At 40.3% G+C, this 53456-nt stretch overlaps 1 protein-coding gene across 6 annotated transcripts; it reads right to left on the bottom strand.

Annotated features, from left to right (window-relative positions):
• Positions 1 to 5267: 5267 nt before the first annotated feature.
• Positions 5268 to 52380, bottom strand: LOC121871950 (zwei Ig domain protein zig-8-like). Of its 6 annotated transcripts, none has more exons than XM_042374567.1 (10): positions 52345 to 52375; positions 39215 to 39378; positions 38604 to 38914; positions 24492 to 24622; positions 19686 to 19763; positions 16888 to 17020; positions 13035 to 13106; positions 10302 to 10474; positions 8403 to 8532; positions 7400 to 8062 (listed from the first exon to the last, which is right to left on the bottom strand). In XM_042374567.1, the coding sequence occupies exons 3-10, from the start codon at positions 38668 to 38670 to the stop codon at positions 7764 to 7766; spliced, it is 1083 nt and encodes a 360-aa protein (XP_042230501.1). In that variant the 5' UTR covers positions 38671 to 38914; positions 39215 to 39378; positions 52345 to 52375; the 3' UTR covers positions 7400 to 7763. The 6 variants fall into 6 exon arrangements, 5 of the variants coding, with proteins under 5 accessions (XP_042230501.1, XP_042230503.1, XP_042230502.1 ...); XM_042374569.1 differs by having other exon boundaries at positions 39258 to 39378; XR_006090002.1 differs by lacking the exons at positions 38604 to 38914; positions 39215 to 39378; positions 52345 to 52375 and adding exons at positions 5268 to 5306; positions 51617 to 52327 and having other exon boundaries at positions 7428 to 8062.
• Positions 52381 to 53456: the final 1076 nt, after the last annotated feature.

Genomic DNA, 53456 nt, shown 5'->3' with positions numbered 1-53456 from the left:
AGAATTTCCTCGTCGCAAGGGGGTCAGATATGCACTTATGGGATTTTGATAATTCTCCCGATTTCCAATATTTGAAAGGAATTTGTTTGGGTCAAATTCTGGACCCTGTGGGGATTTATCTGACACACGGGGACACAGCTGCACTTCCCAGGATTTCCCCGGAGTTGTCTGAAGATTGGCAGGTGGATTTTTTTAATCACGTTTACCTGAAACTCTCAAAATGTGTTCAATTAGATGAATAATTGTCTTGTTTTTTTTTTGTTTTATTAATTCGTTTAGTGTTTAGTAGTTGTTATTTTATTTAGTTACGTGTCTTTTATCACATTATATTATTATTATTGTTGTTGTTGTTGTTGTTGTTGTTGTTGTTGTTGTCGTCGTCGTCGTCGTCGTCGTCGTCGTCGTCGTCGTCGTCGTCGTCGTTGATATTATTATAATTGTTGTTATTTCCAACTAAATTATTTCTAGACGGCAAGACGAAGACAGTTATAATTAATGGCTAAGCAACGTGAAAAATTCCTGTTTTAGTCATGAATAGGATTTTTTTATCAATTACGACGTGAAGTATGTTAAAGATGGACTTATGTTCGTTTTTATCATTTGAGTGTATCGACCAATTACTGGGCTGTCAGGTGTGTGTGTGTGTGTGTGCGTGACGAGGAACTATATGAACTATGATTAAAGGTACACCGAGGGTAATTACACCTGTGAGTCACCTGGCAAGACGTCACCATAATTTCATGAATATATCAACATATATCAACCATAAGATTTATAGTGAATTTATCTCTGATTCTCATTCATTCATAAATCAGAGTAAGTACCATTCCAAGTTAAATTATGAAGATTATCATCATAAAGCTCGCGGATCCCTCGATGAGAAAGGGAAATGTGAAGAATTTAAGATTTATTTTGTTTTAATGAAAATATTACAGCTGTTACAGACATGAAACGAGGAATAATTCTTGAACTAAATTGATAAGTATATATAATGGACAGTGTCTGTTTGTTTTATTTTCTGTCCATCGATGTACAGCTTCTGTTTTGAGGATAGAGAGCTGAGACTTGGCCAAGACACGCACATATACCCCAGAGGTGTTCAGAAAGTGAAATCTTGATGACTTGACCAAGGGGTGAGAGTGTCAGAAGTCCCTCACAGTCAACACCCTTAACCAACCTGAGAGAAGTAGGAATCATCCAGCTAAAATTTATTGCCAAGTTTGTTTTAGAAAAATACTCTAACTTTAATATGCTGTAATATTCAAAATGAAAATTGAGTAAACAGGTGAGAAAAATCTAAGTTACTTCTTAAAGGAAACATTAAGCTGTTTTAAAAGTTAAAGAGTTACTTGGCGTCGGTGACACATGTAAACATTTTCTCCCCAGCTGCTGTTGTCACACGGTACTGCCCCTCACTCTGTTGGCTGTCAGTACTACCAGCGTAAATTGCCTCCCTGTCTGTAGGTGAATTACATTACCTCTCTACTGTGAAATATTCCTACTTTTATAATATTTTATATGAGAGTCCAGTGTCTCTGTTTTTTTTTCCTGAGGGTGTTCTTAATCTTATATATATATATATATATATATATATATATATATATATATATATATATATATATATATATATATATATATATATATATATATATATATATATATATATAGTTTCATAGAATGCTTAACCTAGTTTTACCTAATTTAAGCTGGCCTATCTTAACCTAACCTACTCAAGCCTAACTTAACCTAATCTAACCTAACCTAACTTAATCTAACCTACTTTAGGTATAATTTTACTATTTTGCAATGGTAAACGACGTCATAAATGAAACATAAATTTTTTTAACACAATACGAATTAATTTCCATTAAGTTGTGGAAATGAAAACAAAAGTTCTCTTTATTTGGCAAAAAACGTACACTTATATCCGTCCCTCCGATCACTATCACCCTCTCGCCTCTCTCCCTCACACTTTCACTCAATTACACACGCAGGAGCACCACCATACTCTCCAATGTTTAAACTAAAAAAACTGAATCCGTGTCAATTTAATTTAATTTGATAAACTCTAGATAAATGCACTAGCAATGAACGGCAGCCAGTGGAGCCCCGGAAATGAAAAAATAAATAAATAAAAAATCACAGTTTGGGTGAAAAAATTTTAAGGCGTCTGGTGCCTGCGTTTCCCTGCCCCTTGTGTGGATTTTTAAGTGTTTGTGCGTATCTATAAGTGTTTGTGAGCATCAATAGGTGTTTGTACGTGTTTTTATATGTTTGTGTGGGTTTGTATAGGTTAGGTTAGCTTAGGTTAGGTTAGTTTAGGTTAAAATATATTCCTCGAATACCTTATATACTGTGCACCTATTCATACCAACCATCGTTACCAAAGACTAATGACTATCCATCCGTCCCACTGTTAAATTATCACTAGACCTTTGTTTACTGTACATCCCGGTGGACAGGTTACACTTTATTACCCCCCCCCCTCCTCCCTCCAGTATAAACATGTCACTGATAAACTGACAAACAGACATAAGCTGTTTGTCTACATTAGCTTGAATTAAAGTTCGTGTGAGATTTTATATGGCTGTGTGGGTTAGGTTAGGTTAGGTTAGGTTAGGACTTCTTGTCTTTTACTCAGATTATAGGTCAAGGTAATCCTGATCACGCTCTGGTTAAGTAGTATCTGTGATTGAAATATTGAACTTTTTTTTAATTAATTGACCTAATAGTCCTTGGGCTACACTGGGCTCGTGAACCAGGGATTGTGACTCAGATATAGTGTCCTGATGCCACAGATCACAAAAGTTGGGGTAAGACAAGTTTATCCCTCTGTATCGGTCTAGATATACATGAACCATTTTTTTTTTATGAAGAGCTGGCGGGTATATGGCTGCGGTGCTCTAGTACTGACGGATATTGGATATCAATCACATATTGCTTTCTCGATGGGAATTCGATCTCGCTGTGTGAATTGTCAGCCCAGTACGATAACCACTCTGCCACCATACCTCATGCTGTAAAAAATTTACCGAGGTTTTTATAACAGAATGTACTGCTGGAATTCTGCTTATGTGGACATGAATGCCTTGCCATAAACACGGTGTTTTCGGTCATTTTTTTTATAATATTTAGTGTTTTTTCGCGAGCTTTAAAACAGTTTATTGGTTCATACAGTATAGTGTGTTAAGTGCCTTGTAGATGTATTCACCACGTTAGTTAAATACTGTACTATGTTTGGGCCACAGTCTTGAGAGCTGGGCAGACACACACACACAAGCTTGGATTGTCAAAGGACCTTCACCACTGGCTTGTGTTGTCAGTAAACTTGTGCCTTCGATCTGGTTAGGTTACTCGTGGTATTCACTGTTGTGGCTAGCCAGCTCTTTTTTGTTTTGATAATTAATACTGTTTATTGGTGAGATTTATGATCCTATGTTCTATTTAATTGCAATTGAGTGTGAGTGTTTTGTAAATATCGTTATAAATATTATTTAACTATATATATTATCCAAGCCAGTATTTTATTATAAAAAGGGATTTTCATACAATCAGAGTTCCCAATATCGTAGTTGGGGTTCTTCTCAATACACAAATATTAATGACCATTCATAGTAATTTACGTTAAATTCTGTCATTTTATGTTGACTACGAGCCTTACCCCTTTCACCATAAACAATACACAAGAACTAACAATACACAAGAACTAACAAACAGTAACACAGAGTCATACACCTAGCCAACACACGCGTCATTACCAAATAAAATTCTCCTTCCCACGCGTTCACCAACACTCGCCAACCCTCCACAATAATTCCAGTACTCCTATATAAACACACACACACACACAGACTCTTGATGCGCACCAACTGCAAGAAAATTTCTGCACAGTGACAGTAGCTCTTCCTCCTCCACCGTAATTCACCGGATACACCTGAGCGAATGGATATACAGAGCTTGGTGGAACGTAAGTATTTACCTGGAAAGGATAGTGGCCATCATAACAGTTGGTTGTAGCTTCGGCTTAACACCTTTACAGCTCGTTGGTGTTAGTCCATAATTTCAGGTGTCGTGTGGTGGTGTTTTGTTGATCAATGGGCGTTAGCTAGTGAGGCAGTGTTGGATGATGTGCTGGCGGATGGGATGAGGATAGATTACATACAAAGATGGATGAATAGGTTGAGAAATGGATAGTGTCTTTGATAGTTGGCGCTCTGTTTTACGAACTGGAATATATTGATACGTGACTCAAAAACCTTGCCTGAATTCCGGATTTTATTGACTGTGGTCTGGGTGTTTGAATACGATGAGAACTATTTGTAGTGGTCAAGTTTCTCAGCCGACTCGCTTAAAAAAATGATAATGAGTTCCTTTAATTGTCGTTATGTTTAATTAATCATTTAGTTTTGTTTTCTATATCAGGTCAACACATTTCATTGAATTGATAAGGGATTGATTAATGTATGACTACGTTTTTTTTATCAAACTGTACTACCATAAAAACATCACATCACATGGTAGTTAGTTAATCAGTGAGTGCACTAAATAAAGATAATCAAAAAGTAAAGTGCATTAAGTTAACAATATAAATACACCAAAATAAATTGTAAACAAACAACTATGCAAAATAAACGTGACAAATATAACATAACCCAATGACCACAACTTACTGCGCTGTCATCAGAATGAACACGACCTGAAGGATAGCTGTGAGACGACTGGTCAGAGGTCGGCTTGGTTTGGGTTTCTGCCGCTAGGGATATCCAAACTCCTGACAGCAGCTTGAAATATTTACGTCGCTTGTCCGAGTATCGTTGGTGGAGTTTATAATGGTTAACTGGCACAGGACCAAATAAGGGTGTAAATAGGTAGAGATTGTTTAGAGGGTTCGCCCTTAAGGCCTGATTTCGTGTTTATATATATATTCTAGAAGGACAATAACACGAGAGAAGTTAGAAGAATTTTCATTGTATTTGATGACCTTGACATACCAGTGCCTTAAATGACACCTTAAATGAAAAATCTTTTAGAGATGACCTCACTATGGCTCTCTGACAACAGAACCAATAACACTAACAAATATATTTCAGTATATTTCCCCGACATAATAACCAGAGACCCTAATAGTTATTTCTTGTATACCATATGAGGGGTGTGTATTGAAGTGGCGTGAATGTCTCTCTCTCTCTCTCTCTCTCTCTCTCTCTCTCTCTCTCTCTCTCTCTCTCTCTCTCTCTCTCTCTCTCTCTCTCTCTCTCTCTCTCTCTCTCTCTCTCTCTCTCTCTCTCTCTCTCTCTCTCTCTCTCCTTTACTCGTATGTTACCCATTTGCAATTTCTATAAACGAAACTAAAGAGATAAAGGAACATTACATCATTATATCTACACATGTTGTTGTTAAGGGAAAATGATCTTGATTTAAGCAGGAAAAAATTACGTAATAAAAATAAGAGGAGATCCTGATTTATATAAAAGAAAAATATAATGTATCAATGTATTAGAATATTTAAAAAAAAATTTCAAAGTTGGTGCAAGTGGCTTCAAATATATATTGTTTACATTGCTTATGTATTCAGCTTCCACCACATAATTCATACATATAGATGACTGAAACAATTAATACGACACAACTATGTATACGACACTTAAAGAACCTCACAGTTTATACATATTAATAAACTCCATTTTTACACAGGTTATACAACTTAGTGTATTTTTTTTTATACAACCTCTGCAATCTAAGACGTGTTACGTTATCATAAATCATACAATTTAACAAACAGTATTTTGATCGCCACAATAACTCTATGTATACTCATTTCTTAACACATTTCATCAACTTTGTGTATTTTTTTACATACAACACAGCCTAATACATGTTTTTTTTATTTGATCTATTATGCCTCGATACACATTTTTTTTGACAGTCTATACACCTTAATACACTTTCCTGACGCAGTTCATACAATTTAATATACTTTATGGACACATTCTATGCAAAATGATATATATACAGTATACAGCGTGTATTTAACTTCGTATAAATACTCTATTGAGCTACAGTGTAAAGACTCAGATGTATACCGATAATAATCATACAAACGAAGGAACATTATCTGTACATAGTTGTGTATTTCCTTAGTAAAATAAATAGGCCGATACACACCGCACTGACATATTATTTCAGATAACGTAGTTTAATATTCTCAAAGATAATATAGTATAATCATTCCTTCCAATCAATTTCTTTGGCTCTAACCAAACCTAACCTAACCCAACGTACCCTGTATTGCATTACTCTGACATTACTTCATTCAATTATAAATCTAGTCATTGATACGACACCTTACAGACAGTGTAGTCAGTCTGCTTTTGACTCAATTTATACAACGTAATAAGTGTACTTTTCTGACACTTTCTATACAACTTAATACAATTTTCCAACATTAGTTTCACATCTGAGAACATTTCAAGTATAACAGACGGTAACTTATTTGTTCGGCCGCTGATGTTGACAACCTGGGGTAATATTTTTTCTAGAGGGTGGGGGAGAATTATTGATAAATCCTTATGGTAAAAGAACAATTAAAAACAGAAGGAACAAACAGAAAATAATAGAGAGAAATATTCAAAATTTAAGATAAAATCAAGAAATACATTAATATTATCACTGGATATTTTAGGTAAACAGAGATAAAAAGAATAAATAAATACCTAGAAAGAGAAGTAAATAAATAGATGAATAGAAATAAATAGAGGGATAACAAATGAAAACGATAAACGAAATAAATCAACAGATAGACAGATAAAGACAAAGAGAGAGAGAGAGAGGGAGAGAGGGGGAGGAGTGGGTGGAAGGTCATGGAGGAAGAATCTTAATCAGCGTCAGGACTGAGTGAAACAGATGAGAGGAACTTCTACTAGCCGAGCCAAGATGACAGATAGTAAACAATGGATAGAGACAGGCGCGTAGACTTAGACAGACAGACAGACAAATAGACAGAGATAATGATAAAGAAGTGAATTAAGATCCCGATTTTTTTTTTTATACTTTCGTACGATGAATAATTGTATTAATACTTATAGACTAAAGTTTAAGAATGTATTGAAATTAAATAAAGAAAATGAATAATATTAAAGAATCTACCTTATTTAGGGTTCAAAAGTTGGCTTGATTTTGGCTCGGAACTGTGTGTGTGTGTGTTGTGTGTGTGTGTGTGTGTGTGTGTGTGTGTGTGTGTGTGTGTGTGAACTTAAGCGATACTTCAGGTGTTTCAGAGATAAACATATCCCCAACACATTTATATTTTTGTGCATGGAATAAAAGTATTCAATGTTAGTATGTCTCTTATTTTTGCCTTCAATAACACACTGAATATATTTTTACACAACATTCTCTCTCTCTCACACACACACACACACACACACACACACACACACACACACACATTACCCCATAAGGACCACTTACAAGACAAAATATGTGTAGAGAAACTTTTCCCCCACACTATTTCTACGTTATTTCTTTCCTAACTACGACTAAACGAAAGTACTTATCTAAAGTAGAATCACTGTGTAATTTAGATGTCATTTTCCGTACAATAACATCATTACCATTACTTCTAAGTTATAACCAGTTCGATATATTCCAAAATCTTCTGCTTCGAGGAACATTCATCCTGCGAACCTCTGAGAATCTGGAACCGGAGCATTAACGGAGTAAAAAAATATACAAAAGCGGAAGGAGGAGAAGGAGGAGGATTATCATGCAGAGGCAGGAAAGGCAAACGGAAGCGAGAGAGAAGGTGAAGTTACGTCACCACTTTGAGACATCCCGCAGCGAGAGGGGGAGGAATGTAGGTCTGTCTCATGAGAGGTGATGGAGGAGGAAGAGGAGGTATTGTGTAACGAGGTAGAGGCGGTGCTAGAGGAGTAGAGGTTAGAGTCGACACAGATAAAAGACGTAATGAGAAAGAGGAACAAGAGGAGGAAACATGACGAGATGGTAGTTGAAGAGTTAGATTCACCCAGACCGCCTTGTTGAATGGCTGCTTCGTGCTCACCTGTAGAGAAAAAGGAAAAAAATATTCTTAACACCTTGGAATAATCTTTCATTCATTTCTTATCTAAAGATACGCTTTCTATTGTCAACAAACTTAAAATTCTGTAGAGAAGAAAAGAAAATTTTAATGTAATACTTTCAACAAATACTACTACTACTTACTATTTCCACCACACACACACACACACACACACACACACACACGCACACACACACACACACACACACACACACACTCACACAATCACACTTTCTATCCTTACCACGCACTTTCTATGTTCATTACACACCTCAAATGCTCTCAATCCTACTGTACAAGCTCGGTGGCGAGGTGTACTTACCTTTCTGTACATGTACTAGCACGGTGGCGGGGTGGGAACCTTGGGGCACGCAGGAGTACATGCCAGAGTCTCCGGGACCCACCGACGACACCACCAGGCGAGTCGTCGTCTCTCCACGACCACGATCAATCTGACGACGACAGTACAAGAGGCGTTCTACAGGAGGCTTAAGAACATCTAAGTCCCCCTCGTGTTTGACGTACTTACTGACCAAGACGCTATGGAGCTTCTAAGATACCTGTAGTAGGTCTCTGTTAGTGGTGATTAGAGAGACAGAGAGAGAAAGAGAGAGAAAGAGAGAGAGAGAGAGAGAGAGAGAGAGAGAGAGAGAGGGGGAGGGCGGAAATGGTATAGGATATAGCAAGTCATCTTCACCTGTTACATATAGCCAATGTTCTATACCTGTTATAATGAGGTAGTAATATAGTCTTGTCTACACTGGTTCAAGGTAACACTGGAGTGATATTCCTCTAACCAGGTATTAGTATCGAGGTATAAGTGTGTTCCAGTGTTTGCGAGGAATAATTCCGCTTTAAAATCTATTACCTGTGAAGCCTCTTTATAACGGACTTATCTCTCGATATAATCCGTTAGAGGGGGGGTTTAACGTCTAACGGACCTTCGATAAAACGGACTTTCCTCTCCATATATTCCGTTAAATAGAGGTTTCACTATATTACGCTAACTAGCCTCACCAGATCCTCACACAAGGCAACAAATCCTCCAGCCGGTGACCTTTACCTTTTAATTATCAATTACGAAAACAGGGAGAGCAGAGGTCAATAAAATAGCTGTTATCTGTCTTTGTCTATAGGATAAATTTAGCAATCTATCTAAGTGTGTGTGTGTGTGTGTGTGTGTGTGTGTGTGTGTGTGTGTGTGTGTGTGTGTGTGTGTGTGTGTGTGTGTGTGTGTGTGTGTGTGTGTGTGTGTGTGTGTGTGTGTGTGTGAGTGTGTGTGTGTGTGTGTGTGTGTGTATGTGTGTGTGTGTGTCCCCAAAATTATCAATAATCTATATCAAGAACCGGAATCTCTCTGGGGTCTCTGGGCTAAATAAAATCGTCTGACGTTAGCCAGATAAAATAATAAAAGTGACGTCCTGTAGTAAAGGTGGTTAAGAGGTTATAAGGTCAGGTTAAGAGGTTAATGCCAGGTTATTGACGACGAAGGTAAGCATCAAACAGAAGAGCACCACCAATGAAATTCTTAACCCACATTCATTGACTTACAACAGAACACAAACAATGCATTAACACACACCTAACAAATCACAACAATGAACTTCCACTCTTATCAGTCACTTGCTTCTTCTTATCTTTTGTTGTCAAGCTAGTCAGTCCCAAGCGCTGGGTGCCTGTACAGAAATGTGTTATGTTATGTCAATAAAAAGGAGGGGATGAGAGTATACTACAGTGTACCGACTACCGAAAGACCAGTGAAGGGGTTTGACACACTGTTCTGTTGGCTTATGAACAGTACTGGTGTTGGGAGAACAGTACTGGTGTTGGGAGGACAGTGCTGGTGTTGGGAGGACAGTACTGGTGTTGGGAGGACAGTACTGGTGTTGGGAGGACAGTACTGGTGTTGGGAGGACAGTACTGGTGTTGGGAGGACAGTACTGGTGTTGGGAGGACAGTACTGGTGTTGGGAGGACAGTACTGGTGTTGGGAGTACAGTACTGGTGTTGGGAGGACAGTACTGGTGTTGGGAGTACAGTACTGGTGTTGGGAGTACAGTACTGGTGTTGGGAGGACAGTACTGGTGTTGGGAGTACAGTACTGGTGTTGGGAGTACAGTACTGGTGTTGGGAGGACAGTACTGGTGTTGGGAGTATAGTTCTGGTGTTTGAAGGACAGTATTGGTGTTAGAGACAGTACCGGGGCAGGAAGTACTACCCACCTTCAGGTTCACGCCGCCCCTGGGGGAGTTGTAGTCAATAAGGCTGATGTCGTGGTACCAGTAGACCAGGGCTGAGGGGCCCCTCAGTGACGTCACCAGGCAGGTGAGGGTGAGGGAGGACCCCTCCTCGATGTACAGCTCCCGGGGCCCCAAGATCTCCACCCGGAGGTTACCTGAGGCAGGGAGAGGCAGTGAAAGGCCGAGGAGAAGAGAGTGGCAGAGAAGGTGAAGGAAGAATGAGGAGACTGAGAGAGGTATTACAGGCATTCAACAGTTAGAGGCTAGAAAAGGTACGAAGAGAGGCATGAAGGAGGTAATAAAAGTGAGGAGGGAGCTTGACTGAGAAGACGGAAGTAAGGGATGAAATGATGGCGTGATGTTTGTTGAACTCGACTTGAAGTGCCAGCCTACAAGTGCCATCTGTAAACCAAGTCGAGTGTTAGCGATGCACTCCACACACCACGACAGCCGAGGCCCAAGTCTCGCCTGGTGTGGGAGTCGAGGTGTGTCTTGTGTACTCTGTAGTGCACGTATGAATATTCTAAGACAACACACATTAATTTCTATAAGAGAACTTTGAGAGTATCACCATCCTTCATCTTGTGATGTATAATGTGAACGCTTTATGAATCGTGAATATTACAGGTTATTAACACACCTGGGCCTTGTTATTATAAGGTCCTCTGTATTACTCAATATAATTATTAGAATCTTAACCCATTCAGCTTCTTTACAAGTTCCACATATATCATATAATATTTAATTAGAATTATCTGCCGTGTGATCTTGTCGCATCTAATAGGAACTCCTTATCTCAAATTATATCTCCTTTACTAGTGTTGACGTTTCGATTAATACAAAGATCGACTTACAGTACATACAAAGGTCTACCCAAGGCCTAGTAAGCTGTAACAGTGATAATTTCAATATATAAAACGGAGAAAATTAGACACAATAAGAAGAGTCCACGTTGTTATTGTTTTCCCTCACCCTCTCTACTCCTTTGTTTGACCGCTTCTCTCTCCCTCTCTCTCTTCACCCAACTCGCGGACAGTACTTTTCTAGTCTCTGTTTTGCAATGTATATTTTTAATTTGTTCAACAGGTATTGTGTAACGCTGCTACAGTGACACTCACGTCATCCTTATGTGTGTGTTGCCACCCATTTATCATACGAGGGTAAAGTTTTGCGACTCTTTATTTTCTGTCGTTCTGTTGTTCCCGCGAATATAATACCCTCGGATACTTGTCATCAGTCGTTTCTGGATAATACCGACCCTGAAGTGTGCATGAATATAGCCATATATGTATATAGTTATGCAGGTGTATATTTGCAGTGCAGTACAGTACGTATGTTTAGTGAGGGGTGTCCCGGAGCATGATGAAACTATGGGCAAGTTTCTTTACGCCATTTGCTTCTGTCTACCCAGCAGTAATTGGGGACCTAGATGTTGATCGTGTTCCTGGGTAATGGCTACCAGTGCAGTTGTCGAGTTTTCAGGTCTCGGATTATTCCTTTACACTGGGTCATACAGCTCATTAACTTAGGGTGTGGTGTTGGTGACAGCTTCTACATTTTAAACAAATTCACGCCTAGGTGGCCCTCTGGCCAACCAGTCTCATACACGAGAGGCAACCATTATTATCATTATGTTTATTTGAGTAAATTCAAAGATTTAACAGCTACTACGGATATGCTTGTACTGTATAATGTGATCTTAAATACGAGCGGACGTAAGTCTGTGAACAGTCTGTTGAGGTGAACAGATTGACAACTTTTGATAATTTATACATTTACGATAATTTATTAAAACTACCTACACACACACACACACACACACACATATATATATATATATATATATATATATATATATATATATATATATATATATATATATATATATATATATATATATATATATATATATATATATATATATATATATATATATATATATATGGTTCACGGGCTACATATACCCAACAATACAGTTGATGCAGAAAAGAGCATTAACAATGAAAATCGTAAGAGAAATATAATATGAAGTTCCCCCGGGATGTAATGCTCTATTAAAAATGGGTTGAGTTCGCTTAACAATTGCATTTGTTCAGCCTCAGTGATGTCTAATAAAAGATTTAATTCTTTTTCTCCGTGTGTGTCCCGTTACTAGTTAGGTCATGGAGAGTGAGAGACGGGCACACGAGAAGTGGAGGTAAGGAAGGAAGAGGGGAAAGGGAAGTGAAGGAAGGAGGTAAGGAAAGAAGAAGAAAAAATTTAGGTGAAGGAGGGAGGGAGGGAGGGGGAGAAGGAGAAGGAAAGGTGAAGGAGGATGGGAGGAGAAAAGGATGCGGAAAGATGAGGTGGGAGATGTGAACGTAAGGAAAAGAGAGGGAGGAAAGGAGAGAGAGGGGTGGTAGATGGGAGATAGGCAGAAATGAAGAGAAAGAGAGTAATCGATGGTGAAAGATAAACTTAAGAGATAAAAAATTAACATGAAAAACAGAGATAAATGAATAGTCAGATAGAAAGAGATGATAAAGGCAGAAGAGATTATCGAGAACAAGACAATTACACTAATATAAATAAGCACAAACACTCACACGGATCATGAAAATCTCTCTCTCTCTCTCTCTCTCTCTCTCTCTCTCTCTCTCTCTCTCTCTCTCTCTCTCTCTCTCTCTCTCGCTCTCTCTCTCTCTCTCTCTCTCTCATCGACCAATCACAACTCACCGTCTTTGGTAGATGCCGTATTATTGGCCACGAACACCTTAGTCTTGGTCCCTGTGTTAGGGGGTCGTGGCTCTGTACAGGAAGAGAAAAATATAAGCTTAGTAACACGAGAAAGGTGGACAGTGACAGAGAGATGGACAGTGACCGAGAGAGAGAGATGGACAGTGACAGAGAGAGAGAGATGGACAGTGACCGAGAGAGAGAGATGGACAGTGACCGAGAGAGAGATGGACAGTGACAGAGAGAGAGAGATGGACAGTAACAATAAAGGAGAAGGTAGGTTGAATATCATGGTTGAGTAAATAAAAACTGAAGATCAAAGACAAGTGTATGTGTGTGTGTGTGTGTGCGTGCGTGTGCGTGTGCGTGTGTGCGTGTGTAAGAGCAAGTGTGAGAGGTGTGCTTGTGGTGTTGTGTAACGAGCCTTGAGAATATTTGGTGGCATACTGCTTGCATCAGTCCTCACTCTGCATGGTATAATGTGAAGCACCAGTGATGAGGGCTTCTGGCGTATTATATATCCTGTGAAGAATATAGAGAGGAGTAAAGAGGAAGGGATTAGCATGACCTGGAAAACCGCACTGGAAACCTGTAAAAAATATAGAGTCCTAGGAATGATATGAAATGGGGAGTGGAATGATTCACGATAGGGAATACAGTATACATGATCTCTTAAAAGAATGATACACATACGTATACATAGAGTAGGGGTCTTAACCTGGGCATACATCTTACTGAAATGTAGAGTAACGAAGGAATCCGAGTGGAGTTTATATCAATATAGATCCTCGCACCATTTGCCACTAAACTACTTGTGGTGTGAGGCAGGTTTGTCAACGCTTCTACACATCAAATAGAGATATAAAGACATTATGGTTAATAGACCTTGATTTACAGAACAGATATTTATAAAACACTCTATTGACAAAACACTCGGTCACTATTGTTAGCAAATTTCAACTTCTTCACAAAAAAATGATGAAATATCGCTCGGACAAACGAGAAAATTGGCAAACGGAGCAACAAATATCCCATTACGCGCTTCGATCCCCACCAGGAGGCGGTATGAGGGAGGGAGGTAGCATTCAATAAACTAATTTCACTGACGTAGATATGTTAATAGAGACGTTGCATATAAACTATCTTATCAGCATTCCTTATCAGTAACACTAAGATTGCAAAGTTCAGGTCGAAAGATAATCCAAAGAAACTGGATGAATGACTAACCGTTAGGAACAGCTTATCGACACGAGGCAGAGAGAAATAAAAATAAGAAAAATTAAAGTAAAGTTAAAAATAAAAGCGAAAACATGCAGATGAGAATGGCGAAAGATAAAATGATAAAAATATTTCAAAAAGAATGAAAATTTATGCTGGAAGGAAATAAGGATGAATAAAACTAAGGGAAAAGTTGAAAGGGCTTTTAAGAATGAAAGTAAAGGATAACACAGAAGAGGGAGGAGGAAGTTGAGAGAGTTTGGGAGAATATTTGAACGCCTGCATAATGTAACAGTGGAAAGAGAGGCAGAGAGAAAGGTGAAAGGGGAAGAAATAATAAAAGAGGGGTAAGTGGGATCGTCTATAAAATAGCTTAGTAATGGTTCAGGTTAGGTTAGGTTAGATTACGCTAGGTTAGGTTAGGTTAGGTTAGGTTAGGTTAGGTTAGTGTACAAAAATAAAAGTTTAATAGTTAAACGCCAAAATAAGACCGAAATTACTGTAGAAATGTTGAAAATTGGAAGTGAAATATATGGAGCATTGATGGCTGGAATACTGATGAAGTAAGAAAAAACATGTAAAAAATATAAAGCGTTAAGAATGAATGAACAAAATACAGCGGAAAAAGTTTACAAAATATTCCAGAAATTGTGTTTGTAATCATTATTTAGGGAACTGGGACACAAACAGAGTGATATAGAGATCGATGTGGGTTAATAGTTTCCACTGTAGATATTAAGTACAGTATATATATGCTAAAGGAATATTTTAAATATGGCTTTTATGAATCGAAAAAAAAATCGTCCTATAAAAACATAAGAAAAATTAAGTGGAAAGAACCGATAATATAAGGAATAATTGGGAAGTTGTTCATGGTGTTTAAAGGGTTTATTAGAAGGAAAATGAAACCCAAACTGACACCTTTGATAGATGACATAGAATAATGTTAATATTGAAGGTGAAAATAAGTGAAACTGGTCCCACAGGCATGACAAAGAGGCAGCAGGGTCGGCACTTCCCCCAACTTCTAAAGTTAGGTAACCATTTCCAGTAGAACGGACTCGGAATGCCCCTGAATTGAACAACAGACCCATGGGACAGGAGGTGAGCGATGTATCCACTCGGCCACCGTATCCCTGAACAGAAGTAATGTGACAAAAATAAGTAGAGGACAAAACCAGGAAGGGGATAGAAGGCATTAGATGGGAGATTACTCCCAGGATGCAATACTGTGCGCGCATAACTGGGAGCTGCAGTGTAAAGTAGTGTATAAGGAAAGAACCTGCTGATGTTGTTTACCTAAAGCGACAGAGAAATCTTAATGCTATGTTGTGAAAATGTATCAAAACAGAACACATCTGTTTTGGGCACAGCGGAAATGAACAACACTGTTACTCTTGATTCTAGCTCCAGCATATTATATATATATATATATATATATATATATATATATATATATATATATATATATATATATATATATATATATATATATATATATATATATATATGCAAGTAAATCACTGTAGGTGCGCGTGATCTAGGTATATGCTGATAAAAGTTCAAACACGAAGTTCCCAAGCACTTTCGTGTAATTCACATCTTCAGGGGTGAGTACAGACTAAAGAGAAGTACAAAACAAGGTGTATATATACAGAGGAGGGTGAGACCAGGTCCACAATGGTCAGGTATTAGGTAATGGCCCTACTAATCTTTAAATAGTACCGCAACGGTCGGTAGTCAGGAATCCAATGCTCTGTTTGTTCATTTGAGGGATAACAAGCATTGCATTGACTGGGATAATGCCTCCTCAATATTACCTTGTAATTTAATTGATAGTAGGAACATCATAGAATCTAGTCTCATTAAACATACCGAAGCATTCAACATGAATTTGAGTAATGGCATGTACAAACTGGACAATTTTGTAATTAAGAAGATTTGTAACCAGGTGAGAAGGTTGGGTCACCTTACCCTCTGACCTGACTAAAAAACCACACTCGCCTCCTGCTCACCCTCGCCCAAGGCATCCCCAGTCGACCCAGCTGTGAATGAGCGCCTAACTTTGGCTGGAGAAATGACGACGGTCGGATACAGTGCCAGCCACATTGCCTCCTAGTGAAACGAGGCTTAATAGTCAATGTGCTGTATCCACACTGTAACAACGAGACCCAATTTCAATATTCTTAACAGCCAAAGCACACCTGCCACTTTAGGCGTTTGTTCGTAGGAATAGGTAATTATCCAGAAGAATAGTTTTTGATAAGAATACAGAAATCTCTCTCTCTCTCTCTCTCTCTCTCTCTCTCTCTCTCTCTCTCTGTTACCACTTCAGTCACAGCAACATGTTGAGCAAACAGCCTTGCTCAAGTTTAGGCGGACGCCGGAATAGCTCGGGGAATTTCAATTACTGGTAACTTCCGTCAGCGAGGTGACTGTATATACCACAAATATTACTGTGACAGCGAGCGATGATTTTATATATAACTTATGGTTAGCTTAATTAATACTGTGCTAAATTAAGACTCACCTTGGACTCATCAAAACTTACCATGGACTCATCAAGACTCACCATGGACTCATCAAGACTCACCATGGACTCATCAAGACTTACACTGGACTCATCAAGACTCACCCTGGACTCTGAGTGTGACGTGACGTGAGAGTTTTGGTTCAGTGTTGACCTGACACTCGTAGACGCCGGCGTCTCTCAGCTGAGTGTAGCGCACCACCAAGGTCCACTCCTGGCTGCCCTCCGCGTGTACCACCTGCCAGGGGGAGACAGCTGGTGAGGGAGATACAGCTGGTGAGGGGAGACTGCTGGTGAGGGGAGACAGCTGGTGAGGGGAGACAGCTGGTGAGGGAGAAACAGCTGGAGAGGGGAGACGATTGGTGAGGGGGAGACAGCTGGTTAGGGAGAGACAGCTGGAGAGGGGGAGACAGCTGGTGAGGGAGACACCGTTGGTAAGGGGAAGACAGCTGGTGAGGGAGAGACAGCTGGTGAGGAAGATACAGCTGGAGAGGGGGAGACAGCTGCTAAAGGGAGACAGGGCTGCTGGGGGAGGAAGACCCCTTTCCAGGAGCCGGTGGTTCGATTCCCGGGCACTCCCAGTTCACCCAGCTGTAAATGGGTACATAACTTGAAGTGAAGACGGTCGAGTGCAGTACCGGCCACCTCCTTGAGTACCAGAGGCTAAGTATACAGTGCGCTGAATCCACACTGTACCTGACGGACAGCCATGCCTATGGGAACCACTTTCACTCTCACTATGAAGAACAAGCAAGGAGTAGTGATGAGAGGAAAGATGTTGGTAGTCATGTTGATAATGGGGTAGAGATTGGTCAACGTGACATCAGATGAGGACCTGAACTAACATCAGATAAATCAATGACACAAAAAAAATTAATGCAGCAGTACTCTAGGAAACCTCCCTCCATTCCTCCTGCACCAAGAGAGAGAGAGAACAGCCAGATGTGAGGTGGCGGCACTACTTCCCTGGAAATTTTTGCTTGCTGATTGGATAGCCTCCTTATTGCGCTACTACAGGATTCTTGCCCATGCACACTCAGGGAGGCCCACACTGTACATTCGCGTTATGACCTATATACTCTACAAGTCTAATTGATGTTTTTAAGATATACGGAGAACACAAGGTAATTGGGAATAGAATAGAAAAGAGCAATTACCAGGTAGGGAAGGTAAGGAGAGAGAGAAAATAAAACAGAATATATTTAATTATTTTTTTTTTAAGTTGGTGATATAAGTGAAGTCTTAGGTTAGCCATGAAGTAGATTAAGAGAGCTTTAAAGAGGCTGACCATTTTTGACCATCCATACACTTCTGGTGAGGGAAAGAGATACAGTACACTAATTAAGGAAGATAGACAGGTAGTAAGGAAGTTAGATAGTTGAGAAATAAAATAGATAACAGGTAAGGAAGAGTGACAACTGAGGGGTAAGTGAATCATCTGTATCCATTCATTCCTCCCTTCAGCATGTTCCATATGTAGGAGAGAATCATCAGATGAAACTAGAGAATGGAAACACACTCGATAATGGCTGTGATGAGAAACTTATAGTGTGTGTGTGTGTGGGTGTGTGTGTGTGTGTGTGTGTGTGTGTGTGTGTGTGTGTGTGTGTGTGTGTGTGTGTGTGTGTGTGTGTGTGTTATGGTTCGGCTTTACAGTGTATTGAAGTTCACTTTACATCATAGAAACAAGAATAAATAAGAACAGATTTTAACGTATACTATAAATGCATAAATATGGTAACTGAATTATTTACTATATATTGACATAGTTTACTGTTCGTACACATAGGCAGATAAAAATGTATTGTTATTATTATTACTTCTACTTATACTACCACTACTACAACTACTACACTACTACTACTACTACTACTACTAATAATAATAATAATAATAATATATTACCTAGATACATAAAACAAAAGTACAATAACAGCAAATGTGCAAGCTGTACAGGGAGAACATTATTGTGATGACTTGATATCAACTGTCCTTGAGCACCACCGGCACCAGACTCCACACACAGCATAGCAATATAGTCACAACAGCATCCTAGGAGTAAGGTGTATTTAGCCTCTTATTTGTATATCGAAGAGAGAGTAATTATTCTTCCATTTGCCTCAGCGCAACATAGTTCACCCTGGAGGTCTTTGGTGCGCTAATTATGTACCTTCTGCTGTGCATGTTTTATACGTGTTATTTAGTGACGAATAATTCTCGTCTCTTTTTAATCTGCTGTAACAGGCCATAAGCAGTAGCGATAGTCATCATTATAATATCAGCATATGGCTTCTGGTATATACAGCAGGAACACTCATCTACTTTCTCATTATAATCATAGCAAAATGCCTATTATAACGATCATCATACCAGGGACAAGTAAACTGAGACTCAAAAGTTATTTAGGAGCGAGTTAAAGTAAGACAGTGAAATCAAACTGCACTTAAACTCAATTTCCTGTAAAGACTATAGTAGGGACATGACTAAATGCGCCTTATAGGGAGCTAGAGGGAGCTAGGAGAGAGAGAGAAGGAGGAAAGAAAGGGGAATTTGAGGGGAGGGAGAGAAAAGACAAAAGTTTAAAGAGAGAGGAGAGAGTAAAGGGGAAAAGGTGAGTGGAAAGCGAGGACAAGGAGAGGGAGAAAGGCGAGGGGGAGAAGAGGAAGGGAAGAGTGGGAAGGAGGAACGGGAAAGAGGGATAGAGAGCTGCAGAGAGGGAAGAGAAAGAGAAGAGGAAGGAGGGTGAAAGGGAGGGAGAGGGAGGGTCAGGAGAATTAGAAGGGGAGACAAGGGAAATGGAGGGGTGGAGAGGAAAGAGATATATAGACAGGAAATATAAAGGGGAGAGAGAGAAGGAGAGAGAGGGAGGGAGAGAGACAAGGGAGACAAGGGAGAGTCAGTACCTGGAAGCGCTGGTCGGCGGAGTATGTGAGGTGACCCACCGTCAGGATGTGGAGGTCTCGGCGCCTCAGCCACGTTACCTGGTGAGGGACAGGTAGACGGGATTAATTAGTGACACCTGCAACTTCTAAACGAACAATGTACACACCTGTACACCTGCATGGCAATGATTATCATCACGCACGCACACACACACACACACACACACACACACACACACACACACACACACACACACACACACACACACACACACACACACACACACTGACATACTTGCAAATAAACAGAGATAGGAACGGACACAAGTAGACAGGGGCCACGTACGTGTACACAGTGTGTTTATAAAGACAGACTCACACTTACACTAAAACAGACTCACACTTAGATACACATTAGCACACACACACACACACATCTACACAGACACACACACTAACACAGACACACCAAAAGTAATGTTTATTTCAGTGTTTTGATTCTAACCTTTAATCGATTGACTTAATATCCATACCAGTTTTAGAAGTTTCTCAAAATGAATTAACACACCACAACGAATATTTATATATTTTAACTATTTCTAGAAACGAGTTATACATTTATTCACAACATATTCATAGCTTGTTTTTGTTTTTTCTAGATCTACCCTACGCAGCACAGGGACTAGTTTATTGAGCACCCCTTTGCAATCCTGTGTCTAGTGAAGCTTAGAAGCATTGCACCGACCAACAGGGAAACATGTAGAGTTTATGCTCGCCTTCTGAGACTTAGATGAATGGGTGAGAGTACCTAAAGGACCATTGGTTTTATTAGTAAGGTACCTGTAATAAAGTATAAGTGTATACAGAGAGGGATTTACCTGTACAATTAATCAATCAATGGGAAAGTGTACCAGGTAGTTCACTAATAATATCAGGTGGCAGAAGTGTAAGGGAATTTTATCAAAAACTGTGACCCAGAGTCCCAGACGATCCTGACCTTTGACCTTATGGTGGATATATTTTACAGGTCAGGAATATTACACCTCTTCTATTGTCGAGTTATGCCGTGGATATACTGTACCGTTCATATTGGTATAGATGTGTAGGAACAGGTAGTACTACAGCCTATCCTACCTGTGTGTATCAGTGAAGTGAATATATCGAAGACAGACAGACAGACAGACAGACAGACAGACAGACAGACAGACAGACAGAAAGATAAACACACAGGTGGACAGATAATTAAGAAAGGTACACGAAGAGAGTCAGAAACAAATAGATGGATAAAAAATGTGAATGGAGAGACAGGTAGAAAGAAAGAAAATCAGGCAAAGAGATATACGACAGACAGACAGACAGACAGATAGACAGTCGATAAACAGTTAGATCTATAAACAGACAAAAGACGAAGAGAGAGCGAGAGTAAGAGACAGACAGAGAGAGAGGGATAGAGAGAAAGAGAGAACGATAGAGAGAGAGAGATAGAGAACGCAACCAGAATACATCAGTGAAAACTTTTAAAAATACAAAGAGAAGAAATACAACGTCAAGACTTAAACAAACATAAAATGTATACATGTTTGATGAAGGTCAACCCAGGTAGGTCGGCAGGTATAGTGGACAGGTGAGACTGCATGATGTTCCCTGACTTTCTGGTAAAACTCTCTCTCTCTCTCTCTCTCACACACACACAGTATATCGGCCGAGCAGAGATCAGGAGGTAATGCGATGTTGTGTGGTGCTGTGGGTGTACATCCCCTGCGGTTGTGTGAATCAACCTCCACCACTGCTCACGGATTAAGGCTGTGTGTGTGTGTGTGTGTGTGTGTATGTGTGTGTGTGTGTGTGTGTGTGTGTATGTGTGTGTGTGTGTGTGTGTGTCTATACTACCAACACATTTATTTTACACGTATTTTATATCACCGGTTCTACTGCTACTACTACTACTACTAATAATAATAATAATAATAATAGCAGTAGTATAGTTAAGTTAGGTGTTAGGTTAAATTTGGTTAAGTTAACTTGCTTAGGTTAGGGTACGTTAGGTTATGGAAATTTTAAACTTACTGTTATTTGTTTCAATTCACTTTATTCTAATTGTTGAGTGGAGGAAAATATTATTTTTTTATATATATCATCTTGAGCATACAGACTCTCTATCATTCGTTATCATCCATTCATTGTAGCCGCTTCACCAAATGTGTTCTATCATGTGTGTTCCCTTCGACAACGGGGCACCAAAGCCTTAGTTTTTGAAGCCCTTTCCAAAATTCACCATTATGTTTTCGATCTTTGGCCAAAACTGCTTCTACGATGCTCGGATTCATGCTCTGAGCCAGACATTACTCGACTGATGAACAATTCTTACCCAGTTTCGTAAGTCAGGTGTGCTTCATGTAAAAGAAAAATATAATTCACTCAGGCTATACTGCAGCTTCTTCAGATCTTATTCACTATTATTCACAGATGTTCTTTTGAATCATCCACCATAAAAGTGTTCCTCACCTCCCACTCGTATCTCGTCTCATTGGCAATCACATTTTCATCCCTTTCCCTTCATTGGTGTTCACGTCACTTGACCCTTCTGTGTCGACATACAACCAAGACACTTCCACGTTCTCTTCCTCTAATTAACTCCAGTTGATTTTTTTTTCATATTTTCCTGACTACACTAAACATATTCACACACCAGTTTGTTTGTGTGTGTTTATTTTTATAATTTTCGTTTTCGTTTTACGTTTATTTATGACTGAGTGCATGACATGAGGTTGATGTTCCCCGACCCAAGGGAGTAGAGGCGAGCTTGTCGGGCTTCGAATTATAACCCAACAAAAATTATCGTGACTCAATTCCGAGTTAAAAAAAAAAAAGATAGATCCAATAATTACAAGCTGTGGATGACAAATGAAATATATACCAATGAAAAGATGAAACAATCACAAACTAATAATGACTCGGGAAAAGAAAAAACACGAGAAAGCTTGAGAGGTCAGGAAACTTAAACCTAAAAATTTAAAACTTGTCTCCGGAAACGTACAAGTTAAAACGCCGAAACAACTAAAAACTGTAATAGTTTTTCTTGTTTACTTGTAGAAGTTTATGTTTCTCTAACCAAGCTTCCTACCATGTATTAATGGCACGATTTACACGTTTTCTCGGTTTAATTTTATTCAGGAAAATCGTCATATAAATTAGCATTGATTCAGCATGCATCTAGACAATACCTGGATACAATTCTGAATGTATATAGACAATGCAGGTACACGATATACATATTTAGTGAAGGTATACAATAAATATACATAAACAGTGTGGGTAAACAGTAAGATAACCTAACCTAACGAATCTTTGTTTAGGCTGGGGAACCAATCATTAATCTAATCATGACAAACATTACATCAAACCGAGACTCCCTGAGATTGACGGATCACTTCAACAATACAAAATTCTATGGTTAGTAAATACAGAAAATTACTCTGATTACTTGTGGTTTAATTAATTATGCATATTTTAATCATAGCTTTTTTATTCTATTATTCGAGTTCTTTATAGATGTAGTAAAGAAAATATGTTTAGTTCCCTTTGGTGCCTTACCAGTCTTAATCCTCATAGTGATTCATCATCAAGTACTTCACCCTATCTCTCACACCTACCACGTAACACAGTAGCAGTACAAATATAATAATCTCTTGAGTTCCTATCCAAAATAAATCTTACTATCTTGTTTTCTCACTTTTTATTTTTTTTTCACCCTTGTCATTCATGAGACGAGAAAAAAAAATTAAAGCTGTCTTTCTTTTCTATCGACAAATTTTCAGAAATCTAACCAAAATTATCCGATACATACTGCCAGCCGCCGTCACCCACCACCTACCACACCACACTACCCACCCACGCCACCACCACCACCCCACCCCACTACCACTACCACCACCACCCCACCACCCTCCACCACCACTACCCACCCCACCCCACCACCCTACCACCCTCCCACCACTCTCCCACCCCCACCACCACCCCACCCACCACCCACTCCCCACCACCACTACCCACCCCACCCACCCCACCCCTACCACCCCACCACCACTACCACCCTCCCCACCACCACTACCCACCCTACCACCACCACCACCACCACCACTTTATTACGCAGTCTCATCAGCCTTAACCATTATTTCATCAATTTCCTCCCACAACCCACCATCATTACTACTCCTATCTAGTTAATTTCCAGCCCAACCATCTCACCCTATTATCCACTTAATTCCCAGTCTTCACGAACTTCATCCATTATTTCCATTAAATCAGCCAAGTCCACCCCTGTCCATTATCCCCTTTCCTTAAACGCAAACTACTTCCTTCCTTCCTTCTTTCCCCCACTCATTATCTCTCTCTCCCTCTCTCTCTCTCGTCATCACCAACATCATCCTCTTGTCTCCCATTCCCTACTAATACACCAACACCGTTCAGCCTTACTACAGGTCCCATTATCCATAAGGCCTGGAAGGTTTTGCTCAGCGCTGGCCGAAAATCCCCCCCAGGATCCGCAAACACACCAGCTGTCACGTGTCATCCAGCGCTGTGACGACCTTTGGGAGCTGAGACTTAAAGTTGGAGGTAGTAAGGTGGAGGGAAGAGTACTGGGGTGATTGTTGGGATGAAGGGGAGAATGTGGGGGTGATGGGGAGAGTTAGAGGGAGGAGTGGAGGGTGCTGAGGTGATTGTTAGCTGAGGTGATTGTTAGGGGTTGAGGGGAGAGATAAAGAAGGAAGAGAGAGCGTGGGGGTGATAGTGTAGAGGAGAGTGTGGTGGGTCGAGAGTACTCACAGACTTGTCGTTGAGGTGGAGGACAACACAAGGCAGCTTGGCCGTCTCTCCCTCCTTTACCGTCACCGTCGACTCTGCTGCCCCGAACTCCGGCCGCACTGCATCCCTCTGGTCGTCTGTCACGCTCACGCCTGCGGCCGTAGGAAGAGAGGGAGATAACAAAGAGAAGATAACTCTAGAATGACCTTAAACCCGAGAAAGAGAGAGAGAGAGAGAGAGAGAGAGAGAGAGAGAGAGAGAGAGAGGATGTGCCAGAGAAAATTACCCGATTTAAAAAATTCAGTATAATTAAATGTACTCTGAAATTATATAATAAAAAATAATTAGAGGTAATCTTGAAACAAAATCTTAATAATAGTGATATTTTTCAAGTTTATTTCCACTAATACTGATAATATTCAATATGTTTTTCGTTATTCTGAGCACACACACACACACAGTGGGACGCTTCAGGCTGTAATCAGTAACTACAGTAATGCATTCATGTGTTCTAGAGCTTAATGTATTTGCTGTTGCCATCACGTAATTTGATATTTTCTTAAGACTTAGCCAAAGAGTATCACACTGTACCAAACGCCTGAACGGATGTGGTTTCGCTGAACAATATAACTTTCCATTGTAATCAATACTTTAAAAACAAAAACAGTGGGGATGTGAATGGATAAATGTATATTCTATAGATAACAAAGGATAAATTTCTAATCCTTACAAGTGGTGGAGCGAACTTCACACACAAAGGTTCAGCTGAAACAACACGCAAATACCCCCCCCCCCCCCCCCCACCCCCCCCCACACACACTCTTCCTCGTGTCCTCAACTTGCTGATGCAGTATACAAAGTAAGTTCTTAACTCGTGGCTCACAACGCTTCCTGTTACTGTAGGACAACTCTCGCGGTGCGGTATGAGGCAACAACGAACACAAGGAATAGTGTGGGTAAACCTCTCATCCTACAGCATAATATAAACATTGAAAATATATTATGTGTCAAGTTATTAAGATTAGTTAGTTAATCTCAGTTAATAGTACGAAGTGATAAATATTTTGGATGATCGTGTGTGTGTGTGTGTGTGTGATGTATCTAAACTCACACACTTGTACAGGTATATTGGTGTTACTCTTCACACCTGCCTCCGTTTGTATGGAAGTTAGAATAAAAATATAAAAAATTAACTCCTTCAAAACACCCACTAAAAACCATAGTTCTTTTTTTTTTGCTTTTTTCTTTCTTTTACAGCCAATAAATCCGTGAAAACAAGCGCGAGGAACCTTTGTATTTTATACCTCTGACGAGCCATAAATCAAAATTGAATTCCAATTCCTGAAAACATTCGGGAAAAACATTATTCCTAATCTATATATAAATCCCCACTAGTATAAAAAAAAATTTAAATTCCAGGATGAACAAGGAGTATATCCACGCAGGGAAAATAAAAGTGGACAGTGAGGTAAAATATCCAGGACGAACAAGGAGTCTAGGAGTATACAGTACAGTACTTCTCACACGTCCGTTAACACAGAGAAAACAATCAATTGGCAACTAAACTGTCGCGCGAACCAGTGGAAGCTGCTCATGAAATATATTTTTCCATGAGTTTGTTTTTATAAAATATATCTGGTTATATTTTTCATACAGCTATTTATTTACACTCGTTTTATGACTAAATCCGTCTGTGTGATACAAGTGACAATAATAAAGGAAGGGGAAAAAGAAAAAGTGAGAGAGAAATATTTTGAATTTTTATAAGCGAGTTTATTGTAGGAATTAAGCTTTAGCGAACGGCAGCTAAGGCATTTCAAAACAAAATAAATCATGAAATTAAAAGAAATTCACCAAACATAATAATTAACGTAACAAACACAAGTGGGAGAAAGGGAAGTTTAGATGTGCACCTATTTCAGCATAATAATTGACTTGTGGTTATATATTGTTTCAATTGTTTCTGGTTCTGGAATATAACGTCAATACTGAAGGTCAAGTAAACAGAGCTTTCTATATAACTGATAAATATTAATATTGGGTTATTTTGACTTGTTTAAGGTGTGGTGAAAATAATTATGATGAGGGCTAGAAAATCTTAAATTCTTCTTTCTCTACTGGTGTCTGTCTGTCTGTCTGTCTGTCTGTCTGTCTGTCTGTCTGTCTGTCTGTCTCAAGTTCCTGTAATAAGTAAGGAAACTCAGAACATTTTGAATTAAATTATACATAAAAAATCTTCAGGAGTTAGGAAGGAGGCCGCCTACACTTGCCTACAGCGGGAGGAGGAAGACTGCCTCACCTTAATTTAATTTCTGTAGATTTACGAAAATATTAGAAAGAAAAAAATGCTGAAAACTACAGAATTAAAGAGAAAAAGTTTGGAGCCTACGACCTTTATAACGAGTAAGACGGGAGACAGACACACGTACATATAGTACAGAGACAAAAAAACACACACACACACACACACACACACACACACACACACACACACACACACACACACACACACACATCACCATTCATAACAGGGTTCCGGGCACCATAATTTGTAAGCAGGTCGGATGTTCCATTATCCTTGGCACAAGTTGACAGAGGAGACCAGAATACTGAAGGTGAGTGAGACGCGGTCGTTGAGGAACTAACTCTAACTAAGGTAGGGGGAGCGAGGTCTGGGGGAGAGGGGTCTGGGGAGAGAGGGTCTGGGGAGAGAGGTCTGGGGGAGAGAGGTCTGGGGGAGAGGGTCTTGAGAGAGGTCTGGGAGAGGTCTGGGGGAGAGGTCTGGAGAGAGAGGTCTTCGGAGAGAGGTCTGGGGGAGTGGGGTCTGGAGGAGAGAGAGGTCTTCGGGAGAGGTCTAGGGGAGAGAGGTCTGTGGGAGCGAGGTCTGTGGGAGGCGAGGTCTGGGGGAGCGAGGTCTGGGGGAGCGGGGTCTGGGAAGCGAGGAATATTACTATAACAAAAAAAAGAGTTTTGCTTACCGTAATGCCGTACAGTAAAACCTCCATATAACGGATTTCTCTTTCTCGATGGTCCGTTAGATATGAAACTCCCATCCAACAAACTATATAGAGATGAAAGTCCCTTATATAGAAGGTCCCTCTATATAAAGGACTTTCATCTCCATATAGGCCGTTAAACATAGGTTTCACTGTAAGGCTAAGGAGGATGATCGTCTCTTTAAAGGGAGAAGCAGTCAAAGAAACATAGACAACGATAACAGACAGATAAAAGTTATTTAAGAAATTTATTTTTTTTAGCAGCACCAAAATTAATAAATTCCTTGGTAGAGAAATATAATTATTCAGAGCCCTTATGAAATGTTGATTTATTCCACAAATTGTATTATGTAATTTATATGTGAACCTTAATTAGGTTTCTGTAAAGGAGATATATCATTAGTAGTTAATTATGTACTATAGCTCGGTGTGTGTGTGTGTGTGTGTGTGTGTGTGTGTGTGTGTGTGTGTGTGTGTGTGTGTGTGTGTGTGTGTGTGTGTGTGTGTGTGTGTGTGTGTGTGTGTGTGTGTGTGTGTGTGTGTGTGTGTGTGTGTGTGTGTGTGTGCGTGCGTGCGTGTGTGTGTGTGCGTGTGTGTGTGCGTGCGTGTGTGTGTGTGTGTGTGTGTGTGTGCGTGCGTGCGTGCGTGCGTGTGTGTGTGTGTGTGTGTGAACATTCTAAACTCATAAAGCAAAAGGAATTACAGTGTTGTACCAAAACTAATGACTATGAACCCTCTCCCGCAGTTCATTATAATAAATCGTATAAAAGGTTTTTTTAAGTGGGACACTACTGAAATCTACTATGTGTTTTAGAGATAATTACGACTTCGTGAACGTTTGAAATAAGTAGGTCAACATACTGCAAACTGCATCTGAATGGCTTAATTCCAAACCTGACTTCGCAAAACAACCGTAATGTAAATTTATTATTCCTTACGTAACCTCAGATTTCCTCAGTACAGGAGTTAAATACTTATTCCTGTACAAGACATAAAATATGACAGTTCCAGGGACATTTTCTAAAATATTCAACAAAAGTCAGTCTTGAGATATATTGCTGGGGCTCGGTGGTGGGTGTCAGCCCCTGGCACCATTACTAACTGACGTCACACGTAATTCATCTTAAGGGAACCTCCGTCAGGGTGAGTAGCACATGTGTGAGTCTTACTTTCTGCATGTAATATATTATATAGATAGATAGATACTATTATCCCTACTACTGTTTATAGTACTATTACTACTAATACTACTACTACTACTACTACTATAAACACCCACTAGCGCTACTACTTCTACCACTACTACTACTACTACTGATACTACTTGGTATCTTTTAATATTCAAATACAAATTATATTGTAATTATTATAAATATTATCATATTAAACTCCTATTACTTCCATTATTCCAATTATAGAGTTTATTATTCCCACTATGGCTTTACCACTATTACCGCTAACATATTACCAAGACAATCATCAAAAGTACACATCAAACTAAACTTTCATTAACACGTCAGCTGGTGGTCTCCGTAATAGACAAACTTTCGTATTACAACTCGAGAAATTATGCAAATCCATCACCCAATGTGGCATCTGTTAATTGCAGTTGTTGGGTGTCATGTAAGATGTTGGGTGTCGTGTAAGATGTTGGGTGTCGTGTAAGATGTTGGGTGTCGTGTAAGATGTTGGGTGTCGTGTAAGATGTTGGGTGTCGTGTAAGATGTTGGGTGTCGTGTAAGAACGATATGGGGGGGAGTAGATAAAGAATGAAAGAGAAAATGATAACAAGAACTAGAGAAGAGTGAAGTAAAGCCTTGCGTTATTGATCACCATATGTGACTCCTCTACGTGTCAACATTACCCTGGATATCACTCTTTCATTTCGCTCAGATTTGGGTCACCGACCAAACCCCTGTTGGGTGAGATTCTGTGTCTGGTCCTTTATTGTGAAATATACCTCCATCCACAGTGGCGTCCCCACATATATATATTTTTCCTGAGGTTCTGGTGAAAGAGATGGAGTCTGGCGCTCCCACCATAAAAAGACCGCCGCGGCAGGTAGGTACAAGACTGGCGGAGCTTCGTCTGACGCAGCTCCATGAAGCAAAGTGATGATGTGTTGTATTATTTTTCTTTCATATGACAAGAAATAATTATATTAAATTATCTATAGATATATGGAAATGCCTATTGGTACATGTATGCTGATACTACAACTTACATAGATAATTATAAAGGTAAAGAGATATATTTAATGCCTTAATAAATTGACGGTACACAGAGTTAGATGGAAGTATAGAAGAACAGGTATAGATAATGTGTGAATTTCTTGAGATCATTATATTATCTACTTTCGGGATAAACCTCACGTAGATAATTGTATATATCTTTCTAGTGGGTTTTTCGACGCTCTCAGATCTTTCACTAAAACCTGTTTTAAGAGACAGCAAGTTTATTTATGTTGTATTGCTATTATTTGTTAATTTATGATTCACAAATGCAAGAGATAACGAACAACTACTTCTTATTGGTAATTGGAGAAACTAAAACTATTGTGATTTGGGGGGATTTTGTCATAATTAATTTTATTTATCGAACTGCTTTTTTTAATGTTATCTATTTTCAATATATTATATTATATTGTGCTGTAACTTGACAATAGAGATGCACAAGTATATTTCAATACAGATAACCGTTGTCTTTCATCAGCCTGATCAATTGCAGTCATTCTGTCAGGTTATTAACTTGTTAGTATACAATTCCATTTATTCATCTGTGGAAATCTGTCGAATTGCTTTATTTCTTATCTCTTTGTTTTTACTTATTTGTTAATGTAGCTGTCATGTTACTCATGTCCTGTTGAACACGCGCTAATGTGTGAACTGCCACGGAAGGCCTGTCTGTGCCCTAATTAACACTGATAATCCCTACAGTCACACATTTATTGTATAACCACTATATATGTTCTATACTTTTGTGAACTGTTCATCTGATTCAATTTTCCGATCATAATCTGAAGATATCAGCTAATCCAACTGATGTACAAACTACGCCAGGATGAGAACCTTGGCGATTATATATTGTGTGTTGGTTGCCGACAGCTGCATGATGACGATATGTGATCAAATGTCCAGGGTAGATTGTTTAAAAAGACTTCACGATAAAAGCAAAGCCATGCAGATAAAATATTAATATTCATTGAAATACACGGTATACACACACATATATCCAGATATACTATATATACGAGGATATATATATATATATATATATATATATATATATATATATATATATATATATATATATATATATATATATATATATATATATATATTATAAATATTATCATATTAAACTCCTATTACTTCCATTATTCCAATTATAGAGTTTATTATTCCCACTATGGCTTTACCACTATTACCGTTAACATATTACCAAGACAATATATATATATATTTGTTGTGGTTGACTGTGGGTGTGCCAAGTCCGTAGACTTGCTAGTGAATATATATATATATATATATATATATATATATATATATATATATATATATTTCTTTAGCCCAATAAACACACGGACTTCTACATACAATCAACACCTCAACCCGCCAGGATTCGAACCCACAGCCCACGACTGTGACCGGGGAACGCTAACCGCTGGACCACCAGGATACTAAAATCACTTCTAGACTCTGTTATATTTCACACAAAGCCTGTTCAACGAGCTTATGGCGCCGTGAACCTCTAATGGGGACTACCCGTATCACATAGGTGGTCAGAGTAACGTTTTACCAAATCCGGCTTCGAAACACGAGGGTCCATATATATTTCATTAGCCCAATAAACACGCGGACTTCTACATACAATCAACACCTCAACCCGCCAGGATTCGAACCCACGGCCCACGAGTGGTGCAGCAGGGCCCATGGATCACTGAAGACAGTGTTGTTTGTCTCAGGTGGTGTCTGGCAACTGAGGTAGTGCGGGAGACGCTAGACTGACGCTCAGGGAAGGGGAAGCTCCGCTGAGCCGTCCATCGCGCCCTTTGTTTGTTGGTTTTTATTTTATTCAAGTTTTTGTGTCTATAAAAACATTATCGACCCTTCTGTTAAACATAAGGGTTTTATCACTATTTGGTCTTATAATTTTTTGTTGTAATAATGCATTTAATATTTTAGAAAGTTTACGTTCTTCACAATATTGAATTTTCTATGTACGCTTATATTGTGTTACAGTTTTTCACACCAGTGACATTCTTTACTTCTAGATTTCCAAGTCGTTTGTTTTCTCTACCAAGAATAAATAGTGACTCGAGTTTGGTATCAGAAGCGACCAGGCTCCAGTATATTTGAGGCCGGCAGCATCTCTGAACTCCAGTGGTGCAGCCAAACAACAGGTAGAGGTAGATGGTTTAGTTTCCAGTGAGAATAAAGAATGACTTATATAAACCCTGGAGGGCATGCGAGTGTATGGGAAGGTAAAGGGAGAGGCGATGGAGGAATGGGTGGGTTGACAGAGTGAGGGATTAAGGGAGGGGAGAGAGTGAAGAGCGCGATAGTGTTTAGGGAGAGAGGTGGTGGAGTGGTGGTGAAAATGGAGTCAGGTGTAAGACAGGAGAAAAGGTGTTACGGTACTCGATCACTGTGTCACCAGTACCATGGTTCATTGTGTCACCAGTACCATGGTTCATTGTGTCACCAGTACCATGGTTCATTGTGTCACCAGTACCATGGTTCATTGTGTCACCAGTACCATGGTTCATTGTGTCACCAGTACCATGGTTCATTGTGTCACCAGTACCATGGTTCATTGTGTCACCAGTACCATGGTTCATTGTGTCACCAGTACCATGGTTCATTGTGTCACCAGTACCATGGTCCATTGTGTCACCAGTACCATGGTTCATTGTGTCACCAGTACCATGGTCCATTGTGTCACCAGTACCATGGTTCATTGTGCCACCAGTACCATGGTTCATTGTGTCAGTACCATGGTTCAGTGTGTCACCAGTACCATGGTTCATTGTGTCACCAGTACCATGGTTCATTGTGTCACCAGTACCATGGTTCATTGTGTCACCAGTACCATGGTTCATTGTGTCACCAGTACCATGGTTCATTGTGTCACCAATACCATGGTTCAGTGTGTCACCAGTACCATGGTTCATTGTGTCACCAATACCATGGTTCAGTGTGTCACCAGTACCATGGTTCATTGTGTCACCAGTACCATGGTTCATTGTGTCACCAGTACCATGGTTCATTGTGTCACCAGTACCATGGTTCATTGTGTCACCAGTACCATGGTTCATTGTGTCACCAATACCATGGTTCAGTGTGTCACCAGTACCATGGTTCATTGTGTCACCAATACCATGGTTCAGTGTGTCACCAGTACCATGGTCCATTGTGTCACCAGTGCCATGGTTCATTGTGTCACCAGTACCATGGTTCATTGTGTCACCATTACCAAGGTTCACAGGTAAGCAGGGTGTTGGGGCGTTTAGGAACAGGTAAAACTGAGTGGAAGAGAGGCTTTGATATACCTGACATCGGGGCTCGCCAGACCTGCTCTATCTCGTGTGGTTGAGACAGACACAGTGACGCCGCGGGAGTTGTGCCATGTCTTGAAACGACCACTTGGCCAGAGTCAAGTCGCGGGTGGCGGTATACCGGGAATTTGGGACGAGGACGAGGAGAAAGGAGGGGAAAAGTGCATGGCTATTTGCAGATGCACTATGTGAGTTAGAGGAGAAGATACAAGAGGTTCATATAAAGGACGAGTAAGACAGAGATAATGTGGAAGAGAGAGAGAGAGAGCTTGCCTACACTTTCAGACGCTAGTGAGTCGAGTGCAATCAGGGGAGCTTGTGCTAACTGATAGTATTTGTATCACTTACCAGTGTGAGTTGTTTACAGGGCTAGGCCAGACTACTGAGACGTTAGTAGTGCTGATTCCATGATATGTCGGAGAAGGATGGGGGCAATGGAAGAGATCATGGTACGGATAAAATGGTGGTGTGGGTGGGGCGGTATCACCTGAAATGTCACTGGTTGTGGGGGAGGAAGGGGTTGAATTCAGGAGCAACAAAATACGACCGGTTCAAACGATGAGTGTCGAGGGTGATATAAACAGTATGGAGTGCAGGTATATGAGGCGGGTGTGGAGCCTGGCGTGGAGCTGTTTGTTGAGCGCCAGGATTACTTTAGAGAATGATGAAGAAACTGCTTTAGATGTTGAGCATAAGACACATTTAAAGGTCACTGGGAGACTCATTCTGGTGTTTCCCTTCCATGTGGGAGAGTTTAAAGAGCAAGGAGACCTGTGGTGTTTCATGACATCAAAAATGCATTCGTATTGTCTATCGCGTTTTGAGAAAATGATAGAAAAGTGAGGATGTGCGTTGATTATGCGTGCCTGAATGAAAAGACTAAAGGGAATGATTCCTGCTGTAGGAAGTAGAGGTCTGGGAGAGGACGATGTTTATACTCGTGTTGTTGTATCGGTGGACAAAGTTCCAGTGGGTCTTACTTATCTTGGGTTTAAGGTCACAGATTAGGGGTCACTGGTCACCCTGTGAAGATACGGGTTTAAAGGAGTGGTCACGGCCACTTCCGGTGACCTAAGTGAGGGTGTTTTTATGGTTCGCTGCTTTTTACTGTCGATTTTTCAGATATTTATAAAAGGTGCCTCGACCATTGCACCAACTACTGGTAGGGAAGGGTAAGGACTCGATAGGCAATCGATGGGGCCGAGATGAAAGGAAGCGTTTACGCAACGTAGGGCCAAACTATCCACCGCTGCTATTTCCCTACCTTAGTAAACTGTTCCATCTTCAAGGATTTGGTTGCAATATCTCTGGTTAAAACGCCCAGTGACTTACGCTAGTAAGGTCTTGCGAAGAAGAGAACGAAGTATGTACAACTGCGGGTAAGGGCAACTAGAGCTGCTGGCACTAAAATGGGATATGGCGGAGAAAGTTAGGGATTAAGTGATAGGACAACATTTTATAGTAATGACTGACAACAACCATCAAAGATTCCAAGTAGGTTGAGAGAGTCTAAGTTGAGTATTTAGAGTACGTATGGGTGACGCAACTTGAGTGCTTTAATGGTGTGTTCAAGTCTCGAGCGGGTAGAGAGGAGGCTGGGTAGAGAGAACGGTAATGAGGCCGGGTTATCGAGGAGGCCATAATCTGGGATGGGATGAGTGAGAAAGATGGTTGTGTTGGAGAGTCGGGAGAGTCCAGGGAGGTATGCTAGGTCAGTATGGATCACTCAACTCTGTCAGGTATCAATAAATACTTAGAGGGGATTGAACGAGCAAGTTTCATGACTTGGGAGTGGAGGAGGATGGGTAGCAAGAGTGGTGAGGAGTTTACAAAGATCTGTCAGTATGAGGGAGTAGTGAATAAGTCAATCCATGCCAGGGAGGATGGGTGGAGGGTAGCAGTGCCTAAAGGGGAAAGGCAAGCTGATGTTGTGCCACGACCAGCAGAGCCACCAAGGGCATAGCTGGGCGCTATCTGTCCTCAGGAGCAGATGCTACTGGGTTAATATGAGCAGAGATGTCGAGTATCATGTCAAAAAGTGTTTGGCAATGCTCTAACAGGAAACGTCTCCCAAGATGCACACGTGCCACTGAGGAAAATTGAAGCAGCTAAGCTAGAAGGATTGATAACTGTAAATATTTCTTAACTGGAAAAGTCTTATAATGGAGGGAACATGTAATGATCGCCACTGATATGTTAGACGGATTTGTACAGGCATTCTCAAGAAGGAACAGAAAGGCGACAACAGTAGCGCAAACCATGGTAGAGGTGTTCCATGAATCTGGTCCCCTGCATAGATTCATAGCAACCAAGGCCGTAATTTTGAGAGCGGGTTGGTGTGGGAAGTATTTCGGCAGCATGGCGTACAGAGGAGTAGGAATATTCTGTATTACCCAGAAGGCAACTAGATGTATAGGTTAAATAAAACTTTACGTGAGCTGTTACGAACATTAACAGAGGAAGAACGGGCTCAGTGGCTTTGATACCTAAGAGGGTTGACGGGTGTCTACACGGTACAATATTTGTTTTTTGTTTTTTTTTAATATCTGGGCCAGCGTCCACCCCACCAGTGTTCTCTTTTGTGTAGGAGATTAATGTGAGGGGCATACTAGGACTCGTGAGGCGGTGAATAATTTAGGAAAGGTGTAAGGGGCGTGACGTGACACGTAGCAGCTTAAATAAGCAAGGCGTCGGAAGGACGTGTCTAAGGACGAAATTTCAAGATTTAATTTTAGTTTAACAAGTCTTAGTGAAGCACTACACCTCGGTTCTTAATAGCGAGAGAACTGTGAGAAGTTGTGGAAGCTATCAACTCGACAATTGTGGCATATTGAGTCGGGTGTCGGGTGGAGGAAGATATAAGAGATGTTACTCCAAAGTTATATACGACCCTGTGGGGGACTTTGTAAGCTGAATGAACCAAGAAGGGAGATGAAGAGGCCAAGGGTCCACACTACCCGTCAACTCTGAACCTCACCAGTCCCAGTGACTTCAGGAAGTGCACGAGTGGTGGTTCAGGGAAGGTCGGCTCACAGCCAAGTGTAGAGTGAAAAGAATGAAATTGGTTTGAGAGGAAGAATAAAAGACTCCGAAACAAACTTCATGGTGGGGAGGTAATCATGGGCTCCACAACGAACCTAATTAATAATTAATGCCGCTCTGCACTGTATCTTTCAGTTTGGGTTGGCCGTCGACAGTACCGCAGACCAGCCACGCTAGCCTGAAGAAGCCCCCCAAAGATAAATAAATAAATAATCTCCCAGTGCAGGGACCCGGTGCTCTGGGTCACGATCTGTACCGTTGGGATGACGACCTGTATCCAGGAAACAGTGACGGGAAGGGGGGGGAGGGTTAAGGAACCTCATAGATGGGTGTGTCATTGAGTCTTAATATCAACTTTTCCACTGTTGGACTCGACAGTTTATCGTCCATCAGAATGGTCAATCATTTTTATTTTTTTTTTTATTTTTTTTTTTTAGCATCAATTTTGGCAGAGAGCAGACCAGGACAGAATGATAATTTTTTTATTTGGGGCCCTCTTAATTGTATTCAAAATGGCAGCCGTTGGTTGTAATCTGTAACTTGTTGATGTGTTACTTTATAAATACGATCTACATAATTTATTATATTTTTTCATAAAATATATTTTATATTACAATGTTTGGTAAGATAATAAACATAAAAATACTTGATATAATTTGAATTCCCTTTTTGGTACATTAAAGAGATTTAATCAACGTTTTTATAAATGAAATTTGGCTTTATATTCAGATGAATGAACTAATTAAATTCAATTTCCATTTCATTATTGATGTGATTTTATCTTTTTACAATATCTAAAGATTCCCAAATGTCCCAGAAGTAGGAGACAGAGACCCGGAACACCCAGTGCCACCCACGAAAATAAAAACAAGTCGACTGGGAAATATGTATTACCTCTTAACAAATACCGTCACAAGTCCTCCAGCGTCCGGCAGAGACGAAGGGAAAAGATGCGGTATTGATCCAGTTGGTTGATACACGACCCAGAAATATACAAAAGATCCAAGAGTTCAGTTTATTGCCTTTACCTTCGAACTTTTCAAAGCTTAGTGAAGATATGGTAACGGACTAGAACTTTATATAACGTAATGATAAAATGCACAAGAGATATAGATACTGTTTAATCCTTTGACAACGATGGTTTAACCTTTTAAGGACGATGATTTAACCCTCCAGGACCAAAAAGATTAAACACAGCAGCACTAATTGGATACGTTGCGTGTTTAATGTTGCGATGAGTTGGGTTATTTTCACAAAGCCTTAACTTATCAACATGAGCCACTGGGTTAAAAAAAAAATATGCATTAGTACTGCCATTCACACAGCTACTTGGTAAGCTAAGTGTAGGTGACATGATGGCCCAAGATGGTGTATCCTCTATGCGAAGGTTGGTAAATAACAATAATAATAATAATAATAATAATAATAAAACGTTCATATTATATATTTTGTTGATGTGGCTTCTTATAGTGAGGATGATAGATGAGACAGTGATGCTCTAGTGATTTAGTAACTAGCCTGACCAAGATGTATATAATATTAGAACAGCTTGGGTATTACTCCACTGGCCGACTGCACACCACCCAGCTCTGTGTGTGTGTGTATGTGTGTGTGTGTGCTGGCGTCGAGGAAAAAGATATTGTATGTCCACCAAACCTACGAATAAATCTTTTTACTACTGGAGCTGTTGATAACATCGATCACAACCCCAGCTCCACTCTGGCACATGGCTTCCTATATAGCACTGGTTTATCTCTGTTTCTCCTCATAAACTTACAGAAAAGTGGATAAAATCGACAGGCTGTTACCATTTCTGATAACGAGAGAATTGCATTAAACCTCTTGTCGATACACACACACCTATCTCCCACCTGTGATGCTGAGGTTTAAAGTCAAGTGATCATAAAGGTTGAAATAATCTTAACAACTATGAAACGACGGTACGGGTTCTACGGCACCTGTTTGTTATAGGAATAAATATTTTGTTTGATATAATTTCAAAACATTATTTTATCATTTTATATTATATTTTCCCCCACACGTGGCTCCATCATGCAAATCACGTGCTGCTGAATGTTACCACAACAGACGCTCGGCAAGAAATGCGTCTTTCATGGGCAATATTCCAGGCGAGTGAGTTGGAACATATGGACGAGGATTTTCCTATAGTTTATCCACACTGTTGCCGCTATTCCAGGATCAGTGAAAATCCCCTGTGTTGGTCAGGACTACCGTCAATACCATACGACAGAATATGTATTTTTTTCAACCCAGACCAAATTTCTGTTCTTGCCTCTATATACTTAGACAAAGTTAATACAATGGCATTTATCAATAGTCAGAAAGTAACCAAATATGTCACCCTGACCCACTACTGACATGATCCTGTGGTGGCCATCAGGAACCACGTGTTTATGAAGAGTTTATAATTGTATGAAGGATTCCAGCTCCTACAGACAGACAGTGACCCTGACTTACTGCCTCTCCCTGTTCGTGGCGGGAAATAAAAAAGACAAGTGAAGATGAAAAAACACTCACCTAGGTAGCAGGAGAGGAGCAGCCAGAGCAGGTATTGCCTACAAGAGGTAGTATAGGTGGACGTCATCTTTGGCTGTTAAGTCACTTAGGTTTGTGAAGCTGTGACCCTCCACTGGCGGCGTGAATTTATGAATTCTTGTAGTTTTTTTTTTTATGGTGATTTAGAGTCTTGTGTACATTATTGAATGATGCTTAGAGCCCGTATGTACCTTCCGAAGCACCACTCCAAGCATTTCTTCTCTGAGTCACCACACATGGAAGTCTTTATACAGTCTCTTATAATACTTCACGTTACAATGGTATTACCTACACTGGTAAAAAAAAATAGAACGCAATAATAATTTCAGGTGTTTTAATGGGGGAATATAACACCTTAACTGTAATGATAGTCCAGCACTGTAGTTTAGCACTGATGTCTAATACTTTACATAATATTATATTCTTTCTTTTTTTTACCTATTTATTAATTTTATTCAATCATCAACCCTTGATTTATTTACGTCTGCACTGTATATGCATCTATCTCACACCGGGAGGAAGAGATATACTAAACACCACACACTTTGTTTTTCTTCCTTGATACTCATAGTGTACATAACAAAACCACATACACTTTTTTTTTTCCACCACACACAAGGTATTGGTTTCACACACACTTAAGAGTTCTCCAGGCACAGCTTTTACATGTCCATTTATTGAACTGTTTTCGTTGTTTGCCAGGTTGTGGGAGGTCTAATGTGCTGCTGAAGACGCCTGTTGACCCACGAACACCAAACTGAAACATTTCTAGAGTCTTATTACTTTAAAACACACGAGGAGGAAATTTTATGGTTCATTTTCTTTGCACTCGGTAAAATCTTTTCGTTTTTTAATTTTTCTTTTTTTTAATTTGCAGTTTCATATATCACCTATATACTGTACACGACGTCTATATATACTCATTGTCTCTTTTTACACAATGCCTATAATTATACACAATGCTTATAATTATACACAATGCTTATATCAAATTACAGATTGACCTACATGATGAGAGAAATAAGAGCAATCTAATAACATTTTCTTCCACAAGTTATAAGTTATAATGACGAAGAATGTAGTTGTTTCAGATCCGGGAGAAGGAAGATTTACCTTAAAGTATACACGTAAATCTGGACTAAAATTATCGAAGGTTGGATATTTACAGCGAAGAGAAGTGGGAAAGTTTCTTGAGCATTAATTCAATACTGAGAGGAAAAATATTGATTCTATCAGGTATAATTTTTCACTCCGGTGTATAATTAAGATTTTTAAAGACGTATTTACCTATTTATTTTAATTATTCATCTTCCATTTGACGTTAGATCATTGCGTTATTTTTTTTTATTATGAAGTTTGTAATTGAAGTAACTTTCTCTTTCTTAGTTATTCATCCCTACTTTCTCGCCTCTTCTTCTCTGGGTGATGATCCACATTCATTCATCTGTCATCATGCTTCCTCTGGTCTCTCTATTTTAGTCACTTGTAATCATCATCAAATATTCCCTCCCTCCCCTACCCCCTCCTCCCCCCCCCCCTCTTCCTCCCTGAACATTCCTCCAATATTTCTCCCTCACTTTCTTTAATCTTTCCAATCTTCAGCCTTTATACCCCTCACCCAATCAACCTCAATCTCTATCTGACAATGTCCGCCCTCTAACCATGACCTGTTCTCAATCTCTATCAGTCTCCTGTTTGGTATAGAGTGAAGGAGATTTGTCATTCATTGTTGCCTCATCGAAAATTTCAATCTCATCTGTACTTCCCACCCCTACCCCTACCCCTACCCCACCCCCCAAAGCAAGTTTTATGAGGGTTGGTTATGAGGGAATCATCTCTTCCTGAGGTATTGGGGAAATTAATCAAATGGAGACGATGATTGAGGATTAGTTTGAACTGGTCGTGGTTTTCTTTTTTTTGGAGGGTAAATTGACGCAATTATAGAGATAGATCTTCTGTTTTTTTAATTGTTTTTTAATATTTGTAGTGTTTTTTTGTATGTGTGTGTGTGTGTGGTTATCTCGCAACTAAATTACACTAATAGGAATACCATGTTTTACTCAGAACTGTTTACCTGTTTCTCATACCCTTAAATCTAACTGGTGCACTGACAGAGATCTGATTAGTATGTGATATTACCGACCATCTAAATAAACACCTGTGTAACTACTAGGGTATATTAAATTAAGATTTGTCTGAAAATACAAAAGAAAGAATCCTACAGCAAGTTAAGATTTTTGTAGCTCTCCCAAATTACCACAAGGAAAAAAAAAAGAAAGAAAAAGGACAAATGTTTTAAGCCTCTCTCTCTCTCTCTCTCTCTCTCTCTCTCTCTCTCTCTCTCTCTCTCTCTCTCTCTCTCTCTCTGCCTACGACTACCTCTTATTTGTTAGGCTACAGCACCTCTTCTGTTGTTTATATATAATGTATTTTTACTTGCGAATAAATAACATCAATTAAAATAAACACCAATTGTATATTTCTACTTATTTCATTTCTACCTTTACTGTATCGCTCTTGCTGCTCCTGCTGCTTCGGAATAAATTAAAGCGATTTTAGTGAAACAAGAGCGCCACAGACCTTGAGAGAAAGACACAGTGTTCCACAACTTGCATCATCAAGGCGGGCAGTCTCCATTGCCTCGTTTCCAGCAACACTTGATTACCGTCAAAGGACACAACTTTTACCCCAAAGTCAGCAAGAGTGGCGACTTGTTAGCTGAACTGCACCACACACCCGCGCTGTGTGGCGGTGGGAGGGAAGGAAGGAGAGAAGAGGGATGGAAAAGGAAAGGTGCGAAGAAGAGGGGGAGGAAAGAAGATGATAAACGAGACGGAATGAATAAAGGAGGAGAGAGAGAGAGAGAGGACAAGATTGTTCGGGGTGTGAAAAGGGGAGATAGGGTATACAGAAAAAAAAGAAGGGGAAGGTAAGGTTATTGGAGTGAGGGATGGAGAGAAAAGGGGAGAGAAGGAGGAAGGAGGAGGGTGTTGGAGGTAAGAAACGGGGAAGGTGAGAAAGGAAGGAAACGAAAGAGAGGGGTAAGGACGGAAAAGAGGAATGGACGGGAAGAGTTGGACGCAGAAGATGGGGGGTGGGTGAAAAAAGCGATGATGAGGTGGAAAGAAGAGGGAGATGGGAGATATAATTAAAGTAAGAGATAAAAGGAGAGAGAGAGAGGAAGGATTGGAGGAGTGGGAAGGGAGAGGGAGGGAGGGGAGGGAGGGAAGCGGGAGAAGTAGGAAGGAGGGAGGAAGAGAGAAGGATTTGTTGGGTAAGTTCCACCACATACATACCAGGTCAATATATGTGTGTGTGTGTGTGTGTGTGTGTGTGTGTGTGTGTGTGTGTGTGTTTACTCGACGGGGGCGTGGAAAGTGGGAGGAAGAATGTAGATGGTATAGTGGAGGAGGGAAGGTCAAAAAGTGGAAGAGAAACAGGTGAATGTAGGAAAGGTGGAAGAGAGAGAAATTGAAATGTGTGTTAAATGGTAGGTAGGGGACTGGAAGAAAGAGAGAGAGAGAAAGCGAGAAAGACACAGACAGATAGACAGACAGACAGATAGACAGACAGACAGACAGACAATAACAACAACATCCTAAGCTAAATATCAAAAGGAAATCCTCCAGTGCAAGAATAACTCTATCCATAGGAATCTCCCCCCCCCCACCACAGGTAGTGAGTGTAACAGCATAAACAAAAGTGGTGATGAATTATGTCATTAACAACCCAGAAGAAAAATAATTCAACCATTGAGTAAGATGAAAAAAATTATACTACCTTGTCTTTACAATTTTTTGATATATATCTTTACTTCCTCTTTTTTCGGGTTTATTATTATTATTATTATTATTATTATTATTTATTATTATTATTATTATTATTATTATTATTATTATTATTATTATTATTATTATTATTATTATTATTATTATTATTATTATTACTATTATTATTATTATCAACCCCTGGACGAACCTAATTCTACCCAGCGTTATGTTGAAGCTACTTGGATGCACCGCCCCTTGACACTGATATATAGTGAATTATATTAAGCGTATCACAGAAATACTCATCAAAATTAAAGAAAAAGAAAGAAGAAGAATACGAAGAAGAAAACAACAGAAAATTAATAAAAGGAAATGAGAGGACGATTATGGAAGAAAATTATGTTGGGGGGGGAGGTAAAGGAACAGAAAATGCGATAATATGAAACACGAGTCATATGATGATAAATGAGAAGCAAGATTTAAAGAAGGTGAAAAGGGAATGAGGGTGAGGGTTAGTCTTGACAGTTTGTGAATGATGAAAGGAAACATATGGCGCTGAACTGATATTGTGAATAACTATGTGTAATAAATAACTGTGAACTCCTGTATATGATAAATAACTGAACACCTGTGTATGATAAATAACTGAACACCTGTACATGATAAATAACTGTAAACTCCTGTATATGATAAATAACTGTGAGCACCTGTAGAATTGTACGCGACGCTGTTGTTGTCATCTCAGAGACGCTATTTAACTGTGTTTTATGATAGTTATTCCACATATAACAGAGGTATCAGGCAGTGTGACGATAAAGGTCAATAGATTTCACGTCCATTGCACAGACACGAGTGGTTGAAGTGTTTGACAATCGTTCTACAATGAAACCTCCAAATAACGGACTTCTCTCTCCATATAATCCGTTAGATGGAGAGCTTTAAATCTAATGGACCCTCGATATAACGGACTTTCCTCTCCATATAGTCCTTTAAATAGAGGTTACACATCTAACGGACCCTCGATATAACGGACTTTCCTCTCCATATAGTCCTTTAAATAGAGGTTACACATCTAACGGACCCTCGATATAACGGACTTTCCTCTCCATATAGTCCTTTAAATAGAGGTTACACATCTAACGGACCCTCGATATAACGGACTTTCCTCTCCATATAGTACGTTAAATAGAGGTTTCACATCTAACGGACCCTCGATATAACGGACTTTCCTCTCCATATAGTCCGTTAAATAGAGGTTTCACTGTAACAACTTGTGCTTTCCTTACTGGCACAATAAGGACGTAAGAGCAGGAGTAGTAAGTGGGGCTTAGGTGATACTTTAAGATGTTAAACCAATTCTCAAAGGTGTTTTAGCAAGACACCTTTACAGTAAACCCTCTCAATAACAGACTTCTCAATAAAGTAATCGATACAGTAAACCCCTCTCAATTGCGGACTTCTGAATAGCGGATATTCTCAATAACAAAATGATCTCAATAGTTGTCTAATGATATAAAGGGAATTGAGTGAAATCAACATAAACTAGTTAAAAAATTATATCAACCCGTAACATAAATAATAAAATGTCTCTTACAAAATAATAAACAAAGAATTATTATATCCAACATGATTTAAATTCCATCATATAGGTTCAAATAAACGTATCAAAATAGTATTATCATATTTCATAATATATGTAGCTTATCAATTCATTTTTGGTGAATTACTTTAATTGACAAATATTATTAATTGCAAACAACTCAATGTAAAAGTGACTTTAATCCATTAACATTAAAATCTATGAATTATTACTTAAAATAGAATACAAAATTAGAACCATTTATTTGCTGTAGCTGTTATGGTTATAACACCAGAGCTGTAATGAAGCATTGACCCTTGATGTGACCTACAGCAGGTGTCACCAAGGTCAACTGTGGGGCCATCAAGGTCAACTGCGGGGTCATCAAGGTCAATTGTGGGGTCATCAAGGTCAACTGCGGGGTCATCAAGGTCAACTGTGAGGTCGTCAAGGTCAACTGTGAGGCCATCAAGGTCAACTGAAGCCATCAAGGTCAACTGAAGCCATCAAGGTCAACTGTGGGGTCATCAAAGCCCGTAAAACAAGATCGTATCCATCTTAGGACGGAATGCAAAAGGAAACGAGAGTTTTTTGTTAATATGACACCAATACAAGTGACCATTTATATAAAGAAAACCTATTGAATCCTTCTAATGCTCCTTTACTCTAATTTCTATGTATTCAGTAAACCTCATAATGTCTCCCACCTTACAACTTGTTATTTTTTTTATCATTACTATTAATAAATCAGAAAGAAAAGATCATATTTTCTCCATCCATCATTAAACTTCCCTAATGGTGTTCCAGGTCCATGGAATTATCTTTCTTGTGAGTGTTCTGAGTGGGAGGAGTGGGGGAGGGGAGTGGGTTAAGGAGGTAGTATAAGACTGTAATCTCTCTCTACGTCAATGAATTATTATCTTCAATTTAAAAACATCATAGAGGAATCCTGGTGAAGTGTATATACAAAGGCACTCGTGGGCTGCTTCTACGCCATCCATCGTAACTTAGTACTGTCCCTTGGTAAGCTTGGAGGGGTTATTACCAGGATTCTTTGGGGGGAAATTTTGTAGTTTCTGCTTATTGTATGGAAGGAATATACATTTTTTTTCTTTTAATTATTCATCTTAACTTGCTAAGCCCCTCCATTCTTCTTTCTTCTTCCCTTCCTCTCCCCCTCCACGCTCCTTCTTCCACCATCTTCTCCACCTCTCTTTCTCTCCCTCCTCTCCACTTCCCCCTTTCCCACCCACCAACCGACTCCTCCCACCAACCATCTTCCCCTTTTCGTCCCTTCCACCCCTCTTTCCCTTCCCACCACCTTATCCAACTCTCCATTCTTCCTCTCCACTCCCACCTCCCTTCCCTCCTTTCCCCTTCTCTCCCTTCCTTCCTCCTTCCCCTTCCCACCAATCTCCTCCTCCCACCACCTTCTCCGTCCTTCCTCTCCACTTCCCACCTCTCACCTCCCCTCCCCGCCATCCTCCTCCAGATCCTCCACAAAGTATCAGTGGCGACATAACTGATTAATTACACACACACACACACACTCACACACACACACATCCAGACGACGCCAAAAGCCTTCACGTGGTTAAGTCTCAACGAATCACGATGAGACATTAATAGTAAGAAAAAGAAATCTGAAGGCCCTCCCACATCTTTACTGTGCCCTGGGCTAGAAAATCTCTATCAAATGACTTACATAACTTTGATCGAGGGAGTTACAAAAACAACCCATCTTCCATCCCGACTGACTTCCAACATATTAAACATTTAGGTCTTAGGGAAGAAGTCAATCATTCAACCATGACCTCTATGTATGGTCGACAACTCTCTAAATATTTACCCCTTATGAGAGTCAAAATGTAACACTCTGGTCTTGGGAGAGTACCAGCACTGTTAATACTGTACCAACACTGTCAACACTGTAACAACATTGTAACAACACTGTGGTAACACTGTACCAGCACTGCCAACATTGTGCTAATACAGTGAATCAACACTGTGCTAATACAGGTATCAACACTGCCAACACTGAGGCAACACTGTACCAACACTGCCAACACTGTACCAACACTGTACTAACACTGCCAACACTGTACCAACACTGTACTAACACTGCTAACACTATAACAACACTGTGCCAACACTGTGTCAATACTGTGCCAACACTGTGTCAATACTGTGCCAATACTGACTCTGAATTTAACGAGAATCAAGTGTTCTGTGAAGCTGGAAATGTCTCACGCCTTGCATCTCTGTGTCTGTTTTGCTTCCCTGTCTGTCTGTCTGTCTGTCTGTCTGTCTGTCTGTCTGTCTGCTTTATGCCTGCCTTCCTGTCTGCCTTCCTGCCACCCTTACTGCCTTTCCTCCTGCCTGCTTGTATACTCCCTCCTTTTAGCTAATATGCTTCTCTGTCTATCTACCTGTCTACTTCCTTTCCCGCCTGCCTGCCTGTCTGCCTAACTTTCTGCTTGCTTTTCACCTGCGTACCCGCCTGCCTGCATTGCTCCCTGTCTGCATCCCTACATTCTGCTTCCTGCTTCTGCTTCCTGCTTGTCTATCTACCTTTGCATCTCCATCCTTCTCTGTCCTCCTGCTGCCCTGCTTGCTTACCTTATTCACTGCCGTATTATCGACATTTTTCCCTGTCTGCGTGTTTCCCCTCTTCTGTCAGTCTGTGTGCCTGCTTTCCAGTTTGCTTACCTTCAAACATCCTGGCCTGTTTGCTTATCTGCATGGCACTTTCCCTGCCTGAATGTTTGAGTGGCTGACTGTGGGTCAAATATATTTGCGACAGCTGAAAGCAGAGGGAGGGAGCCACCGCGTGTATGTGACTCCGTCAAATTTCTCAATGAGGATTTTTTCAGTGTGAAATTAGCGAGTTTGCGTTGCCTGCGTCTCCTCAGTTTGTCTGACTGATATGTAAGTCAGATATGGTATAATTGGTCACACAACTGCTGGTCACTACAGTAATATAAAAGTGTGAATCCTCTGCTTTTAGGAAGGATCCGAAGTACTGCAACTAGGTTGGTAGTGTCCCTTGTTTACTGTGTCTCGGTAATTGTTAAAAAAAATTATGATGTTCCATGTGTCAATGACACATATGTTTCATAGTGAATTTTCCCCTTGATGAATAACGTCAACATGGTCAAAACTCTAATGGCGATGCTATACCCCCCCCAATCCCAGCTTCGTTGGAGATCTGTTAATGGATCGCTCATCAATGATGGAGGCGTCTGACTGTCCAAACCCTCCAGGACAGTATCAGGCAACAGCAAATAAGAGCAGAGGACGCACGACCAAAAGGAGTCCCACTGGTGTGTGAGAAGGACATCACAGAACGACGTCCAGTCGCAAGCTCCGGTCCCGGAGGGTATTCGTCGTGCTGTTTATCCTGCCGCACACATTGTCCACCGTGACGGCACCACACAGTGTTTGACTGGCTGCCCCGACTACATTAGCAATGAGAGAGCCAGAGACAACAATTTATTGATAAACATTACTGGCGGTGTATGGCACGTAAAGCACAGGTTTACATAAATGCTGATATGAGGTTGGATAAAACCACCACAATTACACAAGTCAATGTTAAGCTCTCTACCCAATAATGATCACATAAAGGGTTAAGTTCTGGGTACATGAATTACAATATTTCATATTGCAATTTAGGTTACAAATAAAGTTAATTAAGTTTGGATATAATATATTGGACACACGATTCCCTGAGTTTGGCACCGCAGCAGAAGGTTTGACAGCGATCTGAGCCCCGTGTTACCCTGACACTGACCTCCAGCAGCAGGTCGCGATGTCGTGGTTCTGCCAATACGACCGCGCCCGAACTTCAGGTTCAGGACCTCGCGCCTCTGTCCCAATGTAGTCAGCTCGAACATGTCAAGGGCATTTTGGTACCTGGTGTCCCAACCCACTGCTATTTTCATTACCCGACGCTGAATCCCTTTTATCTGCTTCGCCTGCTGTAGTGTGAGCCCGGCGTGGAGGAGTGAGCAACAGTATCTCAGGATGGGTCGGCTGTAGGTGACGTATGCTTTCATCAGTTGTTATGGCGGGCACATTAAATTATCTTAGGATGTAGATCATATGAAAAATTTTGGCTGCTTTTGTGGTGATACTATCGACGTGGTCTTCCCCTGGGCAGTTTACAACTGCTCACTACCGCAATGTTGGTGTTGGCTTTCGTTATATCCGGGTAGATAAGGGGTTTCTTGCTGGCAAATATGTGCATAATTTGTCACTTTTGTATGTTGATGACCATATTCCTTTCTGAGTCCCAGGACTGGAGATCCTGCGTGACCTGTTGAGACGTCTGTGGGAGCCTCTCGCAGCACCAGGAAGGCAATGGGTCCACACAGAGTACCCTGAGGCGCACCACCTGTTTCCGCTCCACTCGCTAAACTTCCCAACTCTCTGCGACCGGTGGCTAAGGAAGCTGCAGAAACATAGATGGTGCTACAAAACCTTCAGGGATCTTGCTGAAAGTGGGAGTAAGGCTGACGGGTCTAAGGTGTCGGGTTTTGATTTCTTAGGTATTGGTATGATGGTTGCTTGACGCCAGACGGAGTGAACATGTCCTTCCTTGAGAGACCTGTTCTATATATGAGTGAGAGGTAAGATCAGGTCAATGGCAAACTCCTTTATGAGTCTGACACAGGGAGCCGTGGCCAAGTTACTCCTCAACTTCGAGAGACATCTGATACACTTTTCATTGTTTTTTCCGTTCTGTTCACTTTACATAATACTCTCAAGTACATAATTTCCCCCGTGTCTTCCTCATCCCTTCCTCATGCAGCTAGAGTCTCCTGTACACTTCACCCCTGTATGTTAATATGTCAGATCAATTATTCCCCTGCACATCTCAACACTGCCTCATGCGACACAGTCTTTCCTCGGAGCACCTAATACATCTTCCCCTCCTCTACTCGACGATTCAATTTATCAACCACTTTTCCTCCTCAAACTTACACCTCCATATACAGTGGAACATACAGAAAATTGTGCCCTAAACTACTGAATAAATGTATATAAAATCTCTTGAATATACAAAGACTTCATAAAATACGGTATATGTTCAGAGTATATTTTGTTTTTATCATTCGTGTAAGACTTATGTTTTATTCATTTAGGAGAAGGTACAACCAGGGAGACAGGGAGGTTTTGGGAAGAGGTGGTGGTGGTGGTGATGATGAGCAGTCTCCTCCACCTACACTCATGAATACTAAGCCCTGGACATGTATTACCACAGAACACTGCCGACCTCTTTCTACACTTCACGCCTGCTATGTATCTTGTTCCTACCCATGGCTGACCTACTACCTATACCCATGGCTGGCCTACTACCTATACCCATGGTTGGGCCGACTACCTATACCCATGGTTGGGCCGACTACCTATACCCATGGCTGGCCTACTACCTATACCCATGGCTGGCCTACTACCTATACCCATGGTTGGGCCTACTACCTATACCCATGGCTGGCCTACTACCTATACCCATGGCTGGCCTACTACCTATACCCATGGTTGGGCCGACTACCTATACCCATGGTTGGGCCGACTACCTATAAGCCATGGGCCTACTACCTATACCCATGGCTGGCCTACTACCTATACCCATGGTTGGGCCTACTACCTATACCCATGGTTGGGCCTACTACCTATACCCATGGCTGGCCTACTACCTATACCCATACCATACTACTACTCATACCCATGGCTGGCCTACTACCCATACCCATGGCTGGCTACTACCTATACCCATGGTTGGGCCTACTACCTATACCCATGGCTGGCCTACTACCTATACCCATGGTTGGGCCTACTACCTATACCCATGGCTGGCCTACTACCTACCCATGGCTGCGTTATTATCTACACAGATCTTAGCTGAATATTCAAATCTAAATTATACACAACATGAAACGGAACACTTTTACAACTATTTTATAGATTGCCTGTAACATGTGTGTGTGTGTGTGTGTGTGTGTGTGTGTGTGTGTGTGTGTGTGTGTGTGTGTGTGTGTGTGTGTGTGTGTGTGTGTGTGTGTGTGTGTGGGCGTGTGTGCATTGTAGCAACAGTTACACTTTAACACAATCTCTACATGGTCAATACGACATTAAAATCAACATATGTTGAATTTCAATTTACGTTTATCATCAATGTTCGTTGGTAGTTTACACAATAGCCCTTGAAGAGTACAAGGAAAAGGGGATTCATTAAAAACATTAACCTGTGTAAAACCTTTGAAAAACGTAACTAATTCTCTTTTAGATAAGGGTTGAGACGATTTACACAAAATTTCCAAAAAGCACAATGATCCAGTGAGAGAAAATAAATAAATACACAGAAACCTCTGACGACAGCAAGTAACGTGAAAGTTGCACAAATGCTTCAGGAAATCATAGTAAGTATTCTGGTGCTTAAGAAAACTCTACTCATCCATCAGTATTATTAGGAAACTCGCTGAATAGTTTGGCTCATAGAAAAGTACGAATGTACTTTGAAGTATCGGCGAGGATAATGGTGACGAGAAAGTGATGAACCTGGGCAGTGGGAATACTCTTCACCACAATCATCGCGACTAACTAAAAAAAAAAGCACTGTATAAACACCACAGTAACACTTAGTCGGCAACACTTGGTCAGTAACACTTAGTCAGCAACACTTGGTCAGTAACACTAGGTCTGAAACACTTTGTTCGTAACACTTGGTCAGTAACACTTGGTCAGTAACACTTGGTCAGTAACACTAGGTCTGAAACACTTTGTTCGTAACACTTGGTCAGTAACACTTGGATAGTAACACCTGGTCAGTAACACTTGGTCAGTAACACTTGGTCAGTAACACTTGTATAGTCACACCTGAATTTGGTGAGATGTTTATTTCCATAATTTTATAATAAGAAATGTTTGGTAATGGATTAAAGATAAATAAATAATGCCTTTTAAATAACAGATAACAGAATTAACATCATTAACTCCTGTTATTTTTCAGCATAGGGCGAGACAGACAGACAGACAGACAGACAGACAGACAGACAGACAGAAAGGGAGGTGCTAGGAAAATATTACGTCACAGCATTAAGCTAACCAATCAGATCAGAGCTTACTAGTGCTATCACAAAAGAATTATAACAACAACAAATTAGCTTTAAATACAACTTCAATCCTTTCGTGAGTGTTAACACCTTTTTATATCATTCCCTTTAATATATTGCAATAAAGAGAAAATATATTAACACCAAAAAAATAAAGTTTTCTTCAAATTATGTAAATAGGTAACGTTAACAAATGACCTGGGAGAGAGAGAGATGGTCAGGTGTCCCCAAAGTTCATAACATTGCTCGTACCTGGTGATTTAAAGTTCCATTTTATTCGTTGATTTCAACTAATTGACATAAATAACGTCAAGATGTAACTCCACCAGTGTGCCCATTTTTAACTCAGTCGAGCACTAGCTATGGACTGTTTGGTCAAGGACTAGATATTTCCCTTAATTTACATACAAACATTCACCAATTCTTACCCAGATGATGGTCACATTATTTAATATTACCAAAGAAACACTGTAATACATTGCACATAAAATTAACTGCCAACCAAAAAAAAATATCGTGATTAGTTACCGGTGAGTGACTTCGTGTATGACGTCACTGTATACCGGAACTGAGAGAAGAGGAGCTGCCTCTGCCGGGCCTTGTGACCAACTCTTCTCCACACTGGGACACAAGCGTCAAGTTGATGAACCATATATTCAAAATTTATCGGTAGATAAATTGATTTTGTTGGCTAATAACATGATAATAACGCAAATAAAACTCAATGTCAATATAAAAATTAACTTATCTTTTGACATGATGTTTGAATTTGTAAGTGTAAACTGGGTATGTTATCATATTATCATATTCCTGGGCGGTATCACCTCGTACACGGGTTCTATACTTCGTGTCGCAGTATAAAACATTATCCTCAAAGCAGATAAGTCAGTCAAGCGAATCTGAAGTGGCATTCATAGAGCTGTCGATTCAACTTATGAAACCACTAAAAGAAGTACACGTTTCAGAAACTTCGCGGCCACGGATGTCACGAGACCCAATACACAGATCACTGTCTCATCACAGCACATCATTTATTTGTGTAAAAATGAGAGAATTGCCAGTTACTTTATAATATAACAATTGTACTAGATATGAGAGGCTCGTTCTAGCCTCAAATTCTCAGACGTTAGCCTCACTGACATCAAAGTGTCACCGAGTCTCTACGGTATAGGTATATAACCCAGATTAAGAGGAAAACATTGTGTGTGAAATTTTTGTGAGTCGTGAACTTATGGACCACAAGGAAGAACACACACCACCACACAACCTTCCCCGACCACCGCCAGCCACACACTGCCTCTGTCCCGCTCCCACACCTATACCTACACCACTCACACTTACACCACCCACATTTACACCAACCCACACTTATACCATCCACACCTACACCTACATCATCCACACTTATACCATCCACACCTCCACCATACACACCTGCATCATCCACACCTACACCGCCCACACCTACATCACCCACACACAACATCGCCCACACCTACATCATCCACACCTACACCGCCCACACCTACATCATCCACACTACACCATCCACACCTACACCGCACCACATCATCCACACCTACACCATCCACACATACACCAACCCATACCTACATTACCCACACCAACACCGCCCACACCTTTATCACCCACACCACACCGCCCACACCTTTATCACCCACACACTGCCTACACCACATCATCCACACCCACACCGCCCACACCACATCATCCACACCTACACCACCCCACACCAACACCACCACCCACACCTACACCACCCACACCAAACACCGCCCACACCTACACCATCCACACATACACCGCCCACACCTACACCGCCCACACGTACACCATCCACACCTGTAGACTAAGCAAATGTGAACAAAACTAAATACAAAGAGTATGGCCAGACATATGGCCACACACTCGAACACAACATCCTAGAGTGTTAGAAGATGAAACCTTTAAGGAACAGGTCCAAGTACACTGTGTGTTAAACGGCACAACAACTTTATCTTTAATGGCAAGATAAATGATATATCAAGATTGTATCCACTTCTTTTGCACCTAGAAAGAAAGTCAGTTCCTATGTCTAAAAATACAATGTATTTGAATGCTTCTCACGCTGATGTGAATAACAAAGTGTGCGGCCAACATATTGCCTCACACTGTAGTATTCCAACGTAGATGTGAATAAGTCAACTCCTAGCTGGAGTTTTCATCAGTAAATACCTTATCTGGTATTAGCTTATCAATAAATACCAAACACAGGTTAAATCATCATTACTTCCCTCAGTAAGTGTTAGGTTATCAATAGTTACCTGGACAGGTGTTATTGTTAATTACCTGTCAACGAATAACAAAG

Source organism: Homarus americanus, unplaced genomic scaffold (assembly GCF_018991925.1).
Source record: "Homarus americanus isolate GMGI-L3 unplaced genomic scaffold, GMGI_Hamer_2.0 scaffold48416, whole genome shotgun sequence".
Classification (NCBI taxonomy): Eukaryota; Metazoa; Arthropoda; class Malacostraca; order Decapoda; family Nephropidae; genus Homarus; species Homarus americanus.
Note: the sequence above shows the minus strand (reverse complement) of the source record. Positions and strands in the feature narration are given on the sequence as shown.

Bases quoted from the DNA above. Each gene is read 5' to 3' on its own strand.
- LOC121871950 (XM_042374566.1), bottom strand. From the start codon at position 51,740: ATGGTTCATCAACTTGACGCTTGTGTCCCAGTGTGGAGAAGAGTTGGT. The intron at 24,623-51,616 runs GTAACTAATCAC...CTACGGCCGCAG, and splicing joins ATACACGAAGTCACTCACCG to GCGTGAGCGTGACAGACGAC. The intron at 8,063-8,402 runs GTAAGTACACCT...TTTTCTCTACAG, and splicing joins GCTAGTACATGTACAGAAAG to GTGAGCACGAAGCAGCCATT.